The sequence below is a fragment of the Ipomoea nil genome, unplaced genomic scaffold (assembly GCF_001879475.1).
Source record: "Ipomoea nil cultivar Tokyo-kokei standard unplaced genomic scaffold, Asagao_1.1 scaffold1421, whole genome shotgun sequence".
Taxonomy (NCBI): domain Eukaryota; kingdom Viridiplantae; phylum Streptophyta; class Magnoliopsida; order Solanales; family Convolvulaceae; genus Ipomoea; species Ipomoea nil.
In genome coordinates, this window is record NW_017617849.1 from 2464560 (window position 1) to 2533069 (window position 68510).

Below are 68510 nucleotides of genomic sequence, written 5' to 3' on the forward strand. Positions count from 1 at the left end.
CGGTCTTAATTATCAATTAATATTTCTAATGCATTCGATAAATATGTCACTATAACAATTTACAACAAAATTAACATTCATCAACTTATTTATAGTTCGTTGATCATGTTAATTAATCATTTAGATTACACATAAAGTTATAAATGCATAATATACGCACAGTTTAATGACTTTAATCCCATGAGAGTGACAATTACATCATATATCAGTTTTTTACACTTAGCAATTAGAATATTAGAAATTTATATTTTTACTTTACCCACTGAATAAATTTCTCATTAGGATTAAATCCTTGATTTTGGCATTTGTGTTTCCACAAGGCATTTGTGATTAAGTGAATACAACATATATTATGAAGGCACTAATGGTGTGAAATGGCGTAGTGGCTGTCATTGTATTAATTTAGCCAATCTGGATCGCAATCCAAATAGAGTGTAACTTATAATATGAAGTTACTTTCTGAATTATATTTGTCCTTTTATTCTCAGCCTATTCGCACTAGTTGGAATACTATTGTCCCATACCTGTTAGGGACTCTGGTTCTCAGTCTATTTGCACTAGTTGGAATACTACCGTGCCTCTATGTATTCTACACTTAGAGTAATAATACCCAATTTTAACCAGCTTGGTTGACGTGAGTGACTGTGTACTTGTCTTTTGAGAGAGGTCAGGAGTTCGCGCCGATGCGAATGAGGATTAGTCTGAGTATGGTACGAGCTTAAAGGTGCCTCCTATAGTTAGGGCCTGCTCAGGACATCTCGTGGTCTGACCAATAATACGCAATTTTTCTTTTCATTAGGTGTCTATTAATTGGTTGACTCAACTAAAAAAAATTGATCTAATATATATATCACAAGGAAAATTTTAGTAACACTTTATAAGGAATCTGGATTTGTGTAAAACATGAATAGATTTGATTCAACAGTCAGTAGGGAGAGGGTAGTGGCAATATCTAGAGTTCTTCATACACAGAAAGAACCTCTCATAAGCCAATGCCATTTTGGTAGCTGTAAACATTGAGACTGCATATTTTCTGCAAACCATTCCTTTCTTCTGCAACACTGCAGGGCCATCTGCTATGGCAAACTCCAAGGCCTCCACAAATGACCTAACATTGGGAGAAAATGTGTACCCAAAACCCTCATTCAACACCACACTCCTACTTATGCTTGGGAAATTTGGAGTCAAAACTGGCTTCCCACAATGCATTGCTTCCATTAGAGTTAGATCCAGCCCTTGAGGCCTTAAAGTCGGGTTCACGAAAAGGTCCAAGGCATTGTAGAATTTTGAGAGCTCAGAAGGATCCAATGCCCCTAAAACCTTCACATTCTTCTTGTCCAGTTCTGCATACCTGCTTCCCCATGGCCCTGACCCTGCTACTAGCAGGAAAACGCCCGGGTAGCGATTGATGATCGATGAGAAGGCCTCGAAGAGCAACGGGTGCCCTTTATCTTTCACCAATCTCCCAGCTACCCCAAGAATCAAGGTGGCATTTAAGGGCACCCCATGTTTTTCCCTGAACTCTTCTCCTGATTTTCTGTCATACACAAACTTAGACTCGTCTACCCCGTTGAGAATTATGTGTACATTCCTCTGTGGGAGCTGATATATGTTCACCAGAACCTCCCCTGCACTGTCACTTATGCATATATGCTCAGAATAGCTTGGGAAGAACCCGATTTCGTCGATTAGCCTTGGCATGGCTTCTTGAAGCTCAGCCATGGGGGAGCTTTTCGGGTTTTCGAGAAGTTCTTGGAACAGCTTTGAGTGCATAATCTCGTACCAGATCCCGTGCCAGGTGACAGCCACTTTATTAGGCAACATTTTTGTTCGCCAGTGAGGCAGAGAGACACTCTCTGTGTGGACATAATCAAACGCCCCATTTTCCTTGGTTTCTTGATGGAAAATCTCGAATGCTTCTGTGCAATTGAGCTTCCCATACTCGTTTGGTGCGAAGTAAACGTGGAGATTCCCGTGGTGGAGATTCTGGTGCGGCCATTTGTCGGACGGCACCGTGAAAACGTGGATTTCGTGGCCCCTGGCGGCGAGGGCGGTGTAGAGCGTGGAGGCGTGGCGTTCCATTCCGCCGGGATCCGCCCCGATCGGCCATGTCTTGGAGAAAACTGCCAGCTTCAACTTCTCATTTGTTGCCCCAAAACACAGCTTATTCCACGCGAACTTGGCATCTCGAAGATCGCCGCTAAACTTATTAGTTTCCTCTGCTGCCCAGAAAAACGGATCTTTCGAGTCTTTCAGTGCAATAAACAAGTAAGCTAAAGAAGCAAGAAAGAGAGCTGCTGCGAGGATGGTTGAAGATCTTATTAAGGGGAATGGCTTGGAGGAATGATGGTGAGACTTGAAAGAATGCTGCTTCGAACCCATTGAATTGAAGATTATTGGAATGAAATGGAATTGAATTTTTCAAGAATATAATGATAGTTTGAATTTCAATGCTTAATTATATTACATCCCATGAATGGTGGATCTCCTCGAGTTTGTGAATGTTAGTTTCCGGTGAGATCGAGCGCACATGGCTTTCCTTAAATTCTTGTCAACTTTGCTTCGTTTTCAAGTACAGTACAGTACTCTTATTTTATACCTTAAAATAAGGAAATTTCATTCTGGGTACTGTAGCCACCATGCAAGGAAGAAGAAGAATCTATGTACAAGGACTTGCTGACTTACACGTTATATATGCTACAAATGTCGCATATTATTACTCATTTTTTGAATATCTTGACAAATGCATGTGAACATTACACATGTAAATAATTAAGCAAATTAAAATATCGACTATCTTATATGAGTAGTAATAAATAATCTATGTACATTCTTTTTCATTGCAATATGTAGTATATTTACGTGGTATATTCTCACTGATTTAAAAAAAAAAAAAAAAAGTTAATTTCATTTTTGTTCCTTCTCCTAATTTTATTTTTGTTCCTAGATTTATAAGTGATAGTCCACACGTTTTTTTTTTTTTTTATTAGAACATCCACTTTTGATCATAGTATTATTATGGTATGACCATTTATGGTCCTTTATCAACAAAACTGTTTAAATATCGTTAAATAATACAAAGATATTTCGGTCTTCAATTATGAGTTTTTTAATATATATATAACGGTTCATTTGTATAAAAAAGATTGAAATGTCTTTGTATTTAACGACATTTCAACGATTTTGTTGATGAAGGACTAAAAATTATCATGTCACAATAATATTATGACCAAATAACTGTAGCTTAAAATGGCATAAAAAGGCATATTAAGTGGCTATTTTGTGGTACAATTATCAGTGGGGTCCACTTCCGATTTGGGTTGGGTCAAAGTGGATTCGAGTTCTTCGTAGTGAGACGAAGAGATTGATATATTGTACGCTCAAAACGGATAAAGGGTGAATGAGATATTGATTCTCAAAGTAGACCCATTTGAGTTGGGAAATGAAGGGATATAGTGGACTTTGTCCCACATTAGTTTGGAAAGAAGATTTGCCTCCCTTATATACAAGAGCTCTTTTGAAGCTTGTAGAATTGTATAGCATAGAGGCTCTCTCGCGCGGGGGGTGGGGTTGCAAATCAAAATCCAACTAGAAGAGATCGAAAAGGCTTGATTTAAGCGTGCGCTGGTATAGTCACTTGGTTCGGCCGAGTTCGACCAAAACCAAGAGTGTGGTGCACCGAGAGCACAACTCTCGTGCATCAATGATCACAAGAGGTCGGCCGAGTTCGACCAAAACCAAGAGTGTGGTGCACCGAGAGCACAACTCTCGTGCATCAATGATCACGAGAGGTGCACTCTCGGGTTGCACCACATAGATGTACTCTTGTGTTGCTTGGTCCATGTGCTCTCGTGTGAACCTGCACCCCAACGGTCTGAAACTCGAAAATTCAGAAGATTAAACTCATATGTTACTGGAATTAACACTATTTTAATTCCAATTTGAAGATTAAACTCATCTGTTACTGGAAATCAAAATCCAACTAGAAGAGATCGAAAAGGCTTGATTTAAGCCCGAGCTCGCGTGCGCTGGCACCTGCGGGCATAAGTTATGCCAAACTTCGGTATCATTTTCCAACTGCTATAGTCACTTGGTTCGGCCGAGTTCGACCAAAACCGAGAGTGTGGTGCACCGAGAGCACAACTCTCGTGCATCAATGATCACGAGAGGTGCACTCTCGGGTTGCACCACATAGATGTACTCTCGTGTTGACTGGTCCATGTGCTCTCGTGTGAACCTGCACCCCAATGGTCTGAAACTCGAAAATTCAGAAGATTAAACTCATATGTTACTGGAATTAACACTATTTTAATTCCAATTTGAAGATTAAACTCATCTGTTACTGGAAATCAAAATCCAACTAGAAGAGATCGAAAAGGCTTGATTTAAGCCCGAGCTCGCGTGCGCTGGCACCTGCGGGCATAAGTTATGCCAAACTTCGGTATCATTTTCCAACTGCTATAGTCACTTGGTTCGGCCGAGTTCGACCAAAACCGAGAGTGTGGTGCACCGAGAGCACAACTCTCGTGCATCAATGATCACGAGAGGTGCACTCTCGGGTTGCACCACATAGATGTACTCTCGTGTTGCCTGGTCTGTGTGCTCTCGTGTGAACCTGCACCCCAACGGTCTGAAACTCGAAAATTCAGAAGATTAAACTCATATGTTACTGGAATTAACACTGTTTTAATTCCAATTTGAAGATTAAACTCATCTGTTACTGGAATTAACACTGTTTTAATTCCAATTTTAAAACTGAGTTTAATCCTACTTAGTGGGTGGTTGTTACAGGTGTTACACAATTGGTTTTAATACCAATTTAATGGCCATGTTGAATGCTATCACTCCAACATCCCTATATAAAGATAGGTAGAGCAGTACGTATCATTTTACACAGTATAGAAACAAAGGAATTCCAGTAGCTTTATCCTCTCAAAACTCTGCTTCTACTCTTTTCTTTAGCCAATATGTGCTCCAGCTTTGCTTTGTTTGCCGGGTTCTTTGTTTAGGTGCTTAAACAAAAAATCGTAGCACGTTTTATCCTGGGAAACCTAGGCTACAACGCTCCTAGCACTTGTGGGAGGTAGCAAATAAGGTTTTAAGGAAAAGAACTTTGTGTTCGAACTCGTGTTAACCTTTACCCAGTTTTTCCACATCTTTTCCTTCCCAGTTTTTCTGTTTTCCCATACAATAATAATTTTTGTGTAGAATTATTATTTTGAGATTTTTCCACCTTTTTACCCAACAATAACGATATTCTAATAAAAAATGACTAAAAGTAAATTGTCACCCATAAATCTATGACCATGAAATTTAACTTTTAAAAAATTCTTAATTTTTATTTTTTCCGTATTTCCTTTAATAAAATCAAACTATGTAGTAAGAGTATGCTTATTATTTTCTATCCGTGAGAATGATGAGTCAAACTTTGTAGTTTTGTTTCCTTGTCTGGTTTGGTACACCAATTAAAAATATTTTCTTTTTTGAAGACAATTAAAAATATTTTTTAGTGTGACATGCAATGATTAATCAATTGTTCAATTAATAGATAATATGATTTGACAATCTATTGGACCGTGATTACGAGAAGAATCAACTAATTCTGAGACCTTATTATCCCTTCAACACACCAAAAAAAAAAAAAAAAAAAAATCTTTATCATTTGAAATAAAATTATTATATATGTCACATTTTGTATGTCATGTTCAGATAATAATGCCATTTCACTCAAACTATTTGTAATATTTATTTTAATATTAGTGAATAAAGTTTGTGTATTTAAAATGATAATAAACTTAAAATTAAATGCAAAATTAATTTTAAACAAATCAAATTAAGTAAATATTATTATATTTTAATTTTACGCAAAGAATAAAAGAGTTGCAAAAGAATTAAAAAAAAAAAAAAACTAAAAATGTCACAAGTTTCTTTTGCACCAATTTAATTGTGTAATAATAGTGAGTTATATAAAAATAAAATATCTATTATTTTTATTAAAATGTTAAAAATATTTTACAATAAGTCACTTTATTAAGAATAATAATAAATTAAATTTATACTTGGTTACCAAAATTTATATATAAAGGACAAAAGTTTTTAAAAATGATATTTTAAAAATATTTTATTATTGCACAATGAAAAAAATTGTATAAATTATTAATTAATATACATAATTATACCAATAATTTAATATTTTAATTAAAACATTACAAAACATTGACTCTTAGATTACCTAGGTAATCTGAGCCTAGTAATGTTATATTACCTTGTTTGGTTCAAATTATGCGATTACCTGGTAATGTTATATTACCTGAAAGTTTATGTGACGGTAATGTAATTATCCCCATTTTTTAAGATAATCTTAGATTACTTTGAATTATTCTAATTTTGCTCTTGTTAACTAATTCTTATATAATAATAATAATAATAATAATAATAATAATAATAATAATAATAATAATAATAATAATAATAATAATAATAATGAAATAAGTATATGTTTATATAATCAAATATACATGTGTATATTATATATTTGGTTTTCTTAATATTTAAGCATTGATATACATTGAGGATATTACTGCAAATTGATCCATATAACCTAAAATATAATCCTTAACCAAATAAGGTAATATTATATTTCACAATTCAAACCAAACACATATAAGATAAAAAATTTCAAAATCTCATATTATCTTCCTACAGATAATCCTATTACCTGAAGTAATATAAGATTCCGTGAACCAAACGTCCCTAATAGTAATTTTGTAATGTAATGTAAATATAGGAGGAGATGCAGCGTGCACGTAGGAAGGAAATGAATTCCCAGAAGTGAATGTGATGCTGGATTGCTGGTGAATCTTAGGATCTGACCGCGCAAAAAAAGAAAAAAATAATGTTTTTATTCGTTGGTTGTTTGACCGGAGATGTTCAATGATCACGTCATCGCATAGATCACGCCGCTATCAATCCTCCGACGTGGCAACAACTGTCTCCAAGATCATCGTCTCAGGAAGCGCGTGAGGAGCAACTTTCTGGAATCTTCAAAAAACAAAACCTCCATTTTATACATTAATTAATAATAATAATAAATAAATACTCCGTACTAAAAAGGTTGCGCGAGTAGAGTTCGGACCGGACAACATACACACACAACACTCTCCCTCCCAAATATTGTTTTTGCTTCTTCTTCTCTCTCTCTCTCTCTCTCTCTGTACCAAACCCTAAAAATCTTTCCCCCTCTTTAGTCTTTACGAAAAATATATTTTTTTAAAATAGGAAATATTTTTTTTTTTCTAAAATTTTTACCGTACAGATCCTTCAACTTTTCTGTAATTTCCGTTTTCTCCTTTTTCACTATCGAAAAACCCTAGCGAGCTTCCGTACGAATTCGATTCCTGTATCGTTCTGAAAATCGGAGCTTTTTTCGAGTCAACCGGGTTAGGGTTTTCGATTCGGGTTGCGCATCGGTGGTTCTTCGAACCCTAGTTTTGTTTTACCCTCATTTCTTTTTGGTTGAGGTTCGATCCTTCTGAGATTGGTGTTTAGGGTTTCGTTTGTCAGGCTTCGTTGTTGGTTTTTGTCGGGGTCCGGTTTCATGTATGGATTCGGGTACAAATGATTTGAATTCGAGAGAGAGGTTGCGGTGGGGCGACGCTAGCAAGGTCTATACCAGAAAGGGGAAAAGGAAGGCCGCTCTTATCTCTGACAACGACAACAGAGCTACAAACACCGCCACCGCTACCGCCACTACAGCGACACCACAGGCCACTAACTCCAACGAAGAAATCCAGAAGGAGAATATTGATGTTCAAGGACCGAATCTGCAAACCCTAGAATTCGAGGAACCAAAATTAGCGGAGCAAGAAAAAGAACAACCGGATGCGCGGCATCAGGACCAGGCGATTTCGGAACCGCATGATTCTTTGAATCGGATTTCTAATCGGGATGTAAGCGCCGGCGATGAGCAAGTGGTAGCCTCCCATGGCGAGGAAGTACAGGATGGTGGAAGTGGACCCCTGGTGGAGCCAGATGGCAGCGACGGGTGCCAGCCAATGGTGCAAGATAATCACATAGACGAGCCGGATAGAAGTATCAGATGCCAGCCTGTGACTCAGGAGAATCACATAGAGGAGCCCAATGGGAATATCGGATGTCAGCCCTTGGTTCAGGAGAATCATGTAGATGAGCCTGATGGAAGCATTGGATGCCAGCCCGTGGTTCAGGGGAATTACATAGAGAAGCAGGATGGAAGCATACGATGCCAGCTCGATGTTGTGGACAATCACATAGATGAGCCTGATGCTGTGGACAATCACATAGATGACCCTGATGGAAGTCTTGGATGCCAGCCAATGGTGCAGGATAACAAACCAGATGGAAGTCTAGGATGCCTGCCAGTGGCCCAGGATAATCACATAGACAAGCCAGATGGGACTATCAGATGCCAGCCTGTGGTGCAGGATAATCGCACAGATGAGCAGGACGGAAGCCTGGGATGCTCCCCTGTCATGCTGGATAATCACATTGATGAGCAGGATGGAAGCCTGGGATGCCCCCCTGTCATGCAGGATAATCACATAGATGAACCCGATGTGAATCTCAGATGCCAGCTTGTTGTGCAGGATAATCCTGTAGACGAACCAGATGGAAGTCTCAGGCACCCTCCAATGACGCAGGACAATTTCATAGAAGAGCCAGATGGAAGTACCCAATGCCAGCCCATGGTGCAGGATAATCACATGAATGCGCTGTCATCTGGGTACCAACCAGAGATTATTGAAGTGGTGAAGCCTGGCCCTATCATCACTAGGCTAGAAGATAGGGTTAGGATTCATTTGTCAGGAGCAAGGCCCGTAGACGAGATTAGGGATCTTAAGAGGAAACTAGAGAGTGAGCTCTATCAGGTTAGGGATGTAGTAAAGAAGCTTGAAGCCAATGAGCTTCAGCTAACTGCTTATGATAATACTGCTGATGTTACTAATATTGGTAGCACTGGTGCTGTTCCTGCCAATGTTGCTGGTGCATATGGGCATCCACAGTTTCCCCGGAATTATGTTATCAAGAATAGAACATTAGTGAGAGTGAACTCAGAGGTTGGTTCAGTGGGGCACCAAGAAGTTAGCCTGTTTAGGCCACCGAGTATTTTGGTCACAGAAAGCAATCATGGGGTTGGTGAACTTGTGGAAAAGGAAAAGAGGACACCAAAGGCTAATCAGTATTATACAAATTCAGAGTTCCTACTTGGGAAGGATCGGTTGCCTACTGAAAGCAATAAAAAGTTGAAGCCGAATGGTAACAGGAAGAAGCATGGTGGGGAGTTTGGCCATGGTTTTGGCTTCAATTTTGGGTCTGAGAAGCATAAGAATCAGGTATTTAGGAGATGCAGTGCCCTGCTTCAGAAGTTGATGAAGCATAATTATGGTTGGGTGTTTAATAAACCGGTGGATGCTTATGCTCTTGGGCTACATGATTATCATGATATTATTAAACATCCTATGGATTTGGGCACAATTAAGACTAGGCTTTCCCAGAATTGGTACAAATCCCCAAGGGAGTTTGCAGAGGATGTGAGACTAGTGTTTCGTAATGCCATGACATATAATCCAAAAGGCCAGGATGTTCACGTTATGGCAGAACAGATGTCCAAGATTTTTGAAGAGAAGTGGGCAGCTATAGAGGCTGATCTTAATCCAAATTGGAGTCTTCAAGTTTATCATGACTCTGGTTTGCCCACTCCCACTTCAAGAAAGACAGCTCCTCCTTCATTTGTCTCTGCACCTGTTCCAGCATCTGTTCTTGCTCCTCAAATGAGGACTTTTGATAGGTCTGAGTCAATTACTAGGTCAGTTGATACCAAAATGAAGCCATCTTTTCATTATAGGACACCTGTTCCTAAGAAACCAAAAGCTAAGGACCCCAACAAACGGGATATGACATACGAGGAAAAACAGAAACTTAGCACAAATCTTCAGAGTTTACCTTCTGAAAAGCTTGATGCTATTGTTCAGATCATTAAGAAAAGGAACTCATCACTTTCTCAACATGATGATGAGATCGAAGTAGATATAGATAGTGTTGATGCGGAAACACTTTGGGAGCTTGATAGATTTGTAACCAATTACAAGAAAAGTTTGAGCAAAAATAGGAAAAAGGCTGAAATCGCTCAAGCTAGAGCTGCTCAGAATGCTTCTGCTATGGTAAGTGTATGAATCCTGATTTCCAAGTCATTCCTCTTTCATATTGGTGTAAACCAGGAAAGCTTATGGTTGTATTATTGTCAATGTAGACCCATTTCCCAGTGGTTGCTGATTCACAGAAAGCAAGCCGAAGTAGTGAGTACCTCTACCAACAATGGTGCTTCATAAGTTCATATTCTTGCTTTAGATAGAAATATAATGTTATTTGTCTATTTTGATTTGTGAATAGGAGAGGCAAATTATCCTATAACTACTTCACCTCCTCGTCCTGCTCAAGGAGAAAAACTGGTGGATAATGCAAGTAGGTCTAGCAGTAGCTCAAGTAGTTCTAGCAGTGACTCGGGATCATCTTCAAGTGGTAATTATGATTTTCTCTTGTGCATATTTTCTGATGTGGTGGTTGTATATTTTGGAAACAGCTGGTGGACTTATTTTTATGGTCTCTGGATAAATATGATGGATATATGATCTTGTTCATAATTTGTGCAGATTCTGATAGTGATAGTTCTTCTGCATATGGATCAGATGCTGGGCGTTAGCTGAAAGTGCTCTTTATTGCATGGAAAAGCACTCTTTGGTAATGACATTGACTTTTATTTTTAATTTCCTTTTTTGTCATTCACACTCTTTATAGGGAGATGCAACATTTTTTCAATTGATCCATATTATCTCTTTTCCTTGCATTTCCCCCAGTCATAATCCTAGTATTTGACTGATATACTGTTGTCAGAGCACAGAGACAAATTAGCAATGTGATGACTTCATTGTGCTTATAATTTTTCATGTTGATTACATGATTTTATATGTTTATTTTAGAGACAAAACAGATGTAGTTCATATACTAGAAATCAATCTGTTAAACCAACTAGTGACTAGAGTTGATTGAGAAAGGAAGATGATCAAATTGGAAGGTTTGAACATGGTTCAGGAATTAGTTTTGTACTTCCATATGGAACTAAGGAATCGTTGGAATATCAATATGAAGTTGGGAGAGGGTAGAAGTGAGGAGAAAATTATAAGTTTGGTATCTCACCGAAAAGATACGATTAGGAAATATGGTAGCATGAAGACAGAGGACAGCCATAACATTAAGCTCAATAATAAGGGGAAGAAGGATATAGATAGATAACTACACAAACTCATTGACTTTTAGCTCTTTTGTGTCTTTCTCACTGATTTTGACAAAGGAATGTCTCTTTGTTATGTATGGTGTACTATGCTAGACATGAAAAAACCCTTGAAGGCAGTTTTGTTTTGCCTTTTTTTTTTTTCAATTTTGAGAATTTGAGGAAAATTATTTCTTGAATATTTGGTTCAGTTATTTTTTGCTTCATTTGATTTGATCAAGAAAGCCCTGTAGGTAAAATGGAATGTTTTTTAAGCCTTGATTAATGACATAACCTCTTTATCAAGTTGTTCATATTTTGCACTTCATATATATGTTTCGTGACATCCGATGTCTTAAATTGATTTGAAATTGTAATTTTTGCAGCGGATTTGGGACAAACCCCCTGCATGATTCCTGGGATAGTTAAGTGCCTTAGTTTGAATTGTGCTGCGTGCAGAATGGAAGTGCCTCATTTTTTGACAATGGAAAAGGCTGCATGGCTCAACCATAATTGAATTGTTGATCTATGTTTTAAGGTGACCTTTTTGGTTGGTTGGATATGGAAAGGCAGCTTATGGGGCACTTTGCGGCAACGAGTTGTTGAGTGGCTGGCTGGTGGGATTTAGATTGCAGAAAAGTAGTGTTGCTCCTCCTTCCTATTTAAAGAATGTGGTGTATGTAATATTAGATTATTTTTTCTCTCTTTTTCTTGGCTTTACAATTAAACAATTAACATTCTCTTTTTTCTGCTTTTGAATAGAAAAATGAGTACAAGTGAACAGAGAAGGAAAGGGTGTTTTATGATTTCTTCTACTAGAGGGTTTTTGTAGTAATAATCTTTGGAATACAAAGTTGAAAGTGATGGCGGTTGTAATATCATCCCAAGCTCTTAGAAGTAAATTGAGTGCTATTTGAAAGAGCAAAATCTCAGGTGCCTAAAGCCCCTAAGAGGAATCAAAATAATTAAACTTGCATCTCAATCAAAGCAAAAGGATATGACTAATTTTGGTGGGCAAACTTGATTCCCTTTTCAATGGATGCTTTCAGCTCAGGTTTAAGCTTTTCAAGTCCTTCCTTCTCAAAGTCCGAAAGTGTGCCCAACCCTAGGACTTCGTCAACACCATTTTTCCCTACTCTCACCTGGAAAACAAGTGACAGTGATAAAAAAGAAAAAAAGAACCCACAGAAGTGACCATCACAACATGTCATAAAGCACATAAGACCATCTATCTGGACAGTTAAGAGACAATTACTGAACCAACCAACATACACATTCCATTTAGGGATGGCTATTCTACCAGCACGTGATGAGATCCCCGCCCCAACGGGTATTAAAATACCCGCACGATTTGGGTAATGGGTGTGGCCCGCGCGAGTATGGGGCGGGTACCCGGGGGTATCCCTGCCAAACACCCGCACTTGCACTTATATAAGTTTATTATATGCTCATAAAATATTTGTGTTATTAGTATTCACTTATTATATAAGTTTATGTATCTTGTATTCTTGTATAATTAAAAAAGCATAATGAATTGAAATTCTTTATGGGCTAGTGCTTTGGGGATTCAAATGCATTAACATCTCATATTTCCATTGTAAGAAATACACAGGCTGAATTGATGAATAGCAGAGAGGGAAAGCGAAGAAACTAAATCCTTTCAAGTTCACACAACGCATGTGCTAACAATTTAAGTGGCTTAGCCCGCCCCAAAGGCAGATATCAAGTGCCCTCCCTAATAAGTCCCCAGACAATATAAAACCAGGATCAAAACTACACATAAGGCCCCAAACTCTGGAGGGTGTCAAAATTTTCAGAAAATGCATTTAAAACAATCTGAGCTAAGTTAATTAACAAAGTGGTCAAAAGGGGGGAAAAAGAAGGGGTATTTAATGAGAGGGATGAAACTGCACATGTATTTATTTTGCAAATTTCAATCAGTGGATTGGTATTACCTTAGATGCAAAGAAAGGAAGTTCAGTGACAGTAGACTGCACAAAAGAACACTCCACAACATCTGGAGCTCCATTGAGTCCTTTCAAGCAAGCATCCGCAAATACGGCCCCAGCGTAGCTACAGGAATTGCAATGTTTAGTCAGTTGATAACTACGTTACCAAACTGGAAAGGCAAAACATTATTTAAGACAACACTAACATACTAAAAGAGATGCAAATTATGCTACAGCACAGAATAACTCTCTCCAACCATCTCTAAACAATAAGACCAGTAATCCTTGATAGTATGTTGGCAATAAAAAAAAAAAAAAAAAAAAAAAAAAAAGGTAACTTTGGGATTTCAGATGATCTTTCTGTTGATTTGATAATATTCAGAGAATCTTACGCCATAGAGAGGGTGGCTGAACCTTTCCCTGCTTTGGCTTCTACAACCTCTGTTCCACCATCTTGGGTTCGTTTGGTGAGCGCTACAATCTCATCATCTGACAAGTTGGCTTTTGGAGTAGCCTGAAGTAATGCACACAACTCAGTCAAAAAATTAGAGTTGGAAGTTACAAACCATGTATTCAAAAATAGGATATACTGCATGAAAGAAAGGTATATAGTACTTGGGAAAACAGTGGGAGAATTGTTATGCCTGCATGACCACCGACTACAGGTACATTGACCTCTGAATGATATAGCAGAAGAGTCAATTAATAAACACAGACTTTCACAATCTGCAGTTTAAATTATAGCAAGATATTAGCATCTGCTAAAGAGGACATTTGTTAAAAATCATACCAGCAACATTAACTTTAGCTTTTCCAGCATAGAAAGTCTTGGCCCTGACTACATCAAGGGTGGTAACACCAAAGAGTCTCTTTTCATCATAAGTTCCAGCCTTTTTGAAGACCTCAGCAGCAATTGGGACAGTGGAGTTCACAGGGTTGCTAATCATATTGACAAGTGCCTATTGTTTTTGGGGGCGAGGACATGTTAACACAGAAAAATCAATACTTGATAATATGAGTTTTGAGTAAACAGTTAATACCAAAAAAAATTTTAAAAAATGAACCATTTGAGCAACAGAGGTACCTACATTAGGGCAATACTTGGCAATGGCAGTGCAGAGAGATTTAACAATGCCAGCATTGATGTTGAAGAGATCATCACGGGTCATGCCTGGCTTTCGTGGCACACCAGCTGGAATAATGACAACATCAGAACCCTCCAAAGCCTTCCCAAGATTTTCATCTCCCATATACCCAACAACCTATACCCAAAGCAAAAAGTGCCAAAAACCATATGTGAACTCCACAAAATCAAAAGCAGCAAAAGAACAGATTCAGACAACGAAACAACAGCTTAAAATCACAAACTGTTTAAGAAAACAATGAATTTAGAAGTAAACAAAAGCAAACAGAGCACAAGGTCCAGGCTATTCAAACGAGTACAAATGAGCTCTAACTGTCTAAAACACGGGAGACACCAAACATATTCAGATCACAAACCGCGGAAAGTTGAAATCAAGCAGAAGAATTATTCGACTAGGTAAAGAAAAATAAACCTCAGATCCGGTGTTGATATGGCTGACATCGGCGGCGACGCCAGGAGTACCCGCAATATCATAGAGCTCAAGGCGAGTAACTAGAGGATTAAGCTTCATGAGCAGCGAAAGTGGCTGACCGATCCCGCCGGCAGCCCCCAAGATTGCAACTTTCCTCTCCGGAGAGGTTCCGGATGCGAACCCTCGGCGAGAAGCATTTGAAGTGGAGCTTCTGAGAATTGATCTCAGCATTGTTGATTTCTAGTCCCCGTTTCTCAACTGCCTATTTTTTGAAGATGAACAAAAAACCAAACTGTAGATTTTTTATTTTCCTAAGAAAAGTGGAGAAGAAGAGTCAAGACTCCTGCACAGCTTATGCCTTGTGGTTAGCGTTCGTTCTTCTCCTTTCAACGTCACTGCAAGCACCTGCAAATCACTTTACTTCTTTTTTTTTTTTTTTTTTTCTTTTTTCTTTTCTTTTTTTTTTCAAAACTAGTACTCCGTAAAATATAAAGAGTAAATTATACTTTTTACGTAATACTTTTAATTTTATAATTAAAATATACAGAGCAATATATCTTTATTAATTTATTTTAAAAAAATTACTACATTTTTTAATTAAAAAATACTCCGTATTATATTTAAAACCAAAGAAGTCTTTTTTATAACAATCCTCTTTACATCTCATCTCATGTATACTTACAATACACACTCTTTTTAAACATTTATTAACTACTACAGAGCAATATAAAATGCTAAAATTTCTTTAAAGAATTATAATATTACCCATTCAAAATTTAGATAAATTAAGCCATTTCCCATTCCAAAATCCAAACATACAGAATATGAAGTCCTTTTAAGTGGTGCACCAATTTAGTGCAAGAAATCTAATAATAAGATGAGATTCTTTCACTTTCTTGTTATCTTCATTCTTTGTTTTTAATGGGATTGATTTTTTTTTTTTCCTTTTTATATATAGTGATATAATTTGATTTCTAGAAAGCTACCCTACCTAATATCTAAGATATTGGCAGACAAGTATGAAATATCTAATCTACACTTGTCCACAATCTGAATATCTGAGATTCTGGTGTTCATATGAACTCATCTAGTCATCTCCCAATTTCTGCTCTATATTTATTACCCTTCTCCATTTTCCTGGAAAAAAAAAAAAAGCCAGAGAATATAAAATGAAAAAAAAAAAAAAATGAGAACTGGAGAAATGGAAAAGAATTTAAGTAAACACAATCTTTTTTGGGATGAGGGGATGCTGCACTGCACAATGTAAGAAGTAGAAGCAATGGAAGTATGGAACATATCCTATCTCCTATACAGTAATCCATATTATACAGTACAGAACTAAACAAACTAAACTCGCGGGGTGGGCAGTTTTACTGGCAGTCCATTCTATCTGGCTCCTAAGATTCACTCTCTTATGGCATTTTTTCATTGTTGTCTGAGATCACTGCATGCATAAATGTTTTGCAAGCTTAAGTCGTGCTGAAAGTAAAGGTAATGCGTAAAAGACCATACAATATGAAGCAAACCTTCATGAGCGAGTGAACAATTGATGTTTTGGACTCAATGACATCAAGAGGAGGCCGCTGGCTGCAATTCAAGAAATAGATGCAGCTTCTCGCGCATAAATGCTCTGAATCCAGTTTAGAACAGGGGTGCAATCCTCACGCCCGATGAAGTGCCTTCACATGCATTAAAAGATTTTTTCTTCATTGTATAAAAGGAAGAAAAGGTAAATGTAATAAAATAAAAGAGATAGTTTATCATTTCAAGTGCATACTGGTTTCTAGGGCGATAGGTTTTCATTTCTGCAACTTCACGTCGGCTTGAAATTTCTTTCTTCACAGAAAGAGATTTAGGAACCTTCAAATGACCAGATTGACTATGATATGAATCATAGATGAAGTCAAGCACACTTCCCTGTAACAACATGCAAATTAGATCTCACCAAAATAAATATTGAAATTCTTCAAGGAATTGGGGCTCAGAATGCCAGTTGCTTATAGGGTAAGTATATACCATGGGTCTAGAAGCATCAATCCAGTGATAAAGTGGTTCATTACGGAACCATGTTAGCTGCCTTTTAGCAAAATTTCTGCAAGAGAAACAAGGTTCAGCTTGTCAGGTTCTTCAAGACTCAAGAGCAACAAGAAAAGCAAGACCGAGAGTGGAGAAGTAAACTTGACCACATAACAACAACAACAACAAAATGACTGGAACTTTCTGCCAATTGGAAGTATATCATGCTAACTCACTAAGCCACAAAAAGTTATCCAACAGAGACAAAGAAAAGGCCAACGTTTTAGTATGGTTTTACAAAAACTGAATAAACAAGGAAAAGGTCATTAAAGAAAGAGAAAATTTACCTGGATGCTTTCTGGAATTCAGACAGAAAGGCAAAAAAGTCCCTTGGAGAACTAGAACCCCCTTGTTCTCTGCAGTACAGGAGGTATTCCATAGCCTGAAATATGTTTAACAACGAAAGTAAAGTTCAAGGGGAATAAAAAATTATTTACTCCAGCAATCAAGGAATATGCTAATGGCAACACAGGTTTTTGTACTCTATCAAGTTATTCCAAAAGGAATGAGGTATATACTTGCCGATAACCAATAGCTCGACTTGCAGAATTTGAGTTTGGCAGAAGACCCAAATCAAGAAGCCCCCTAGCCTCAGACAGAACTCCATAATTTTCTATCAACAAGAAAAATGACAATTTGCCAGACATCATTAACTAAATCATGCACAAGAAATGAGAATAACAGGCATTAACATATAGGTAGGCTGATTTACCTAAGAGCATATCTTCACACCGGAAATCAATTGATCTATAGAGATCTAGCCTCTGGGTAGTAAGAAATACACAGAGGAAGTCATAGTCCAAATCCTTTTCTTTACTCTGCTGAAGCCCATCAGTGGAAGAACTAATGTCAGAAGTATCTGTTACACCTGAATCAAACTGCTCCTTGAAAGAATTATATGGTACTTCAAAAGCTGATGGAGATAACCCACTTGACTGCAAGTTGAAGACAATATAAAAAAGATTATGGTATTTGATGTATACAAAGGGAAAACATGGTGTGGCAATCACAGATGGAATTGCAGAAAGATGCAGTTACCTTGATGATCTCAAGCCTGCGACGTAGACGATACCAATCATTTGCAGCTAAAGACTTAACTCCTGGATCACCAGCTTTAACTACCAACTCAACAGCAGCCTCCCAGTTTTCATCTTTCTGTAAATCAGCAATCTCTGTACACACTTCAGATGTTATTTCTCGCGAGGCTTGTGGTACGTCTGGCTTCCCATAAACAAACCTTAAATTATAGCAAGAATAGTCATCTCATAATTTGGTGTTGGAATTTGAAGTTTGAAATTACCAGTCCATTTGAAGCAGCACAACAAATTCTAAATACTTTCATATTCAATATTGTCATGACAGATCTTAATGGTGCCAAGAAAATCGCATAACCTATCTGATAGAATCCTCAATGCCCATATATTGCATGGCAATCAACTGAACTTAGGCAGAAGATTTAGTGCAATGGGAAAACAATGAGACGGCATACTAAAGAATTAGGCACCTATAGTATGCTCTTTTTGGTGTTTTATGTAATGTCTCAGAATCAGTGCACCTAGAATATTGCACAGAAAAACTCTAGTTAAATAACAGCACCAGAATTATTCAAGTGTAATGAGAGTACAGAGTGTCCATTCTCAACCAAGCAACAATAGCCAGTTCTTAGTTATAAAATAAATCAACACAGGAATTAAACATCCTATGGGTAAGTCCATTTTCTTAGCACAAATGAGGAACTGAGCTCGTGCTCAAGGTTTTTTCTTCAATTTATAATTAAGTATACTCTAAAATCTCAATATATTACATCCTTAGTTGGAAAAAAAAATGATAAAGTTGATGAAGCATATCAAATTTGAGAAAATATAGAAACATACCACCGTAAATACAATCCAGTACCACCTGCAACAATTGGAACGCGGCCCCTGTCAAGGACATCTCTTGTCGCTTGCCTTGCATCCTCAAAGAATTTTCCAACTGAATAATCTAGTTGCACAAAGGTGGGCAAAACACAAAGAACCGTCTCCTCATTAGGAGACAACAATATAGGCATATAGCCCCATAGGAATACTGATCACCGTAAGTTGGAAAATATATTCTGAAGCACACAATTATTCTAATCCAAATGTCATTTTTTTTAAATTATATATACCTAGCAAAGAACATTTGAAAATCTGCCAAGCATATTAAAAGGAACACCATTAACAAAATTCTAATATTTTAATAAATGCATTTACTATTGAGGATTCTTTGATAAGATCTAGATAGCAATACCTTCAGATGGATGCAGAATGTCAATCAGATGGTGTGGCACCTCCTGAAAAGATAGTGGAAGGAATACTTACCACATAACCATAATAACCTAAACCAAATTGATCAAATGCCTAATAACCATGTATTATAGAATTTTCTCTTCCATGTTCTCTTTGATGTTCAAAATAACCTGATTATTTGGTAGTGAAGCTATGCACATTGATTTTAGTTGTATGCAAGGTTTGTCAACAAAAACCATATTTTAGACAAAACTTAATAAGGGAGTGCATTTTAAGGTGCCAAACCTTATTTCCTCGTTTCTATTAAAAGAACAAGATCAACATGCTGCGAAGAAGTAGAAAATTGCAACATGTTGGAATTTGGAAGAACCCTCTCTCTTGGTGATTCATGAATTTTGTTTCCTGGAAGAGTTACTAACAGAAAAACAAAGGTACAGCTAGCCATCTAATTAGGGGATTACTTATGCCAGCAAAAGGGCTAGCAAATATGCCAAATAAATCCAGATAAAGAGTGTATAATTTCAACATATCATCACTCAAAACAGCATATGCAAAAATTTGACAATGCTCCAAAAAGGAGCAATTGAAAACATATCATATGCAATACAAAAGAAGCAATTCACAACATATCATAAAGGTCACAGGAACCACCAGAAAAACAGAAGTAGTAAATGTGTTTCTTTTATAAGCAGTCATACTATGTAATGTACCTTTCTTTCACTGAGTGAAGGCTTTGCAGAACCAATATCAAGCCCTCTGTACACCTGCCAATGGTAAAAACAATATCTCACATTTACTACTGCGTATGTTAGTATATAATAACCATCTAGAAAATCAATGCACCACTAAGTTCCAGTATTTACTGCTCGAATTCCTTTTTTTTTTTTCCTTTTTTGTTTATTATTTCCATTTAAAGAGAGCAAACGTATAAGAACCTGCACTGAGTCCGCGCTGATGATTTCTCCATTGAGTCGCTTCGCGAGCTCAAGCGCAAGCTTGCTTTTGCCGGCACCGGTGGGTCCTGATATCACAATTACCTTCTCCTTCTTTCCCGCCACCGGTTTGGTGGAGGCGGAGCAGGAGGTAGCGAATAATCTCCGGCCGCCTCGGTGGAAGGTGAGGCCATAAGGGCCCCGCAAAAGAGGCGTCTCGGCCGTGCACCGGAAGCGAAGGCAGCTCATTCGGACACCGCCGCTAAGCATTTGGTTCGGATAGCGTTTTCAAGTTCTATAGATTTTACAGTTAATGTCTCCGTTAGATTTTCTCCGTTTTGAGCAAAATGCATTTCGCCCCTTGAAGTTTTCAATGTTTCGCATTTTACCCCATTAACACACCCAATTGACACATGAGAGGCACACATTCTCTTAGAGAAAGCGCGTTAAAAACACGTGAAACTTGTTTTTTGTTTGATTATTACTAATCTTGAAACAATCAAGCCTTGGAGGAGCTGGTTTTTCTCTCTCACCTACCTCATATAAAATACATGCTTAAAATTCATCACAAAATTAGTGAAGCATCATTAAAATGGTCATGTTATTGTGAATGACCTCTCACTGCTTACCAAGTTACCAAGCCATTGCCCCGTGGAACTACCTCAAATGATATATCACTTGACTTAAAGTTACCATCTCAATGACAAATGTGCGGGTTTGATTTTCACCAATAACATATTAGAGGTAGATCTTTTCATACTAGAGTTTAGGTTTATGAGCTCCCCAAATTGGAGATGCAAATATGAATTTCCTATATCCAAAAGTCAACGACATGGACTGACTGATTAGACGACTTACAATTTACTTTCACTCTTGCGTATCGATTCGGAAAATTTAAGATTAATCTAGCATAAGTCATTAAGCCATTAAAAAGGCAAAGGAGGTTATGTGAAAAAAGTAAAGAGGTGAATCGGGAAATTCATACTTTGGATAGAAATCCATTTATATGTCAGGTTGTGATGAGTGGTTTATAAATCATCACTTACTTTGTAATGTTCTTCTGAATGATCTAGATTAATTGATAAACATGGAACCCGAATGGATTTGGGTGTGTTCTTAGAAATGATCAAGATCTTTTTTTTTTTGTGGCAGCTAGAAGCACCCAATGGAAAGGTACTTATACTTCAAAAGAGGCCGAGGCAATTGCAATAAGAGAATCTCTTAGCTGATTAAAAACTATCAACTTGGACAAAGTAATCATCAACACCGATTCCCTCCAAGTCGTACATGGGCTCAATGCTAATATGGGAACTCTTATTTTCACATTATTTTACCGGATATTAAAAATTTACTAAGTGTGTTTACTCAAAGTAGTTTAATCTTTGCTAAATGATCTACGAATTAGGCAACCCACTTGTTGGCTAGGAAATCTGTTTCTATGTTTGTTTGTTTGGAGTAGTTCACTAACCCTCCACCTATCATTTGTAATGTGTTAACTACGGATTTGAATTAATCTATTGCTGATATTTTCAAAAAAAAAAAAAAAAAAAAAAAAAAAAAAAAAAAAGATGTGGTCGTCTGTTTTGCTAAAAAAAAAAAGAAAGTGAAGGGGTTATATGTAAATTTCACAATTTAAGGGGGTTCACTCCACACTACAATTGACTATAGTATATAGATAGCTCTAAACCCTAGTCAAAACCTTGAGTGAGAAATTGCGATTCAAGCAAAAATGATGAAAATTGTATCCAATTGGATATCAGCAGGGCGATTAACGGTGTTAAGACGACTGTGTACGGCGGTGGAGGCAAAGGCGGAGTCGGAGGCGACGCCTGCTGTGCAGCAAGGAAACCAACGGCTTTACCAGAGGCTTTCGGCGTTGAGTGCGACTAAAGGGAAGGCGTCGGAGATACTAAACGAGTACATTAGAGAGGGTATAGGAGTTGCCGTCGGGAAACATCATCTAGAAAGGTGTATCAGGGAGCTGCGCAAATATGGAAAACATCAATGTGCCCTTGAGGTATAATCATCCCCTCCCCGCTACATTAATTTCCCCCCATATATAATAATATAATAATGTTGTTGATGTTTTGTGAAATTCTAAGAACCTTAAAATGCTATTGGAAAGGAAAAGATTACTACTTGGTGTTATGAGAAAGACAACATTTTATGTGTTTTCAGATTATCAATTTCTGCCAATTTCCCAGTGTGGAATTATATTTCAATGTTAAAGTTTTACTTAGAAGAGGTTTTTTAATCTAGACAAGAAAGTAAACTACTTTATTTGTGTTTGTAATAAGAGACAGAGCCACTCTTTTTTGCCTTTCTATATTGTATATGCATGTGAAGATTGCTTTTGATGGGTTGATGCAGATAATGGAATGGATGGTGAGCAGGGGTGTTAACTTTGGGCCTAAAGATCATGCAATTCATTTGGATCTTATAGCAAAGGTTCAAGGAGTTTCTGCTGCTGAAAATTATTTTAATGGCCTTTCACCTGATGCAAAGGTTCAAAAAACGTATGGAGCTCTGCTAAATTGCTATTGTGTTGAAAAGATGGTGGACAAAGCATTAGAAGTGTTTGAGAAAATGGACAAGATGAACTATGCTATTACGTCGTTGAGTTTTAACAATCTTATGTCATTGTATATGAGACTCAAGCAACCGGAGAAGGTGCCTCCTTTGGCAGAGGAAATGAAGAGAAGAAATATACCGCTAAGCACATTTACTTACAATATTTTGATGAATAGCTATACCTCTCTCGGTGATATAGAGGGAGTGGAGAGAGTTTTTGAGGAGATAAAGAGTAAAAATGAAAAAATGTGTCATTGGACAACATACAGTCATTTGGCCATTGCATACTCTAAGGCTGGGCTTAATGAGAAGGCTGAGCTAGCTCTGAAAAAGCTGGAGGAAGTGATTGGACCTCGCGAGCGTGACGGATACCACTTTTTAATCAGCTTGTATGCTGGAATCTCTAACCTAGGCGAGGTGCATCGCGTTTGGAATTCTATGAAATCTCAGTTTCAGGTGACACCCAATTATAGTTATCTTATCGTGCTTCAAGCTCTAAGTAAGCTGAATGATGTGGACGGGTTAAAGAAAGTCTTTACAGAATGGGAACAAAGCTGCTCCAGTTTTGATATGAGACTGGCAAATAGTGTCATTGGCGCTTACTTAAGGCATGACATGATCAGTGAAGCTGAAGCAATATTTCGTACTGCCATGGAGAGATCAAAAGGACCATTCTTCTTGACATGGGAAATGCTTGCGGTTTCCTTTCTGAAGAAAAAGAAAATTGATCGAGCTTTGCAGTGCTTTGAAGCTGCTATATCCAGAGTCCAGGAGCATGAATGGTCTCCAAAACCCGCAACCATAGAAGCATTTCTCAATTATTTTGAAGAAGAGAGAGACGTCGATGGTGCTGAAAAGTTCTACAGTGATTTGAAGAAGCTGAGTTGTCTTAACGGCGATGTGTACAAATCATTGATGCAGACTTACACTGCTGCTGGCAGAATATCGCATGATATGCGCCAGAGAATGGAGGAAGATGGAATTGACATGAGTGATGAGCTTGAAAACTTACTAAAAAAGGTTTGCCTTGAATGATTTTATGAGTAACCTAATTTAACCCCATGATTTGCAGTGTTCTAGTATTTATTCATGAACAAGTCTTGTGTGAGACTGTCTCTCATAAACATGTAATACTATTTTATAGTTAAATGTAATACTTTTTTTAATGGATTCATTGAAAAATTTTACATTTTAGCTAATTATACGGTCTTGTGCAAAATTTATTCTTTATTCATTATATGCTGAAAAACAAAGAAAGGAATTATTTTTATACTGCAACAATGTAACACTTTCAATGTGTTTTGTAACATTTTATCAAATTATGAACATATAGTTTTGTGATTTGTGAATACAGAGTTCAACAATTGAGAATATAAACATCGAAAATTATGAACATAAAGTTCTGTAATTGCGAATATAAAGTTCAATAATTATGAATATAAAGTTCAAAAATTATGAATATATAGCTTTATAATTATGAACATATAATTCAATAATTATGAACATTGAACAGTGTGCACCATGCATGGTGCACAAGGCATAACATAATTTGCCATAAAACACACACAACTAAAATAGTATTCCGTAATAAAATCCTCTCAAGTCAATAATTTTAAGCCCAAAAACTCCTTTGTTTTTATTATTTCCTTTTTTTTGTCCACACAAATTATTTTAAGCCCAAAAACTCCTTTGTTTTTATTATTTTCTTTTTTTTGTCCACACAAATTACCCTTTTTGTTGTTTACCTATTTTATTTAAAGAGTTATTGTCATTTTGGTCCCTCAACTATTATTTACTTATCACATTTGATCTTCAATTATTAATTAATTGTTGCATCTGGTATGCAAATATACTTTTATTGTCACATTTGGTCCTACTAACTAAATCTTTGGCAAGTACTCACCCAAAAGTGTAGATTTTCTCACGTCTAGGGTTGCAAGAAAAAAGTCGCACATTCAAATCTAAATACATAATATTACTATTTGCCTCTTGCAGACACCGAAATGAGATAGGAATTTGCATTTTCCAGTAAGTGATTACTAGAGATTTGACTAGCATGACCAAATGTGACAACAAAACCATACTTGTGCATCAAATGTGGTAGAATTCATAATTGAGGATCAAATATGATAATTGAACAATAGTCAGAGAACCAAAAGTGGTAGAATTAATAATTGGGGATCAAATGTAATAACTAAACAATAGTCAGAGAACCAAAAATGGAAATTTAGTCTACTAAAATATTGTCAAAAGAAGGAATTCTGTTGAATTCAAATATTGCCAAAAGAAGGAATTGTGTGGGCAACTTATTGACAATGAACAGCTCAAACTACCATTTGTCTGTACAAGACAAGTAAATGGCTTATCTACAGAAGTTCCCATCCAGATTCACAGCATTTGCATGACTGTAAAGATGTTGCAGGGACATTAGCAGGGCTATCCATTGAATGTTGGCAGCCTTCTGGATCGATATCTCCATACCAAATCGCCAACAGCTTGTACTCAGTAACTAATTTCTTCCGAGAAGTTAAAGCATCTTGTATTAATTTCTACAGGAAGGATGAAAGAGATGGTTAGAACGGGAGATTGTAGAACAGAATGCAAACATGTTACATTGTTACCTAAATTTGTTTTAGTTAATGTTTCAAATATATGTTGGTTTGATAGACAGACTAGTTTAAAACTCTCTTCATTAGGATAAATCAAGCAGTGTCTTTTTCCCTTTTTTGACAAAGTTAAATATGCAGTGTCTCTATTTCCCACCTTGTAAGATTTCAATCTTCTTGGTCCTGAAGAGACAGTGTTGAGTGGTTTATTGCTATCCATTTGGACGCAGCTAAAGTCAAGTTTCTCCTTATCAGATAGATCAATCGTTTCCATGCAAGGATCTGCAATATTAATGCAAGGGTCAATGCTCGATCTTGCAAAAGCAATTAACAATACTCAAAGGAAATGTATACTGCAGTTCTTAAATAAGTCCACTTAACTTTGCGTAACACAAGGACATGTATCAGTAAGCATTAGTTGCAATTGAAGATTCAATTATACAGAATATTTGCAATTGCATTTCCTTTATTGTAAAATAAGGTATTCTGTTACCAGTGCCAATGAGGCGCTACACTTTACAATTATCCTTATTAACGTTAGAACTATTTTCTTTTCTCATTATTTAGATAGATCAATAGTCATCTTTGTTAAATCCATCACTCTGCAATGATTCTCTTTATATAAAATAGTATTGTACCTGTTTCCACAGGAGAAATAAGAGCTGTCAATTGATTATGCTGAAAACCATGCTTGAGATCATCTTCTGATGCACCTGTTAAACAGAAAATTAGTTAAATAAGGTATAATTATACAGAAGTAAGCTGAGAAAAGTAATAGGCCTCTCAAAGAATTGTAGTTCTCATTCATTCAAGACGGTGAAATGCAGGAAATATCTACCTCTAAAATCTGAAGACGATGCAGTGCTGCAGAAATCCGGCATCACATCAATAGCATTGTTTACACAGGAAAAAGTAGCAGAGGATGTGGGGAACTTCAGGTCACTAGAGACTCTAGAACCACACTCGCCAGAATCAGCATGCCTGCCATGTTCTCTGGTTCCTGAGTAAAAGCTTCAAATAAGAAATTTGACAAATTTGGAGGCTATTGACATCGATGTAGAGGAAAATATTCATTTCTCCATCAATGTATTTAACCTCAGATGAAAGGACAAGTAGTTTCTAGAGACCAGACAGTAGTTGACATTTCAGAAACACAATTAAAAGTCTCTAAGAGGCTATTAGACAGAGTCTCACTTTTATGAAACGACCCAAGTCCTGGATCATTGAGTGAAGTTACTGAAGTAACCTGAGATTTGTGATCTTGATCATTTGAAAACGTATGGGACTTCAATGCAATATCTTCAGAAGAGTCTGATCCCAGATTCAGTGATTGCTCCACCCGCATGGTCTTCCCATGCAATTGTCTCCAATCATGTGATGCATCAGAAACATGACAAGAAGCACTAGAAAAGCTACTAAACATTGTCCCATCATCTGTGAACTCACTGCCGTCATCTGTATCATGAAGTGCTTCAGACAAGGTCTTATCATCAGAGGAACTAGATTCGCCCGTCACAAACTCTTCCACCAACATGCTACTCCCTTCAGAAACAAATTCAGTAGCATCCCTAGTAGTCACCATCTCATCCTCCTGGGAGGTTCTACAGTCGGACTCAAGATGCGAGGCAGAAAGTAGTTGTGATCTAGATGAATTTTGATATTCAGTAGAACCCAATTCCTCAGTCACTATTTTAACCTCCTGGATGGAGTCTCCTTTTAGTTTTATCTGACAGCTCAATGAAAGATTCGGGTCATCTGGAAAGCTCTTACTGAGAGTATCATCTTTCTGGGCAGTTGTTGGTCCTACACCATGAAGTGAAGATTGTAGTGATTCAGAACTTGTATTGCAGGAAGAATGTGATCCCTGAGCCCCCATTGTCATACTCTCCTTGAAGTTGAGATGTGAACTCCTACAAATTGCAGCATCACCATCATTATGAAAAGACAATCCAGTTTCTGCACTTGCATTGCTTTGTTCTCTTCTTGTGGACTGCCCTTCTTGTTCTACAGGATTATGTGGTGACAGAAAATCCTGCACAACACCAGAATATAACCTTTTCATGTTGTCACCAACACTTTGCACCTGATTCCCAACATAATTCGCAGTACCCTAGGGTAAAAAATTGAGAACATGAGAGACATAATGAGGTGAGAGTGAAAAAGGGCTCCCCTGGAGCTAAAATATTCATATTTATCCATGAGTGTCTGTATCAAGGAACAAACTGAAGCTCAAAATGTGAAGAACAAAGGGTAGTTAAGTAGGCAGACATCTCTTTGGACTGTTGGAGCATCAAAATGCAATTAATGAATGCATTCATGGTGAGAAGATGAATGATTGAAAACAAGGAATGCAATACCTTGGTTATGAAACCATCAACATCCTGGCATATACACTCAAACTTATGGTACATGTTACCAACCCAAGTCTTGTTTGTGTTTGTATAACCCATGATGACTTTATGTGTTTTATATACCTATGTAACTCCACTAGAGTGGATATCAAAACACTTTCAGCAACCTGCACAGATTCATTCAAGACTAACATCGGTTCTGGTACACTTCATGACAAATACAGAAGGTTTTTAGGATTAAAAACACTAAAGAAAGAGAAGTTGCACACATGGCCGAAGTATACATCATCTGAAAATGGTAGGGGATAAGAATTCCTGAATAGTACAGCATAAGAAACACCTCAATGCCAATAGACAGGTAATAATACATGACATGCAAGAATGGAATGCCCAGCCTGTATTACTTCATATATTTCTTCTAAAAAGTAAATCAATAAGTCAATAGCATTAGATCATCATAAATCAGTATTGAAGCTAACCTCTACCAAAACTAACGATGCTAAATATACAATTCCGGAATCCTCCATGAAAAACTAATTTCAAACAACGCACTCAAGAGCACAAAGTCACTGTATGTAAAAAATAATTATTATAAAAAAAATTAAAAAAAAATAAAAATAAATAAATAAAAAGACGACTAAAGCAAACAGTTATGATAACCTGCAGCTAAGTTCTGGAAAAATCGTATGATACAAAACCTGAAACTTAAATATTAAAAAAAAAAGAGAGAGAGAGAGAGAGAGAGAAAAACCGATTCTACAGCCGTTTAACTTATGTTGATTTTAATCAAATTTACTACTACTTCAAATTTTGAAGTCTTTAAGCATTATGAGTGAATATAATTGACATATAATAATTGTATATAGCGCACAAACGGAAAAGATCACGGCTATCGGAAAGAGCACTGTAGAAACTCACCGGCGGACTGTTGAAGCCGGCAACGATCACAGCCAGGTGTGACAGGGTTTTGTCTTTGGTGTGTGAGAGAGAGCCGAGAGGGAGGTTTTGAGGGTACGGACTACGCAGATTATACCACGTGCGCGGGTTTTAGGAACAACTGCTCAAAATCCGCACACTATTTGTTGTATACTGTACCTCTATTTTTTTTTTTATTTTACGGAGTAATATATATGTATAGAATCTTAATCATATTAGAATTATTTCCCAGGTAATGTTCTTATAAGTGTCACTATCTTCACGAGTACATGAAAATTAATATTGTATATTAAAAAATTATATTTATAAACGAAATTGGAAATTCAAAATTCACGTGTATATATTAATTATTTGTTGTGTGTAAACATAAGATATGCACACAACATATGTCTCATATCCACACGCAAATTTGAATTCTCCTAAATTAATTTCATCTATATATTTATTTTTTTAATGCACAATATTGATTCTCATGTAATCATGGGAACGTCCATTTAACCAATTTAGTTTTTTGTGACTTCGTTTGTATAGCCGAAATTATAAATTTGGTCTTGAATAAATAGACGTCAGACGGATAATCAAATTAGTTAAAAATTTTAAAGTTGAAGATTTAATTAAGTAAAAATAAAATATCAAGAACTAAATTGATAATTTCACTATATTCAAAGGATCATTTTTAATAATTAACTCTTTTTAATTTAATGAGGTTGCTCACTACTATTGCTGCTACCATTGTAACATTGTTTCACTGCCATGGCTATCATTTGCCATACACACCAAAGCAATCATACAGACATCATATCCATTATAACTACAGAATTTCTCGCTCCAACTTCACTGTAGAACAAGACTTTCCATGAGATCATGGAATGCACTTTAATCAAGTAGTGAAACCAAACAACATTCATAGAGTATCTTTAAACAAAAAATCCTAACTTATGAAGGTTCGGAGCTACAATCTCTGCACACTTCCTACTGATGATAGTTAGGGGGAGGGGGGATGTTCTGATTCTGAGAAGGGTTTCTGACATAACCACCTTCATTATAATTTAAAACCACATCACCACACCAAAATGTTTCAATCATGGGAAGAATAAGATGGAATTATAAGCATGATGTAACAGCTAATAGCATTTACCATGTATTCCGGTCTTCAATGAAGACTCTGAAGGGGCATTACTGCATAGCCACTCTAAAACCATAGTTCAACTACATTTCAAATTGCCAATGAATCTTCAAAGCAGTTTTATGAGGAAAAAGTCACATAGTTTGGGTGTCACATACACAAATGGTAAAATGGGGGAAAAATTTCAGAAATACACAAGCGTAGTGGCTTTGACTACAGAGGTAGAGATGCAAGAATCCTAAATATCAGCAACCCGAAAATGCAAAATGAGTTACTCTAACATTAGAGCATTACTCCAGAAACATGTCATATCAATAATACCAAGCCATAGAACTTCACACCTCCATAGTCCTTGTTTTTAACATCCAAATAAGAATCCGGGAGCACAATGTGATTGGATTGAGTTGACAAACCCCCCGAATGAGGTTTTGAGCTATCTCCAAGCTGACGCTGCGAAGAGCTGCCTTACCAATGAGGCAATGAGAGCTAGGAATTAGCCTAGCTGGGTTCTCCCCTCCCCACCTTTTCAAAAAAAATAATAATAATAAGAATCCGGGAGCACCCACCGAACTCCTTTTAACTCTGGGAAATGTCTCTTTATGTAGGCTAGACATGAAAAACGTAACCCATTGAAGGCAGTTTTTTTTTTTTTTTTTTTTTTTTTTTTTTTTCAATTTTGAAAATTTGAGGAAAAGTATTTCTTGAATATTTGGTTTTCAGTTATTTTTCGCTTCATTCGGTTTGATGCAATAAAGCCCGGTAGGTAAAATGGAATGTTTTAAGCCTTGATTTACGACATAACCTCTTTATCAAGTTGTTTATATTTTACATTCATCGGGCAAAATAGTCCCAACGGGTTGATCCACAATAGATGGGATTATTGATAGCTATATCAAAACTTTTCCTCAGGTGGTGGATAATGCAAGTAAGTCTAGCAGTAGCTCAAGTAGTTATAGCACTGACTCAGGGTAATTGTCAAGTGGTAATTATGATTTTCTCTTGTGCATATTTTTTTATGTAAGGGTGGTGGACTTATTTTTATAATCTCTGGATAAATATGATGGATATTATTTGATCTTGTTCATAATTAGTGCAGATTCTGATAGTGATATTTCTTCTACATATGACATATGGATCACATGGTGGGTGTTAGCTGAAAGTGCTCTTTATTGCATGGAAAAGCACTCTTTTGTAATGACCTTGACTTTTATTTGTAATTTTCTTTTTTGTCATTCACACTCTTTACAAGGGGATGCAACATTTTTTCAATTGATTGATATTATCTTTTTTCCTTATATTTTCCCAGTCATAGTCCTTGTATTTGACTGATATACTATTTTCAAAGTACAGAGACAAATTACCAATGTGATAACTTCATTGTGCTTATAATTTTTCATGCTGTTTATATTTTGCACTTCATATAAGCCTTGATTTACACCATAACCTCTTTATCAAGTTGTTTATATTTTGCACTTCATATACGTTTCATTGATTTAATGACGTGACATCCGATCTCTTAAATTGATTTGAAATTGTAATTTTTGCAACGAATTGGAGACAAACCCCAGCATGATTCATGGGATAGTTAAGTGCCTTAGGCTAACCCCATCCCTGAAATTATTCTACTTGCAAGATGAGGTGGCAAAAAAAATTATTTTTTTATTAAGAACTCTTGCCATGTGTCTAGCAAGCTTTCTTAGAGCATCCACATCAATGGATATTAGGGAGATAATGTCAGATGAATTATCTTGGGTGGGGATAATAACAAATGTGGGGTGGGGTTATTTGGGGAGATATTTGTCCTGCAAGTTAAGGGTTAATGTCAGGAAAAAAAAAAAAAACAAACACTGGCGCGCACAGCCATTGTCTACACGGGCGCGTGCAATGCACGCGCCCGTGTAGCGCGTCAGGCGCGCTGACAGCGCGCCTGACGCGACAGACTTTTATTTTTTTTTTTTTTTCAAATTTTGTTTTGTTAATTTTTTTTCTTTTTTTTCTCTCCCCACATACATTCTCTTTTCTAATCACTCTTACATTATCTCCCAAATCTCCCCAACTAATGTGGATGCTCTTATTTAGAAAGCTTGCTAACACTTACAAAGGCTGCCGCATGGCAGCCTTTATGTACTTTTTCTTTTTTAATTTTTTTTATTTGTGTACTTTTCTTATTTGTTATATTATTTTATTATTATATTTATAATATAAAATGAAAGTGGGGTCCTTTTTAAAAGTGAGAGAGTATTGTAGGGATGTAGAGAAAATAGTTGAAGAATTGCAAATTTGATGATGTGGAAGTGGGACCCATTTTAGAAAGTAGAGAAAATTGCTGGGATAAGGTTAGCCTTAGCTGCACGGAAGTGACTATTTTTTGACAATGGAAAAGACTGCAAGACTCAACCATTATTGAATTGTTGATCTATGATTTAAAGTGAACTTTTTGGTGGGATATGGAAAGGCAGCTTATGGGGCACTTTGCGGCAAGTTGAGATCTTGTTTGGCAACATTTCACAAAGCTTATCAGGGAGGATGGAACTTGCGATAAATGCAAATGTAATACACACCAAAGCAAGCAATTATACAGACAGACATCACATCCATTATAATTACAGAATTTTTCAATGAAATCATGAAACAAACGCACTCATCTCCGTATTTAATTAAGTAGAATGAAACCAAACAACATTCATAGAGTATCTTTAAATAATAATTCCTAAACTTATGGAGGTTCGGAGCTACTATACATTCTTTGCACAGTTCCTAGTGATGATAGTTAGGAGGTTCTGATTCTGGCATCCATGTTTGCATAGTTGTTCTGGGGCAGAGCTATTCTGGTTTGTCAATGAAGCAGATTAGAGTTGCTCTGGTTAGGATGCGATGGATGCGACTTCGAGCACTGACTTGTTGCTATGGAGATAATGCAAGTAGTTCTAGCAGTGTTTTTGTCTTGTGCATATTTTCTGATGTGATGGTGGTGGACTTGTTAGTGCACATTCTTATAGTGTGATAGTCTGGGGCGGAGCTACCCCTGGGTAGGGGGCCCTGCCCCCCACCCCACTACTATTTTTAGTAGATATATATGTATATATTATTATAATATAGATAAATTACACTTTTAACTTCCTCCTAGTTTTTTTTTTTTAAATAAAAATATATTATGATAGTTCTTCTCAGGGATGAATCCAGAAATTTTGTTTAATGGGGCGAAATTTTAAAACAAATAGATAGTTTGAAAAAAAAAATGAAACACTTAAGAAATAAAACTATAAATATTGTTGAATATAGCGATAAATAAATAAATAAATAAATAAATAAATATATATATATATATATATATATATATATATATATATATGTGTGTGTGTGTGTGTGTGTGTGTGTGTGTGTGTGTTTATGTGTGTGTGTAGAAATTTCACTATTAATATTTAAAAAGTCAAAAGTTAACTGTGTTGAAGCAAAATTAAAATTTAAGTACTAACTATATTAGTACAGGTTTCAAAAAAAAAAAAAAAAAAAAAACTATGTTTGTACATAACAGAAATTGAACCGTGTTGATAGAAGGATTTGATCCCTGACCATCTATAAAGCAAAGCGCGCACCTTCCATTTAATCTAAATCATCCTTTATAACATTTTTCTGTTTTTATATACTTATATTAAAACGCGTACTATATATAAACTATATAGGAGGGGGGTAGGAGGGGGGAGAAGGGGGGAGGGGGGCAGCTGCCCCCATGCTGGAACCGCCCCTGGTTTTTCTGCATATGACATATGAATCACATGCTGGGCGTTAGCTGAAAGTGCTCTTTATTGCTACTTTTTGTTTTCACACTCTTTACAGGGAGATGCAACATTTTTTCAATTGATCCATATTATCTTTTTTTTCTTGTATTTTTCCCACTAATAATCCTTGTATTTGACTGATATACTGTTGTAGCACAGAGACAAATTAACAATGTGATTACTTCAATATTGTGCTTATAATTTTTCATGATTTTATTCATTTGTTTTAGAGACAATACAGATGTAGTTCATATACTAGAAATCAATCAGTTAAACCCACTAGTGATTAGAGTTGATTGAGAAAGAAAGATGATGATCAAATTGGAAGGTTTGAAGGTGGGTGGTTCAGGAATTAGTTTTGTACTTCCATATGGAAGGAACTAAGGAATTGCTGGAGTATCAATATGACATTGGGAGAGGGTAGAAGTGAGGAAAAAATTATAAGTTAGGTATCTCACCAAAAAGATACGATTAGGAAATATGGTATCATGAAGAGGACATTCATGACATTAAGCTCAATAATAAGGGGAAGAAGGATATATACAGATAACTATACAACCTCATCGATTAGGAAATATGGTAGCATGATGACAGAGGACAACCATGGAATTAAGCTCAAATGCTTAATAATAAGGGGAAGAAGGATATAGACAGGATGAATTAAAAAGGCATAATGAATTGAACTTCTTTATGAGCTAGTGTTTTGGGGATTCAAATGCATTAATATCTCATATTTTCATTGTAAGAAATACACTCGATGAATTAATGAATAGCAGAGAGGGAAAGCAAAGAAACTAAATAAGTCTCCAGACAGATATCAAGTGCCCTCCCAAATAAGTCTCCAGACAATATAAAACCAGGATCAAAACTACACAAAAGGCCCCAAACTCTGGAAGGTGTCAAAATTTTCAAATCCTTGCTTTATTAGAGGAACCTTTTTAATATCATTTTCAGAAAATGCATTTAAAACAATCTGAGCTAAGTTAATTAACAAAGTGGTCAAAAGGGGAGAAAAAGAAGGGGTGAAACTACACATGTATGTATTTTGCAAATTTCAATCAGTGGATTGTTATTACCTTTGATGCAAAGTGTTGAATTTGGAGTTAAGTCCTGCAAAGTGTTTAATATAGAGTTCTATTACATTTTTTTTTTAAATTGAGTTAATTATATATATTAAAATAACCCCTTGATTATAACAAAATTATCAATTTAATCCTTAACTATTTTTTTTACCTAATTAAGTCCTCACACTTCATAAATATTAACTAATTTAGTCCTTCATTTGTTTATAGACGACTAAACAAACAAAAAACCAAATTGATTAACATTTTTAAAATTGAGGAATTAATTAAGAAAAAATAATCATTAGTAATTTTTGCTCACTTATGGGCAACTAAGTCGTATGTATAAAGAGCTTATTTCCCTCATATGAAAAACCAAACGAAACGCTGAGACAGCGCATTACTATTGCTGCTACCATTGCAACATTGTTTCCCTGGTGACAGGTCCATGCCATGGCTATCATTTGCCATACACACCAACGCAATTATACAGACATCACATCCATTATAACTACAGAATTTTTCACTGTAGAACAAGTCTTAACATGAGATCATGAAACCAAACAACATTCATGATAGTACCTTTCAACAAAAAAATCCTAAACTTTTGGAAGTCCGGAGCTACATTCTTTGCACAGTTCCTACTGATGATAGTTAGGAGGGGGGATGTTCTGATTCTGGGAAGGGTTTCTGCCATCCATGTTTGGAGCATAATTGTTCTGATTAGGCCCTTGAGAATAGTAGTTTGGGTTTGGCCCTGGAGCATAGTTAGCAGACATGTGTTGGTTAGGACCTGGAGGAGGGTAGTTGTGCTGATTCGGCCCTGGAGGAGGAGGGTAATTGTGCTGGTTTGGCCCAGGCGGAGGAGGGTAGTTCTGGTTCTGCCCTGGTGCATAGTTGTTCTGGTTTGGGCCTGGGGCAGAGCTGTTCTGGTTTGGCCATGAAGCAGAGTTGCTCTGGTTGGGTCCTGGACCATAGTTGCTCGGATTGTTGTTGCCCTGGTTTGGTCCCGGAGCAAAGTTTCCCTGGTTTGGGCCCGGCGCATAGTTGCCCTGGTTTGGGCCTGGAGCAGGTTGATAGTTTGGCCTAGGACCAGGGTTCTGAGCATTTTGATTAGCCATCTGCCTCCTCTCAAAGTTCCTCGATCTATCAAAGTTGCGAGGTCTGTCATTGCGCCTGTTTCTCTCATTGGCCCGGGCATTGTTTCTCACCCACTCCTCATGGTATTTGGGATCATATGGTACAGCTTGCCCATTTATAAATGGCTCTCCTGAAACATCCAATAGTGTCCAGATCAGAACATTATCATAAATAAATATAATACGGGGTAACTGAGTAGAAACAAGCAAGCTCGGTTAAAGACAAAGTAATTCAAATATATATTAACACCCATAACCACCTTCAGTCATGAAGGTTATAGTTCAAAACCACATAACCACACCAAAATGTTTCAATCATGGGAAGAATAAGATGGAATTATAAGCATGATGTAACAGCTAATAGCATTTACCATGTATACCTTCAATGGGTACTATTTCATGATTCATACATTTTTACCTGTTATAATCACAACTAGGAGAAAATGAAAACTAAACATGGGCCTTCAATAGAAAATTGGCACCACCAAAATATTCCGGTCTTCAAGGAAGACTCTTAAGGGGCATTACTGCATAGCCACTCTAAAACCATAGTTCAACTACATTTCAAATTGCCAATGAATCTTCAAAGCAGTTTTAACTTTTATGATAAACATCAGGAAAAAATAAAGTATGGTTTTGATTTTTTTTTTAAGAAGAAAAAGTCACATACACAAATGGTAAAATGGGGGAAAAATTTTTCAGAATACACACGCTTAGTAGCTTTGAATACAGAGGTAGAGATGTAAGAATCCTAAATATCAGCAACCCGAAAATGCAAAATGAGTTACTCTAACATTAGAGTAGTCCAGAAACATGTCATGTCAATAATACCAAGCCATAGAACTACATACCTCCATAGTCCTTGTTTTTAACATCCAAATAAGAATCTGGGAGCACCCACCGAACTCCTTTTAATTCTGGAAAGAAAAAAAAAAAGGCAATTTTTTTAGAGAATCCAAGAACAATAAGATGCAAGAGAGTATGTCCTCAAACAATACCTTTCAATTTGTAAGAGAGTTCCTCTGACACAAGAGCCCCAAATGCATAATAATGCCTGGTTGAGACAGAGTAGATCTTCATCCTAGCCTCTTCCTCGCTACAAGAATATTTGATATTATCATGAATCAAGAGAATATAAATAGGCTGAAAATATACCTCAACCCTTTACCAAGCCAAGAGTGTGGTGGTTATCACACATTTACTAACAGAGAAGCAGATACTGATATTGAGTTCTATATTTATTCATAGATAAGTAGCAAAGAATCATAAAGAACAACTAGGAAAAAATTGGGAACCGAAGACAAACCTTCCAACCACCTGAGCTAAGGTTTTGATGTAACTATCAATAATCTCATCTCTTGTCGGATCGCCCTCCGGCTTCTCCATCACAATGAGCCAATGCTCGAAATCACAGCCGTCGAGCAATATAGTCTCTTTCGGGGGACGATTGGACCAGTTAGGATTGGGATCATTGAGGGATGAGGAGGTCTGGCGAGTCGCCAGTCCCCTTACTGCAGTGTACGCGGCTGGATAGAGTTGACAGACGGCGGGGGAGACTGACACGAGCGGGCGGAGGCGGAAGGAGGAGAAAGCGAGAAAGTTGCGTGGCGGAGTAAGAGAGGAATACGAGCGAAAGAGCTGCTTTCCGGCGGTGATGAGAGAACGAGATAACAAGGTCGCCATACCTGCAACTAGGGTTTATGGTACTCTCTTAAAACCTTCGAAGATATGAGAAGAAGGATAGGGGTTAGGGAGTGGGTTTTATATAAAGAAAATCCATAATTTGTTATCAAAAAAAAAAAAACAAAGCGCTTCTATACTTTCTTTTTTCTTGACTTTCTAAAATTCAAAAAAAAAAAAAAAAATGCAAAGAATTTTGTTTTTAGGCATCTTCAATAGTGATTTTTTTTTTTGTTTTTGAGTTGAGGTGCTTAATAGGAGAGAGAAGAGGAAAGAGGAAAAGAAAAAAGGGAAAAAAAATAAAAAAAAGGAAGTTGACACCGGGAAAAAAATAGAGGAACTGACGGGCGCGATATGTGCAGTCCACTCACGCGATTGTGACTCTCATTTTTCTTTTCTGACGAATTCTATAAAAAATCAATCTTACAAGATGAATTAATTTATTCTCTTTACTCCACATAAGTCATATTTATCTCAAAAACGATGAAAAAATCACAATTGAGGATGACCACAACACTCACAAGTCACCCTTCCTGTAAAAAGTGTGAACATATCTATAATCATGAAAAATCAAATGCTAAGATCATATCACTACTTAAATAATCCATATTTTTTTCCAAATAAATTAAAAAAAATATTTTCCAAACATTACTTGAGCCAAACACCGTTAGAACCAAATTTGAACTAAATTTGGGACAAAAAATTAAAGTTGCACCCAAAATATAGCTCAGCCCTTTGTACCTGGCAAAAGTTTGTACAAAAAGTAATGTTCAAAATCTTGAACCTAAAGAAGATATTCAGAAGAAATAGTATATAATGTATTGCTCGTTTCACCTCAGACAAGTTCTATAAACTACAACACCTGACAAGTCTCCACCCAAGAAAAAGAGTGAAAGATTTGAACTGATTAAGAGTTGATCAAATGTCGGTATTATAGCGCAAGGGATAGCGGCGATGCAGCATCCTACGCAGCCATCTCCGACGCGTCTCTGGGTTTAGACAAAGAAAACACTCCCTTTCTACCGGATCCCTGACAATATCGAGAGCATCGAGATACGCTGTGCTTGATTCTGGAATGGCGTCTTCCATTTCATTCAAGCACTTTATGGCGGCGCCTATAGAGAAATCGGGGCCACTGACTGCAGAAGAGCTCTTCAAGGATATACCGTTAGGGAGAAGCTCGTTTGTGAGCTTTACGAGTTTATTTGCGCAGGCCCTCAACTCGTTCATCCATGAGTCTACGTTTTGTTGAGGAAGTTTAGCGTATGTAGAGGTTGATGATTGTCCAACGAAGTCGCCATCTGGGTATCCACCGGTTTGACGGTCGAGATCTTCTAACCCCTCCACCAATAAGTCGTTGTGCATGTCGATGGACTGCTCGATGGGTGGATGGGCGAGTGGCTGATCGAATTTCCAAGGCATGATGCTTCCTCTTCGATCGGTGTTACCAGTTGTACAGCTGAAACTCGTGTTGTTATGTGGTTTATCCTTCCTGTCGAGCTTAAATACCGGGCATATTCCCTCGGTTACGTGACGAAGGAGATGAGTTGTTCCACTTCGGCTCGAGCAAGTGAAAAGCTTATTGCAATGGTTACATTTGCATTTATCGCAAGTTCCATCTTCCCTGATAAGCTTTGTGAAATGTTGCCAAACAACAGATCTCAACTTCCCGTCTCTTTTTCGTTTCTCACCCGTGCTTGTTTCAGTCAGATCCGCGCCATCCATAATATTTTCATGGTTTCCTTCTACCATCTAAAGAAAAGCAAAGCAAACCTCGATTAGAACATACTCCATTGACCATTGTGAATAATATACTCGAATAATCTCAAAGTGAATAATATACTCGAATGTACACTAGCAGAAGAAATCAACTACTATGTATTTGCTAAGCGTTTACTAAAATGGGAATCAGAAGGGAAAAATCTTTGGATCTGAAGTTCTTAGAACACTAGACTAGAATGTCTTGAGCTTGGCGAGATTCATCAAGGCAACCCAAACTCAAATAGCCCGCTGGCTCATCTCCCTTGAATCCCTACTTGAGCACGGGAATTGAATTGAATTGAATTTCATCATACTGGAAATCCAATTTGCATCTCTAAACACTTTAATCAAAATAAAGTGATGAAGTCTAATCACTTATATCATCCACTTTCCATCATTAACCACCTAGCTTTTAACTACATATATACCCACCATTGCTTTTCGGCTTCCTTCATATCTTTCAACTCAAACAGAGAAAGGTGGTTTTGTAAATTTTCAACCCATGATCAAGTTCATCAACTCTTAAAAGGTTTTTATGGTTTTATACAGATTGCATCCTTGCATAGACTGTGTGGGGTCATTTATTTTATTATGAATGACAATATTATAATATATGATTCATGAAAAAGTAATAGTGGAGCAGTTAAGCATAGTACAAGCAGGAAAAGCAACAACATGAACACATATCATGTCATTTTCAAATCACAGAAAAACTAATAGGCTACTCCCCAACGGGATAAGCCTATTGGCCAATTGACCTTCTTGGTTTGAGCCGGACTATTATGAGCAACCTAGACTGGTTTATCATCCTTTACCGGCTATAATCACAAGACCCTTGCTTAGTGGCTGCAGATTTCACTCATCACCCAAAAAAAAAAAGACTAATAGGCTACTCTCAACCTAACATGAAACCATAGGATGAAATCATTTAATTACAAAATTTACAGAAACAAATAACAGAAAAAGAGGCAACAAAATTGAAACAACTGAAACACACGTATTCTACATTAAAAATCAAGAGGCAACCAAAAAGCAAAATTGCAAATGAAATTTGAGAAATTAAAGGAATATTGGGTGGCCATGGCAGAGAACATCAGAGGAGCTAGAACTGGAAACCAGGCCAGTGATTGAATTGAAGCCATAAAATGCCATGAATTGTGAGAGAGGGGAAGAGTGTAGCAGACTAGGTTCTTTTAGGGTTAGCTTCTATTTTCCCAAAACAAAATTGAATATCTTCATAGCGGGCCGCCGGTCGGGTCGAACACCGAAAACCATTCCAAAACGGCCCGAACCCAAGAATTAACAATTCAAAGAGAAGGTAAAACGGCACGAATTTTTCGATTCATTCACGTATATAATGATGATACAGTAAGAAACATGTTGAATCGAAGCTGAATTGCAATTGTGTACAGAGAGAGGAGAAGTGGAACTTGCCTGCGGAGTTAAAGGAGATGATGACGCTACGGTGACATGCAGGCGATGCTGATCGGCGGTGGCCGCGGAAGGCGAGCCCTGCGGGTTGGGCGAAGCCATGGAAGGTGGAAATGGATCGTGAGACGACGAAATCTCCGACAAAACCCAGAACTGGAACGGGAGTTCGGAACCAGTATGGACCCAAACGAAGAGCTCGAATAATGTTTGGGCTTGAACCGAACTTCGGGCCTGACAATTTTCCCAAAAACCAGCCCGGCTCGGCCCATCCTTGAAGTAGCCCCCAGAAATGTCTTCCCAGTATTTTCACTAATTCACTCGTGGTCAATTGAAAGTGTCCGAGGAAACTCTGTAGCCATTTTACATTTTTACCTAACGTTGAAATTTCAAATACTTTTATTGCTTTCCACATTTGGGCTTTTAAAACGTGGTACTTGTGATTTATTTCGAGTCTCAATTTAATCCTATTCATATATAGTTTGAAATCTCGATTAGATGAGCTAATACTTTTTTATTTGTATTTTTTTTACACAACTTATATAATTATATCTAAATATAATTTTTTATAAATTCAACATGGGCAGCTCAATTGGTCATAGGGGTGAAGTTCGGGAAGAATGACCAGTAGATACTCCACAAGAGGTAGTTTTGTACTAGATCAAACATTGCATTTGCGGTTAGCAAACCCAGTAGATATAGAGTAACCCCGGTGACATACATTGGAAGGCAATTGTCAGCGTTATGAGATACCTAAGGGGTACTCATAACCTTTTACTAAACTACACAAGATATCTTGTTGTACTTTGAGGGTGTTGTGACGCTAATTGGATATCAAATATTAAGGACTTTAAGACCACGAGTGAAGTCAAAAGACAATACGAGTGGTATTGTCTCAATTGACGAGTGAAGTCAAAAGACAATACGAGTGGTATTGTCTCGATTGACTATGTGAAGTCAAAAGACAACGTAGCGGATCTGTTAATCAAATGGTTAAATAGAGAGTTGACTGATAAGTTGACACGAGGAATGGGTCTAAAGCCCTTGGAATAAAGTTCTATAGTGGATATCCAACTTAGCTGACACATAGGTTCAATGGGACAACTAAATTATGAAATGAAGCGTGTCACTAGTGGGGTCGCTTCACGGAGAATTGATTGGACTCAATTCTTTAGAAACTCTTGCAAAATAAGGAATGGTGACCCATGACCAAAACGAGCACACTCATGAGAACAAAACATTGTTGGAAGGTTTCTGTGAGGGATATATCATCGTATAGACAAACGGCAGTACGATTCAAAGACATCGCGTTCTACCGAACAGCTAGTATAGTAAATATATCTTCACAAAGGAAGGTTCAAAGGGTAACATCTACCTATCCTATGTAGTGATCGACCGATGAACACATCGTTCCGGTTTTAAACGCGCCAAAAATCAATTTTTTATTCATGTGGGAAATTGTTGGAAAAATAGCATAAAATGGCATTGTAAGTGGATATTTTGTGGTACAAATATATGTGGGATTCACTTCCGACTGGGTCATATCAAAGTAGATTCGGGTTCTTCATAGTGAGATGAAGAGATCGATATATTATACGCCCAAAATGGATAATAGGTGAATGAGAAATTGATTTTCAAAATAGACCCATTTGAGTTGAAAAATGAAGGTGGAAAGTCTTATAAGTAGTCTTTGTCTCACATTGAAAAAAGAAGGGGATTTGCACCAATTGTATATACAAGACTCTTTTAGAGAAATGTTAAATTGTATAATATAGAGGCCTTCTCTTGTGTACAAATCAAATCTCATTATATGTTTGACTTTTTTTTTTTTATTCAAAGTGAATTAATTTTGAATTACTTCCAACTTTTGATTTTTAAATTAATTTCCAAATTACAGTTTACAGACTGATTTTATTATCAATTTTAATATTGCTATTTATCATCCCTTCTCCTATATAATTCTTTGGTTGAGTAGGTGATTTTATACACACCAAAAAAATCAAAGTTTATCTCTCGAAATCCTGCTCATCTTCCTTCTTTGTGTTCAAAGTCGTGGTCTAGTTCACTAAGTTTATTCGTTTGAGTACTCAAACGTTAAACGGTAGCTTGTTTTATCCTGAAAAATTTAGACTACAACGTAACGCTCTTAGCACCTTTAAAAGGTAACGAATAAGATTTTAGAGATAATGTAGGCATCACACGACTCAAACTAACTCAACCATTTTTTCTTTCATTCTTGTGCTGGTTACTTCTCTAAAAATATTTGTTTTCCTAGTAATATTTCGTTAACATTTTTTTACCAAGAAAAAAGTAGTTTTATTCAAATATAAAATGCCCTTTTTTAAAAGAACCTCACATCATCGTACGGATGTACGAGAGAGTTATTAAAATAAATAAATAAATAAATAAATAAATATATATATATATATATATATATATATATATATATAGGAGTGATCACATGTGGCCATGTTGTTATGTGTGGTCATATGGTCAATTATACGCCATTAGATTAGATAGATCCAATGAATCATATTAATCATGATTTTTTTAATATTTTCGCGCACATTCTCCTACCTAACGAACTGCAAGGATAAACTCGTCATAAAACACTGAAATATTAATCAAGATTTTGTTGTGTGTTTTATTACACTATTGGTGCATGTTGTCAATACTGTTGGTGTATTCTGGAACCCGGCCACTATAAATGGCCATTGTAATTACCATAACACGGGAATACACCATTGGTGTGCTTCACTGTGGTGTGTTTTATTACATTATTGGTGTATGTTGTCAACACTGTTGGTGTATTCTGGAACCCGCCCGCTATAAATGGTCACTGTAATTACCATAACACCCCCACTTACCAAAAGGCACGAAAATCTTCAGAATTATCACTGCCGTTAGATTAAACTGATTCAATGACACAGATACGACCACACGACCACATCTAATGACATGACCACATATGAGCGCTCTTCTATATATATATATATATATATATATATATATATATATATATATATATATATATATGAGCTGTTAAAGGTTACGTGTTTGTTTGTAATGTGTTGAGAAATTATTCCAAATTGGTGGAATGAATTATACTTTAGACTTTTTAGTGCCGGTTGTCAGGCTTTATTTTTACATTTAAGAAACCAACTTTGACTCCATCTTTCACAAACCCATGCACGGTCGATGAACGAATTGAAGAGTTAATTATCAAAATGACCCCTTGACTATAGTGAAATTATTAATTTGGTCTTTGACTATTTTTTTAATCAATTAAGTCTTTTAATTTTAAAAATTTTGACTAATTTGTTTGACCGTTAGTCAACCGTTAATTTGGGATCAAATTGATAATTTTGCTATAGTCAAGGGACCATTTTGGTAATTAACTTTAAGGGTGGGCAATTCAGTTTAGTTTTCTCGAATCAAACCGTACCGTACCGTACCGAACCGAACAAGTTTGGTTCGGTAATATACCGAACAACCGAACGGTATTGGATTCTTGTATACCGAACGGTTCAATAAAGAACCGATCTGAATTGTTCGATAAAAAATTGAACTGAATCGAATACCGTCTGATTTTTTTTAAAAAAATATAATAATAATAATAATAATAATAATAATAATAATAATAATAATAATAATAATAATAATAATAATAATAAACAAATAAATAAATAGAAAGTAAATCCAAGTCCGCTTACTCTGCCGTTCAGCTCATATTCTCACGGGTATTTCTCGTAAATGTTTTATTTGATTTCTTTATGGTTTGTTATCAAAAGTTCTATATTATGTGTTATGGTGTTTACATAGTCCATATCCAAAGTCTAATATATAACAAAATAGCAATCCAAAATTCAAACGGTATTCGATTCGGTTTTTACCGAACAATTCAGTTCGGTTCGAGTTGTTACCGAACCGTTCGGTATAAAAGAATCTATTACCATTCGGTTGTTCGGTATATTACCGAATCTAACTAGTTTGGTACAGTTCGATCCGAGAAAACTGAACCGAATTGCCCACCCGTAAAGTTAATTACCAAAATGGTCCCTTGACTATAGCGAAATACCAATTTGGCCCTAAGTCAACGGTTGACTAACGGTCAAACAAATGGATGACCAAATTGGTTAAGATTTTTAAAGTTGAGGGACTTAATTGGTCAAAAATAATAGTCAAGGACCAAATTGGTAATTTCACTATAGTTAATGGACCATTTTGGTAATTAACTCCCGAATTGAATATCTTAAACTCATTTAATATATATTCAAAACAAATTTTGCAAAATATATTACATGATAACAAAAGATGTAGGAGTGGTTGGTTGGAATCATTTAAGATTACTTATGTAATACATGCAAGTATGATAGCATCCATGTTTGGTTACTGACGGATCGACCAACACTTTGACGGATCTGTCATTTTAACGTTTTAACTGAAGTCAAAACGCTAAAAAAATCGTTTGATAACTCAGCGGTTTGCTCCAAATCGTTGAAATCCCAAACGTTGCAACTAGCAATGTTTGGGGTTGGCGTTTTGGGAAGGATTTTATCCTTCCCCAAACCACCCTCCATTATATATATATATATATATATATATATATATATAGAATTTTATTCTGGTGCACTCCACTCTTAAAGTGTGAACCGTGTGCACTCATCATAGCCCTTTAATTGGGAGCTCAACGCCCTTTTTTTCTAAACTTTCTGTGTGGGATCAGAAATGATCCCACATCTTTTTTGTTTTTTTGTTTCTTTTTTTTTTTTGTTTTATTATTATTGTTGTTGTTATCTTTATTATTATTATTATTATTGTTGTTGTTGTTGTTGTTGTTGTTGTTTTTGTTGTTGTTGTTGTTGTTATTATTATTATTATTATTATTATTATTATTATTATTATTATATGTATACCATTTTGGTCACTTTACATGTTAACTGCTAATCTAAACAATTAATTTTACCAAACATTTTTTTACAAACCACTGATAGAATCCGTTGGTCAAACCCGCCAACACAGTCCGTTATTTATTAACCGCTAATACAATCCGCTACCGCTAATCACTGATTGCCAAATAAGCCCATTATCTTTTTTGCTTAAGTTATGAGATAACTTTAATAATTTTATATTATCTCAAAACTAATGTAACAATAATATTCTGAGGTAATATGATTACCTCTATTCTCTTATGTAGTCTAAGATTACATTTTAATTAATATTTTAACGTTGCCCTTGTTAATGATCACTTATAATAATAATAATAATAATAATAATAATAATAATAATAATATGTAAAATAAATATATGTTTATATAATAAAATTAATGTTGAAAAAAACGCTAGGCGCCTGGGGACCGCCTAGGGCGCCTAGGCATGATTTTTGTAACAGTGAATAAAATACACTCCTTCTATCACAATTTACATGTCTTGTTTATTATTCATCAGTAAAATCAAATCATATTTTTTTTAGCATTTTAAAATGTATTTTTTTTAATAATGTTAAAACAAAATAAAACAGTTATGGACTACCAAACAAAAAGAGTATTATTTAACCATATACTGAATTAGTCTTGAGGCTGCTTTGCAAAATATCTAATTCGCAATTCGCAACTTGCCAGTTTAATATTACCGTACGTGAAAGAGACCTACATAAGAAACGTATCAAATTGTCTTTATTATATATACAGGGATTGCTTCAATAATTCAATTACACCTACCACATGAAGCTTAGTCATTGAGTCAACACCACATATTTTTGTATGACAAAATCTCATAAGTTTGTTTTATGAATTTTATCTTTGGGTGGATAAAATTTTTCATTCCTAAATATTACATTTTGATTAAATGTATTACAGTTTTTCTAAAAAATATTATATATTTTTCTAATAATTAAGTATCATACTCCCCATTAAGTAATTATCAATAATTAGTAGGAATAAGGTTCAAATTCGCCACTGAACGTAACCTGAAAATGCAATTAGGCCACTAAACGAAAAAAAAGTGCAATTAAGCCACTGAACACTCCAAAAATGTGCAATTTCACCTGATAGCAGGTTACCCTCAATTTTAGCAAGTTATCTGCTTACGTGGCAGCTGAGTTGGCATTTTTAATAAATTTTAAATTCTTTTTAATAAATTTTAATAATAAATTTTTATTTAAAAAAATTTTAAAAAAATAAAAACGACTTTATTTTATTTTTATTTAAATTTTTTCAATTTTTTTTATAAAATTTATTATTAAAATTAATTATTAAAAATTATTTAAAAATTATTAAAAATGCCAACTCAGCTGCCACGTAAGCAGGTAACCTGCTAAAATTGATGGTAACCTGCTATCCGGTGAAATTGCATACGTTTGGAGAGTTCAGTGGCCTAATTGCACGTTTTTGAAGTGTTCAGTGGCCTAATTACACTTTTTGTTCGTTCAGTGGCCTAATTGCATTTTCAAGTTACGTTCAGTGGCCAATTTGAACCTTATTCCTAATTAGTATTACACTCATAAGTATTAAGTTTTCCTTCTAAGTAATAATCAATTAATTTATTCATAATTAATATTATATATTTTTTTATAAATAATTATTCAACTCTTAAAATATTATATTATAATTTAAAAATATATTACAATTCCTAACAATCCGTTATCTCTTATTAATATTACATTTTTCATAAGTAATAAATTTGATCCGTCTCACAGACAAATATCCATGAGACAATTTCATAAGAGACTCACCTTTTTTTTTTTTGTATTGGATTCTTCTTAAACAATATAAGTTCAAACCACAAAGTTAAGAGTCTTTTAGTGGTACTATCTTCTCTTCTCCTAAAAATTGAATTCTCAATCCCAAGGATCCTCACATCTCTGTCCGACAGAGCATTTGGAACAATATAAATTACGGCGACTTGGTGCGCCTACTTTAGACATATAATCTCTACAGGTATGTATTCAAACTTTGAACTCTAGCTTCTCCCAAATATTATCTACTGAATTTGTGAGCTAAACTCGTACAAGATGACTTGATCCCTAATTATTCTTCTCAAATTTCACCACTATAATATGACCACTGTCCATGCAGGCGCATGATTGACATCATAACATTACTGTTAAGTGTCGATTCGGGACATAGAGTACGTGGTCAATCTTGTTCTGCGTATATACTGCATGCAGCTGACTTTTCTGAGTAGTTGACTTGACCCAAACAAGACGATTCAGATTTCATCTTCTTCCATCCACCCTGATAAGTTCACATATCAGGAAACTCCGCAAGAAACAAACCAATATCTATCTGATGGTACATACCTCTCTCTCTCTATTTATATATTCGTCATGGAGTAGCCATTAAGAAGGTTTTCCTTTACTGTTTTCTGTGTCAATTCCTTCATTATTTTCTTCTATGTCCTGAAATTGCTATAATTAAACTGATGAAGCAAGAGAGCTTTGCTTTTACCTCTGATTTGACTAACCTTTGGTTTACCAAACAGGAGGCTGCATGTATGTATATGAGTTGAAGGTTGTAAAAGTAAGGTCAGATTAAAGGAAGTGGTAGCATGACTTGTTTCCCTGTCTGTTGCAGAAGGAAATCGTCTCCCCCGAGGCATCAAATCGACATTGAAGAAGGTATGTGCATCTCCCAATTCTTCATGACCCAACTACTCAGATATATATGATGCCAGTAATATATATGATGATTATATATCTTGAAATTGACTACATACAGAGGTTTCAAGCATTCAGAATGCTAAGGTGTACAGTTACAAAGAACTGTGTTCTGCAACTGGAGATTTTAGCCCTTTGAACAAGATTGGAGAAGGAGGGTTTGGTGCTGTCTACAAGGTTTGACCTTAATTAGCTTTTTGATTCTTATATGACTGCAAATTTTGTGGTTTTTCTCGACTGTGGTGATCGAAGCTGTACTGTTTGTTTGATTGGTAGGGGAGGCTGGGTGATGGCACATTAGCTGCTATTAAGGTGCTTTCTGCTGAGTCAAGACAGGGGGTGAAGGAGTTTTTGACAGAAATAGTGGTTATCTCAGGTTTAGAACATGAGAATCTGGTTAAGTTACATGGATGTTGTGTAGAAGGGGAGCATAGGATATTGGTCTATGGCTATCTTGAAAATAATAGCCTTGCTCAAACTCTTCTTGGTGATTACCCATTTCTCTCTCTCTCTCTCTCTCTCTCTCTCTCTATGGCACCAATCATTCATCATAAGCAGGCCTTTGAACATATAGAATTGTGGTTTGTCTGTTACTTTCCATCTTTGTGGTTGAGAATTCATGACTGATGATGACTACTACTTCATTGATTTATAGGGTCTGGGTCCAGTGGCATTCAGTTTAGCTGGAGTGCTCGGGCTAGAATATGTATAGGGGTTGCTAGGGGACTTGCATTCCTCCATGAAGAAGTCCAACCACATATTATTCATAGAGATATTAAAGCCAGCAATATTCTTCTCGATAAAGATTTCACTCCGAAGATCTCGGATTTTGGGCTTGCAAAGCTATTCCCCCAAGGTTTGACTCATATCAGCACCCGTGTTGCTGGAACTCCGTAAGTTCATGTTCTTAGGCAAAGATCCCTTTGAATTGGTGGCATGATGGATTCATAAGTTGACATGCTTAATATGCATTTGGTAATGGTTGCAGGGGTTATTTGGCTCCCGAGTATGTGATTCGTGCCCAGTTGACAAGGAAAGCCGATGTTTATAGCTTTGGAATTCTCCTTTTGGAAATTGTTAGTGGAAGATCAAACACTAACAAACGACTACCTGTTGACGATCAATATCTTCTTGAAACGGTATAAGTTTTTGCATGAATTTATGAATATTTTCTAATGCAAAATATGGGTGGGCCTCTGTTTACACAAATTTCATGTGCAGGCGTGGAGATTCTATCAGAAAGGGGAGCTTGTTGAGCTGGTTGATATATCACTGGGAGAGAACTTCAATGTAGATGAAGCTTGTAGATACATGAAGATTGCTTTGTTATGCACCCATTTCATGCCCAATAGCCGACCATCAATGTCTAGTGTGGTGAAAATGTTGAGAGGTGAGGAAGATGTGGATGATACAAAGATATCGGAGCCAGGTCTGTTAACTGAACTGATAGGTTTCCGGAATCGAAAGAAAAAGAACCTGCAAATTTTATCTGCTGCTGGCTCAGGGAATGAAGATAAGTCGCCCTGGAATACTAGCATCTGCTCAACACAAGCAGCAACCATGACTTTCACCTCCATATCTGATCGGAGTACTTGAACTAAGATTTTTTATTTTTTTGTGTGTGGTAAGATATCTCATATCTATGGTGTTCCAAATTGAAGAACGAAATATATATAGACACAGTTGATTTTTTATACACCTTTATTTCATACCGAACTGGTTTTAATTTCATCTCTGTGATTATAACTCAGCACAAAACAGGACCAACAAAAAGACTTGAAACAGGGGAATTCTAGGACTAGCTTTACGGATGCACAAAAACCATCCCCTTGGCAAGCTCTAGGGCTGTATCGCGCCCGAGAAACTTTTCTACAATGGCCAGTGCAAACTCCATTGTAGTTCCTGGCCCTCTGCTAGTGATGAGATAACCATCAACTATCACCCTGTTATCTGCTTCGCTTGGGTCAGATAGCTTATTGCACATTGCTGGATAAGCTGTAGCCTTCTTACCCTGAAAATAGAATCAAATCAGCATATCATACTCTTTGCTTGGAAATACAAAATGAGGCATGATGGCAGTTTATGTGCATTTGAGCATTATCTGTCAATGGATAGTGACATCCATTGACTTCTGTAGAATAAATGTACCTTGAGCAAACCATGTGGTTCTAGGACTAATGCAGGAGAAGCACAAATTGCTCCATATGGTTTGTTTGATTCTCTCTGCTTTTTCAACATATTGACCAGTTTTTCTGAGTTTGCAAATGCTTGAGCACCACCCAGACCACCCTGCATAGTATTTATATATGAGGAATTGCCCATGTAAGTAACAGAATATGATGAAAGGCTTTGCACTTACAGGCAAGACAATAAGATCATATGTACTCTTAGCAGCATCCTCAAGCAGTACATCAGCAACCAGTTTCACATTCCTGGAAGCAACAATCTCCAGTGAATCGTCTACAGATGCCACCACTACTTGAGCTTTAGCTCGTCTAAGTACATCAACAATAATAAGAGCTTCCATCTCCTCAGAACCATTAGCAATGGGTACAAGTATCTGAAGAGAGTGAATTAAGTCATAAATGTGCAGGATTTTACAGGTGTTATTTAAGTAAAATTACATAATAGGACCCTTTACATAGAATGTATCTGGTAGCAATGTGAATTAAAGACTCACAATAACATTTCTGAAAACATCAATAACTTCATTCCGGAATATGGAAACAAATTTATCTGCCACTAATATCTTACCTGTGGGCTATTGGTAACTGTCCAATTTACTGAATTGAGTTCGGCAAATGTATATTCATCACCGTGCTTAGGGCGCATCACCTGAATGGTATGCAGAGATTGCACATCATGAATCAGCAGATTGCACCCAGTTGATCAGAGATAAACATGAAGCTTATGACAATTACATTTTTAGAAAATTAGGTAAAGAGGATATATAAAAGTAACCCATGCCCAAATTTTACAAGAGCAAACCAGGAACTAGAAGTAGCTAGCATGGTATAAAGTTCCAGCAGCATTAATTATTATCCAAAGGTAAACAACAATTCCACATACCAGTGGCCCTGAGACTTCATCAGCTTTCTCCTTTCCATACAATTGCTCAACTAGTGCAACAGCATACTCCATGACAGTTCCGGGTCCACGACTTGTCACAACATTGCCATCCACCTGCACTCTTGATTCAACAGCATTTGCAGAAGATGACAGCTGCTCCATGAAAGATGGGTAGCAAGTTGCCTGTTAAAAACAAAGGCACATAAGTCCAGATAAAAAATCCTCAATCCAAATTGGATGGCTTATGGTTTAGATTTTATCACATTGCCCCCATGTTTGGGTTTGTCAAACTGCTAAGTGCTGAACCTAAACAGGTTACAACCATAGTCTCTATGCATCAAAAAAGATCAAAACAATACTCCACAAAAAGGAATTCAATGAGTGGAAATTATTACCTTAAGCCCCTTCAACAGTCCCCACGATCCAAGAGCTACTGCAGGGGAGGCACATATTGCAGCATATAATCGTTTGCTTTCAGCCTGTTTTTTAATGATGCTTTCCAAAGTCTTGCAGTCTCTAAGTGTAGATGCACCAGGCATCCCTCCCTGTAATTCAATGAAACATTCCAGGAGTAACATACTAATCAGTAGGGATCATGTAAGACTGATCACTTCTAACACTGAAACACAGGCATAACAAGTAGCAGAATAGACAAGCAACATCATAGCTGTGGGGAATTCATATCAATCCACCAATAACCAAATTTAAGATCAGATAGACAGTAAGAAAACATTCAAGCCACATAAACAAGGTTAAAATAGGAATATTTTGAACAGCCAATATCCACAAGAACCACCAAACAGTCCCTACAACATATTAGAATGATAGTGAGCAGGGAGTTCAATCCACACAAGGTAACAATGCCAGCTCAATATAAATAATTAAAATATACACAGGTATATATGAACATAGTAAGCCATGGACTATACTGTATTAGAGTGTGAGGTCAAGGAGAAACATACAGGGAGAGAGATGAGATCAAACTCAGTATCGGCGCAATCAGAAAGGAGTGCATCGGCAACGATCTTGACTCCGTGTCCGGCATCGACTCGGAGCTCCTTTTCCACCGAAGCCACCGTAACTTCGGCCCCAGCTCTCCGCAGTATGTCGATTTGCACCACCGCCTCAATCGGCTCCGTCCCGTTCGCCACCGGCACCAATACCTATATTAAGAAAAACAAAACAAAATCAATTCACAAATTTAGGGAGGAAAAATGAAAAAAGCAAAAATCTAACGGTACCTTTTTAGCAGCAGAAGCCATGACTGAAATGGTGGCTGAGCCTGAGAGCGAGAAGCGCTTGAAATTCTCGCGATAATTTGATGGAGTGAGAAGTGAGAGATTTTGAGGGGTTTTGAATTTTCTCGATAGTGTTAAGTAGGGGGTGAGGTGGCAACGCAAATGTGGAATGGCAGCCACCATTTTAAAGAGCTCTCTGGAGATGCCGGCCTGGACGGGCTCGAGCCGCGGTCCAGAGAAGCTTTCAGGATGATAAAGCAAGCGCACTATAGCTGCTGGGACCCATCACTTGGATAGTTGGATACAAAACATTTTTAGGCTTTTGCCTCATGGGCTGGTTTGTTACAGTCTACTACAATATCACAGCTAGGCCCAACACCCTCACTTATAACTTTACTAATAATATTTTGTATTTTATATGCGCGATGCGCAAAAATATATGTCAAATATTAATATTTATAGTTGTAATATTTAATTATTTATAATTATAAAATTCATATTATATTAAAAGTATAGTTAATAATTTAGGTAATAATTATAGTATGATTAATATTATTAAAGTATTAATTTTAGATATGATAAATTAATAAATATAATTATGACAACATTTAATATATATACATACACACACACTAATCGAAGTTTAACGATGCAAGATAATTTTATCTGATAAGAATGATAGTATAATATTTGTAGTGCAATATACAACTCAATTAGCATAGAAATATACATATAAATCATGGGTAATAACATTGGTTCACTCTTATCTACTCAGTCATATGGAAAAATAACATTTCAAAAATATTAATGAGAGTTTACAATATGAATAATTCACATATATATGATTGCAGTAGGCGTTAGTCGGGCGGTAGAGTAGCGTCTAGACGGCCTAGGCGGCTAACTAAAAAAAAATAGTGCACATGTGTTGGTGTATATGTCATATATATATATATATATATATTATTAGGTTCAAATGTGGTTGGTGCGTTCAGGTGCGGTTGTGCGGTGAGAGGAGAGCCATTGATCTTGTTAAAATCAACGTTCAAGATTAACAATTTTTTTTTTTAAATGTGGTGGTAATTTGGTAATTTTTGCATCTATGTCAATTTTAAGGTGCATGGTTTTCCTTCTTAAAGTATGTGTTTTTGTGTTTAAGGTGCGTGGTTTTTGTGCTTAATGTGCGTGATTTTTGTGCTTAAGGTGCGTGGTTTGTGTGCTTAATGTAAGTAGTTGTTGAAACTTAAGGTGCGTCAACCTGAAACTTAAGGTGCTTTGTTTTTTTTTTTTTTTTTTTTTTTTCAAATACCGCCATCATCATTTTAAATCAGCAAGCAAAAGTTAAAACATGTGCAATAAGTTCTTATGGGTTTCGCGCGCTCATAAATAGCATCGCCAACCTTTGAGAAGCTCAATGAGACCATCGCCCACAATTAAGGGCATTCACATAGAAAAGAGTTCCAATTCAACCTCATCATATTCGCCGATGATAGGAGATACCGTGGTTTGTGTACTTAAGGTGCGTCAACCGCACAATCGCACGAGAAGCCATCAGCGCACATGAACCCTTCCATATATATATATATATATATATATATATATATATATATATATATATATATATATATATATATATATATATATATATATATATAATGATAAAAAAAATAACAAGGTCGAGTCGGTCGGGTTAACTCGCTAACTCGATCGAAATGGACGAGTTAACTCGACCGAGTTAGGCGTTAGGCGGGTGCTTAGGATGAAAATCGACATATCCTAGGGGCGCCTAACGCCTAGACCGAGTTTTGTAAGCATATATAACAACATTAGAGTTCTCAATCAAAGACTTATGAATTTATATGCTATAACATAATTGCATAACTCTTTAATTAATATTTAGCAACATCAGTAAGTTTATTATAATCATATAACTTTTAATAAAAAATAATTTAAATTTTATTTACTTAATAATATCGCATTGAGTAATTTATTTTAATATGAAAACTAGTAATTTACTCGTGCGATGCACATGTTTTATTTGTTAAATATATATCTAAAAACATAATATGTGCCAATACAAGTTATGTCCTTGATTTTTGTCCCTTTTTTATATGCTAATAAATATATACATTTTGCTTTAATTGTTGTACATTTTATTTGTATTAGACAAAATCACCCTTACACCGTTATAACACCGTTAGTATTTAATATATCCACCAATATTACCATACACCTACATCTATCATATCTTTTTTCCTTTTTTTTTTTAATTATTATTTTATTAAAATTATCATATAACAATTAATTTAATTATAAATTATATTTTAATTAAATATTTATATGAATGTTAAATTATATATATATATATATATATATATATATATATATATATATATATATATATATATATATATATATATTGTTTTCATCACTATATTATTCAAATATATGATAATTCAAAAGTATCATCACTTTAAGGAATTGGCGAAATATAATTTTAACTAATTTTTTAAATTTGGTTACTTAACAATATTTTAATATTGGGCATAGATTTGTGCGCATCGCGCGTACAAAATGCTAGTTTAAATAATAAAGTTAAAGGTGCAAGTTTTAAATAATTATAATAATTAGAAGTGTATAATTTTGTTGGTTTATAAAATAAGTGCAATAGTATCAATAGATATGTAGAGAAGATAATAAATTTAATAATGTAACAACTATAATATTAAAATATGATATTATAATTGATAGTACTAATACACGTGGACTAAATGACTAAACCAAGTGACCTAGCTCGACGTTCGACCAAGTGGTGATTGGGACCCTCTGAGTAGGTGCTTAACGCCGGTGCTTTGGCACCGCCTGCCGCTGACACGTAAGGCCTTGCGGGATGGGTTCAGGTCTTGATCAATTTGCTCGGGAGGCGGTCGGGAAGAACGTCGGTCGGGAAAAAGACAATCAAGACAGTATAAATCAGCATCGGTCGGGGCAACAGAGCGGCAATCGGGAGTTACGTGGCGCTCGGGCGTATAACCTATCAATAATGATTTGAAATTGTTACAAATTTGGAAAAACTTTCCTGTATACAATATTTGCTGTTGAAGTTGTTTTGTTGCTGTAACTATCACAAATCAATATTTTCAATCCATTTTGAGTAGCGACCATTGAAACTGCAACATATAATTGTCCATGACTAAAGACATATTTTTTCAAGAATAGGCCTACATGAGAAAGCAATTGACCCCGGCTCTTATTAATCGTCATTGCATATGAGACAATTAAGATAATTGTCTTCTCTGAAATTTAAAAGGCAATCTCAAGTCCGATGGAGTTAATGACATTCTTGGTGTCAGTACTTTCTCACCAGCACTGCTTCCAGACAATACATGCATTTGCTTACAGAACCTGGTTTCCAAGTTTAGTAATTACCAGCATTATACCATTGCATAAACCAATTGAGTGGTCAATGTTTCGTAAGAGCATAACCAGAGTGCCAACATTTATGATTGGGTACACCTAAACACTTAATCCCACTTAAAAATTTTGGAGTATGAACGTTAGCTAACATATCAACGTTAGAATCTGATTTGCAAGTACTATCGTATCTCAAATATGTACTTCCTTCAGACGTGTTTAGAGAACTCATATATTCATTTATAGAATGTACCACGTCAATGGTTGGTGCCAATATGGCCCTATTTTGTAAGTAAGACGGATCATCAAGTAAATGTTTGAATGCATTTACTGGATGCAAATATTTTAAAAATACAATAATTGGAAAAAATTAAATTAAACATTGAACACTAAATATTGTAAATAATACCATTACAAAATTTTTAAATCATAGGTAAAAAACTGAGCATGATAGTGTAAGAATGTATGTACTGGATGCAAAATATCATTACAAATTTATTAGTAGACCGTAATCATTATTATCAATGATTGTATAATTTCATGAATGATGCAAAATATTATTAAAATTTTTAAAAATAAGCATATTGTTACACTGAGTCCATTAAAGAATTTTAAATTGAAATAAATTACAGTAATATTGATTACGATAATAAGAAAAAGTAAAAAAATCAAACGCATATAACTCCAATTCTTCCATTCCTAAATTATAGTAATTTAGGAATGGAATAACACAAAAGTTATTTATTACATGATTATTTATAAAAATTTTAAAAATAAGCAGGATTATGTATAACATGCATATACTGGGATAATGTTTGAATGAATGTATATACTGGATGAAAAGATTGATTACAAATTTATTATTTGATCGTAATCATTACATCCAAATAATGATTTTATAATCTCTTGAATGCATGTACTCAATGTAAAATATGATTAAAAATGTTAAAAACACAATAAATGGAAAAAAAATTTAAATTAAACATTGAACACTAAATATTCTAAATAATACCATTACAAATTTTTTTAATCCCGATTAAAAAACTGAGCATGATAATGTTAGAATGCATGTACTGGATGCAAAATACCATTACAAATTTATTATTTGACCCCGTAATCATTATTATCAATGATTGTATAATTTCGTGAATGATGCAAATAGCATTCAAAGTTTTAAAAATATAATATCTGGAAAAAAAAAAGTAAATTAAACATTTAACAGTAAATAAGAATAAATAATACATCCACATCTTCTAGAATAGATTCTAAGGTTGTTGTGGTATAAGCTCCTCAATTGTTCTTGACCTCGTACAGTCAAATCAACCGTACCCTTATTGCCCACACAGTACTGTATGCGTTTATGACATTGAGTTGAACAAAAATTGAGGTCATTACGTGCATATTATTTGACAATGGCTAAAACAATAACATATACAATGGTAGAGGCACGGTGAATAATTGTGGTGGTGGATGCACGGTGAATATTTTTGAGAATGATTGTCTTATATAGTAGTAACGAAAGTAAAGTAAATAAGGTAATAACATCATTATTATTATTATTATTATTATTATTATTATTATTATTATTATTATTATTATTATTATTATTATATGGAAAAATAGCACTTTCTCTCCGTGAGTTATATACTTATAACACTTTCTCTCCGTGAGTTATATACTTGTAGCACTTTTTCTCCCTGAATTATTCAAGTGGCTGTTTTTCCCCTGAAATTTGAAATGGACATATTTACCCTTAAGATAAATATTTCATTTATTTTTCTTCTCCAACAAATTATGTTCACGATTTGGTTCAAATGGAACGGACACTATAACAATCAAACCGAAATATTTTAATTACAATTTAGAACGAAACCCGATATTTAGAGTTTATTAAAATCGCGAACCGGAACAGTCAGTTCATGTTCCGAACAAAAAATAAATAAAATATATTTATTGTTGAATTTAGACTATTTTAAAATTTAAAAAATAAAATTTTAAAATAAAAACGGTTCAAAAATCACGTCCAAATCCGGAACCGTCGGTTCACGGTTCAAGATCCAATTTTTTTGATTCATAATTTTAATAAAGTGGAATCCAAATATTGGATTTTGGATCTGAATCGTAACCGGAAATTTTCAATTCGATTGCTATAGTGTCCGGTTCAGTTCGAACTAAACCGTGATCATCGCTACGTATACGCAATAATTTGTTGGAGATGAAAAATAAATAAAATGTTTATTTTAAGGGTAGAAATGTCAATTTAATATATCAGGGAGAAAATCGCCGCTTTTAGCATAATTGATGAGGACTAATGTGCTTACATGAATAATTCAGGGAGAAAATGTGCTATTAACATATAATACAGGGGGAAAAGTGCAATTTTTCCTATTATTATTATTATTATTATTATTATTATTATTATTATTATTATTATTATTATTATTATTAAGGTAAGCAATTAAGACGTTTGACTGTTAGCTTATTATTATAGTAGTAACGTAATAACGTGAAAGGATTGTAAGCATATTGGAGAGGATTTAATAATAATAATTATTATTAAGGTAAGTAATTATGGAGAGGGTTGGAAACATATTTTATTCTAAAATAATATTTTCGTAATCAATAAGTAACTAATTATGGAGATAATTGCCAGCATATTTTCTTTGTCAAAATAATATTTTTGTAATAAATTAACCTTATCATATTTTATTCCAAAATAATATTTCCGAAATCAATTAACCGTCATAAGTTTTTGGATACTAAATAAATTAGTAATGATTTTTGTATTTTTTATTTTTATATTTTACTCTATATTATATCATTTACTTTTCCTAAATACACACGCACTCCGTCAATATAAATTTTATTAACAAAATATTATGTTAACTATTTATTATTTTTAACTTACTCATTAATCATATTGATTTTCATAATGAATATCTTAAGTTTGAACCACATCCTAATAAAAATTGACATAATTATTAAACATATATGTTAGAGTCTATTAAAAAATATACAATATAAAATTTAACATGAACTTTGGTCAATTAATTAGAATTATGCATTGGACATTGATGAAACGGTACACCTAATTTACATTATATATTCAACACAGATGAGAAATTATGCATATTATCATTGTCTTTTTAGGGAAGGAGGATTTAGTTCTATTTTTGAAGGTGCACTACGCCAAGACAATAAAATTACAGTGAAGCACACTAGAGACTATATTAAATTAAGAATTCATTTATGGCGAAATTGTCAACAAGAGATAACATGGATAACGTTAAGTAATAAGGTTTTGTGTAACAACAATTATGTTCGGGTACTATCATGCGAGAGTGTTTTCATATAAAACTGATATTGCATTATTTAATTTTTTGAAATATTTATTTTTATGGAAAATTTGATAATCTTGTATTGATATACGTTAAGATACCGTATGCTATTTTAATAAATTATGAAACGCTAATTTAAAAATACACATTAAACATTAGACTATTCGTGCAATGCGCGTGTAGTAACTAGTTTTTAAATAAGAATTATTTTGTTGTAATGAAAAAAAATCTGCAATATTTGGAATGAGCATGTTGTTGCTCCCTCACTTCTCCCGAGGGCAGCACTAAAAATGAGGTTAAACCTCTCAACAAAAAGAAACGGGGTTTAAGGAGGGCCAGGACCGGTGGGGGCGCCAACGGTTACAAAGAAGATAAGAACACAAAAACGAAAAAAGAATTCCTTAATGGCAATGACAAGGAGGCGAAGAGGGTGGTGTATTATGCCACACAGTCACATGGAAGAACGGGTAGACAGAGAAAGTAGAGGATTCATGCTTGAAATCTATTGTGCGTTGGCGGATGGATTGTAGCAATTTAAATTCCGGAATTTCCGAACCCAAATCCAAAGCGTTTACTCGTGAATTGCTTTGACTCTCAAATGGAATTAAACAAAATTGCTTTGACCCATTAAGGCTTCAATACATTGGATTTGTTTTCCATATATTCTCTGATTTCTCGACAACAATCCAGTCCTACATACACATGATCCATATACAAAGGTGAGCATTCCCTTCTCTTCAAGCGTGTGTGAGTTCGAATTCAAAAATAGTACAAGGTTCGAATCGCAAAGTAGGAGGAGTTTCTTCTTCCAAATTACGATCAAAATATATTTTCTGAGTAGGAAATCTCTTTCATTCAAAGAATCATTCTGCTCGATCAGTACAAACCGAGCTTCAGTGCATTTGTAGTTCGGATTAAAGATCAGTGGGCGGTTCTTAATTTTCCAATTCAACTTCAAGGTTGCTACTTTGATCATGATTTCTGGATTCATTTTATGAGAATGTATGAATTTCGTGCCTGATTTTGTTGAGTTTTTGAATTTCAGGAGGAGTTTTCGAGAAGGTGGTGAACTCCAGAGCTGAGTTTTCAACAAGGTAGCTCGCTGTTCTCTGCTTCTGTAAATAGAGTTCTTACTTGTACTCTTGAAATCACTGATTTTGGTTGGGAATTAACAGTTTTTCATACATGCTTGCCAATGTGACTGTTTAACTGCTTCATTTGCTGAATTTCTGAGTTGCAGCCATAATGTTAGATACATGTTTTCAAGCTGATCTCCTTTGTTTTTTTTTTTTTTTTTTTTTTTTTTGTAGCTCTATTCACTCATCAGTCTTTTATAGGTTCCTCTATACTCTTTTTGGGAATCTATTCCCATAATTGATAGTCTTGAGACTTGAGATTCTAGTTTTAGAAATGATCCTAATTTCAAGCTTGCAACAATTGGATATATAAATTAGCTTGGCTGTTTCTGCTCGCCAAATGACTGATTTTGGTTGAGAATTAACAGTTTTTCATCTTGATGTTGGATACATCATACATGCTTGCCAAATGACTGTTTTACTGCTTCATCTGCTGGATTTCTGAATTACGTCTTAATGATAGATGCATGTTTTCAAGCTGATCTCTTTGTTGTGTTTCCCTTTCTGTATGAGCCTTTTTATAGCTCTATTCAGTCATCACTTCATCAGTCTTTTTAGGTTCCTCTATGTTCTTTTTTTTGGAATCTTTTCCCATAATTGATAGTCTTGAGATTCTAATTTTGGAAATGATCTTAATTACAAACTTGCAACAATTGGATATATAAATTAGCTGCCTGTTCTCTGTGTCTTTAAAACTTAAACAGAGTTCTTACTTATACTTTCCAAATGACTCATTTTGGTTGGGAGTTAACAGCTTTTCATCTTAATGTTGGATACTGGAATGCCAAATGACTGTTTTACTGCTTCATTTGCTGAATTTCTGAATTTCAGTCTTAATTTTAGATCCATGTTTTCAAGCTGATTTATTTTGTTGTGTTTACTTTTTCAGTATGAGCCTTTTTATAGCTCTATTCCCTCATCAGTCTTTTATAGTTTCCTCTATGTTCTTTTTTGGAATCTATTCCCATAATTGATAGTCTTGAGATTCTAATTTAGAAGTGATATTAATTACAAGCTTGCAACAATTGGATATATAGATTAACTGGCATTTCAAATTTGCATCACTTCCAATTTAGAACTCATATCCCCAACAGCGTGGGTATGCCTAAATAATTTATCTGGGCTAGGCAGTTTTGAGTTTGAAATTTTTGGAACATTGTAATTGAATTGTTAATTTGGGCAGAAATTCTGATCTCTAATACATAATTCCTTTGCTAAACAGCATTTAACAACAGAATGTTTACTTCTTGTTGTCTTTTTAATTTAAAGTTCCTCCTTAGATGAATTGTACTCTTATTAGTTACTATGCATGAGTTCCTCATATGAATTTTACTCTTACGGTACATTTGTTTACTTTCCATAACAGGCAGTTACCGATATTTCAAGTAACGGAAAGCAGAGTCAATCTAGGTGAATCTTCATACTTCTTGACTGACAGATTCTGTTTATAATACTTGAAGAATTATGGTAGACCATGAGTTGATTGAAAATTAGGAAACTGTACCATATTGTCTCTATTGCTGAAGTGGCTGTACATTTGGTTAGAAACAAGTACTTCATAGTTCATAGTTCATAGTTGATAGTTCTATTATATACACACACACACACACACATAATATTGTTATTCCTTCATTGATTGAGCAATTTATTTATTTTTGGTACAACAGTAAAAGGAATGAAAACAAGACTAGTGGAGCAAAAGTTCCTAAACTAAGGTTCTTACGAATGAGAATAAAATTATGATGAATTATTCAAAATGTAGGGCATTTAATGCTTACTAATTTGAAATAGAAGATGAAAAAAATTCAAGCTTTAACTATTTGTCATAATTCTATGTTTGCATGTGTACCAGAGAGAAAAAAACAATTCCTTTTTGCCCCAAATTAATAAATAACAAGTTAATTCCACTTTTGGTTCTTCAACTACAGGTAAAATTCCTTCTTTGTTCTCTTTGTAGAGGAGTAGTTCCCCAACGGCCCAACTCCTGTTGGGGGGCCACTGACCAATCCTAACCATGAGGACCAAGATGAAATTCCACTTATAATTGCAGAACCAAAAGTGGAATGACATCTAAATTGAAAATTTTCCCCAATGTTTCCTTTTCTTATGCTACACTTAACCTGGGAGTTTTGCAATGATTTGGCGTTGGATTTGGTGTAATTATAAATTATAGTTTTTACTATCATGCAGAGGCCTAGAAGGCTAGAAGCGAAGATCACAATCACAAACTTCCGAAAATCTTTAAGGTACATTGAGAAGAGAGCTTATTTTTAACAATCTTCGGCTTGTCTGTAGTGAAGGAAATCTGGTCCACTGTAATATTATTTTATTAGGTCAGACTCACTGCAATTTGGAATACAGTAATACCAAGTGGAGATGTTGTTTCCTGAAGAAATTTACAATTTGATTGATGATGGATTTGAGGGGTCATTCGATGAACATCAAATTTTTACTGAGTTGTTCTTTGAAAATAGTGAAAGAAAAAAGAAGTGTCGTGTGACTGGACTTATCAATTTTGAATCTGACGACAGCAAAGAAACCACTCCATCATGCTTCCCAGACAGTGGGAATTCTGCATTTGTGGTGCATAAGGATTCTTACTGCAAAATAGAGGAAAGCTCCGGAGTAAAAAAGATTTGTGAGAAACGGTTGATGTCCTCAATGGACATCATCAATGGGCCTGCTCCAAAATATAGGAAAGTATCAGGGAATGAGAAAGACATATTGGATCTAAGTTCCTTGGCAGCTTGTGGATCTGGTGGTACCTCTGGGCAGAAAGATAGTTGGTTTGAAGTTTCGGTCAGTTCAGGGAATACTCCAACCTTAAAGGGAAGATCTGAGGCAGTCTTCAATAATCAAGATTGCAATACAACTTTGCTAAGCTGTGAAAAAAATCCATCTGCATATCTTGAGGAAGTAGCAAAGGGTTTTAATGTAAAAATTCCCAATCAGGAAAGGGCTATGTTGCAGAGGCCTGTTGCTTTTGATTCAAGCAGTTCAGATGATGTGCTGGTGGATCAGTCCCTGAAAACAATGTCCAAAGTTGTATCTTCTGACTCAAGCACATCACTTAAAAGGAAGGCCCAGAAGAAATCACAAATGCTGTCTGAAATGAAGCTGACAAATTTGGATCAACATGAGAAATTAGCGTCTGATTGCAAGTCCAGATTCTCTGAAATAAATAGAAAGGGACCATGTGGTAAAAGTGGGTCTGAGAAATTTAAGAAGTTCTGTCTAGAGGATGATGATCTTTTGATTTCAGCTATCATAAAAAACCAAACATCCAAATCTGCAAAGAACAGGCCCTTTGGTAAATCCAAACCTCTGAGAAAGCAGAAGAGCAAAAAAGGTGGTTGCAGGTTACTTCTACGAAGCCTTAATAGGGGTGGAAAGCACTTTGTAGAAGGGGCGTGGCCTTCTTTTGCTTTAAGAAATGTATTGTCATGGTTAATTCATTTTGGGGTAGTTTCTGTTGGTGAAGTAATCCAGTATCGGAATGTAAAAGATGATTCCGTTGTGAAATCTGGCGTAATCACTAGGAATGGCATACTATGCAATTGCTGTGGTGAAGTATTATCTCTCTCTAAGTTCAAGAGGCATGCTGGTTTGAAGCTGAACAAGTCCTGTTTGAATCTTTTCCTGGAATCTGGTAAGCCACTCATGTTATGTCAGCTTGAGGCTTGGTCAGCTGAATACAAGGCTAAGAAAGCAGGTCTTCAAACTGTACAATTTGATGGAACGGATCAAAATGATGATAGTTGTGGGCATTGTGGTGATGGTGGAGAGTTGATATGTTGTGATAACTGCCCATCTACATTTCATCTGGCATGCTTGTATGCACAGGTTAGAGTGTTAGACTTTTACTTGCTTACTATTTTAAATCACTCCACTAGCTTTAAATTTCAACTTTCTCTTCTATACTTTAAGCAATTAGTTGCTTAAAGTTTATAGTTCATCTGTCATCTCTGAAGTGTCAGGATACACTAAAGAAAACTTTTATTTCTCCCTAGAACCTAGCTCTGCTAAGCTGATCTTGTATTTTAAAACCCTGATGCTGCATATATCTTAACTAAAGGCTTGTTTGAAGACACAACTAAACTAAGATGGTAAACAAAGAAATGGCATCAACATGACCTTAGAACTATACATACCATACCTGTACTTTTTTAAGGCCTCCACTTGTTTTTTTAAATGTCTACATTTTGTTGGTATGGGCAAGTACTGATGGAAAGCTGAATTTTAATCAGACACAAACTCTTCGTGTGTGTGTGTATATTATAGTAATGTAGAAACACCTTTTCCTAGTCAGTTTTTAGTAATACTGTAAAGCCTCAATTATGTACATTAAATTCTTTGCTACTTAACCTATATTAACCTTTGCTGGATTTATTTTGAAAATATGCACCTGTTTTGGATGAAGGTGCATTTAATGCTTTATTTAAAGTGGGCAGCTTTTTTTAACCCCATAGTTGAACCACACTTGAAAGATTACAATGAAAACTTGTCCTAGACATCCCAAAAAAATGACAAATTTATTTATGGCCAATCTTTAATGGTGATGCATTTAGATTTTTTTAACAGTTTAATGATTGAGAGATCATGAAATAAATTCTGTGTTCATTTGACAGATTTATGATGTAGCCCTAATACTTTGATCACACGCCTGTGCTAGCAACAATTCCTTTTACTTCACAGTTTTATGTCTCGCTTTTTTCCCCCCCTCTTTTAAATATGAATTTTGGCATAAAGACGCTCTGTATAACTATTATGTGGTTCATAAATTCATATTGTTATTTTTGGCTTCAGGAAATTCCAGAAGGGAGTTGGTATTGTCCACGTTGCACGTGCCAGATCTGTAAGGATGTAGTTAAAGCTAGTGAGAGCTCTTCATCCTCTAGTGCAATGAAATGCATGCAGTGCGAACATCAGTGTAAGTGTTCCTGTGAAGTCGTGCATTACCAGATCTGCCTTGCATTATTCATGAGTCTTATTCTCTATTTATGGTTTTTTTTTTTCCTATTTTCATTTTATAGTAAATTGTCTATGTTGTTTTCCTTATCTTTTATTGAATTCCTGGGATATCTTGATAACTGTGAACAGACCACAAGGCATGCTTGAAGCAGAAGGGCTTCAAACGTGGAGTGGCCTCTGAAATCTGGTTGTGTGGTGAACGGTGTGAGAAGGTAAACATAATATTTTCTGTAGTATTTGATCTTGAGTTGTTAGTAAAAGGAGTTTGCTACTGTATGTCTTGAATGCAATAAACACTGAGATATGTTTCCACTGTGGCATATTTATTTCCTTTTTCATTTGATATGAAAAGGCTCAGTATATCAGTAAATGCTATTAAATTAGTCAAAGATTAATTTAGAAAAATGGCCAAATAGGCCACTGAACCAGAGACCAAAGTTCATTTGAGCCACTGAACCAAAAAAGAGTTCAAATAGGACATTGAACCAGAGACCAAAGTCTAATTGAGCCATTGAACTATAAAAAAGTTCAATTAAACCACTCAACATTCAAAAGTCATCCAATTTTTTCATATAACCGGTTGTTCCAAGTTTATTCAGGTTAAATTTTGAGTGGTTCATGAGATTTTATGCCACCAGCGATCAATAAAATAAAGAAAGTATTTCCACATCATATGTCAACAACTCTTATTTAATCCGCATGAACCTGAAACAACCAATTATATGAAAAAATTGGATGACTTTTGAATGTTGAGTGGTTTAATTGAACTCTTTTTTGGTTTAGTGGCTCAATTGGACTTCGGTATCTGGTTCAGTGGCCTATTTGAACTCTTTTTGGTTCAGTGGCCTATTTAGCACTTTTTCCATTAATTTATCAGCTTTTGTTTAAAAAAAAAAAAAGTTGTTGTAATCAAGGAATTTTACATATTTATGAGAATCTTAATTATAAAATACCCGTTGATGGGGATATTTTCATTTAGCTTTTGATCATTAAAGTAAAAAAAGTTGGGACATAATAAAAATCAATGTTACTGCACATCTTTCTAAATGAGCAACTTAGAATTTACAACTTTTAGTTATCATTTTTTATCTATCTTTTCAAACTGACCTATAATATTATGCAGGTTTACTCGGGTATTAATTCCCTTATTGGAGAAGTGCATCTGCTTCCTGATGGCTTCTCCTGGGCACTGTTGAGGTGCACCCCATACGACCAGAAGATTCATCCTGGTCAGCGGTATGTTGCATTAAATGCAGAATGCAACTCGAAGTTAGCAGTTGCCCTCACAATTATGGAGGAATGTTTTCTTCCAATGGTGGATCCTAAAACGGGCATAGACATGATGCCACAAGTAATCTACAACTGGGGGTGAGTGCATCTTGTGTGCTTACAAATTGAATCATCATCCCATGCTTATTTAACCAGGGAAATCTGAATTCTATAATCATCATCTAACCAGTGTACCAGGGTTCCATAGTTTATTTAACCAGGGAAATCTGAATTGCAACTTCATTATTGTTGATGATTTAAAGAACTATTTATAGATTGAAATATGCTTCTCTGCAGATCACAGTTCCCGCGCCTAAACTATCATGGGTTTTACACTGTGGTCCTGGAGCAAGATGATATTTTGGTATCTGTCGCATCGATCAGGTAACTTACAGTGCATGGTTCTTTTACTAAATATTTTACAACTAGCACGTAAAAGGAGGTGCAAACCCATGTTCATGGGATGTATTTACATAAAACAATAACTCCAACCAATAAAAAGAACCATACTGGCAGCTAGCTTGTGCAACTATTGTGCAAGTTATCTTTCCTTGAGTGATGTAAAAAAATTAATTGTTCTCAAAATTAGGAGTGGATGGATTTGACATCATAAAGTCAATTTATTATAATATATTTGCAATAGAGGGTTACCAAATTGAATCACTGTTCATCATACGCACTCAGATTCCTCTATTAGCTTTCTTTCTTTCTACTTGATACAATATGCTCTGTGAAGATTACCTCTTTAAGTTGATGTGGAAACAGGGTCCACCGGGCTACAGTTGCAGAGATGCCCTTGATTGCAACATGCAGCAAATACCGCCGCCAGGGAATGTGCCGGAGGCTGATGGATTGTATAGAGAAGGTATCTTTTTCTTCTGGAAAACCCAAATATCTTAAAACCATTCAGTAGTTATTCTCAAATTCCCTGGGGATTTTGATGTTTTAGCTTATGCATTATGTACTTGCACGCATTAACTTGATTGTGTCTCCAGATGTTGAAATCTTTCAAGGTTGAGATGCTCGTGATATCTGCCATTCCCGATCTGGTGAAGATGTGGACACTGGGTTTTGGTTTCTCACCCTTGGAAGACGAGGAGAAAAGGAGCTTGAGCAACGACAACCTGATGGTGTTTCCAGGAACCGTGTGGCTAAAGAAGCCTTTGTATGAAGCTCTCAAGGCTGACCAGCTGACAGGTGAAGCATTATTTTCTCTCTCTCCCATGTTTCTGTTCGGCATATTATCATAAATAATAAATAAATGTCTAATTCAACTATCAGTTTAGACTTTTTTAGAGGAGTCAACCCCACCCAAATAATAGACTATTAGTTGCTCAGGGTCCATAAAAAAGGAATTGGCCATTTGGGTTGTGCAGTCTAACTATCAGCTTCTGCTTTTAGTTGAGACGGAACACAACATTCAATTGTTTCAAAAAAAACTCTTTGCCTAGGAACCTTAGTAATCTGGAAAAGATGCACAAAACAGGATCAAAAGATGCTTCTTGGCCTTCAAAGGAAGTCGATGTGGGCATCGTCGGAGATCATTGTAAACTGAACCTGTCTCCTCACTGTCCCAGTGCTGGAATTGAAGGCAGAGATCCTGACAGAGAGGAATTGCAGCTTGGCAATGAAGGTGGTAATTGTCTACACAGACACAGTAGATGCTCAATATGCTCTACTGAGGTATCAGTAGGCAGCCAGGCTAGTCTTTTAGAGGGTCATTGAGACATGTTGAGTAGGGGGACTGGGGAGAAACAAATTGCCCAAATATGTTTTCCCAATTGCATTTTAGCCTGGAATGCATTGCTGTAAGCCTGTAAATGATGAATATTTATAGAGGAAATGAAGAATTAATACATAGAGCCTAATATTGTACACAATTTGGTGTTGACTCA

At 35.6% G+C, this 68510-nt stretch overlaps 11 protein-coding genes across 20 annotated transcripts; 4 read left to right on the forward strand and 7 right to left on the reverse strand.

Moving 5' to 3' along the window:
* Positions 1-872: 872 nt before the first annotated feature.
* Positions 873-2484, reverse strand: LOC109187660 (D-inositol 3-phosphate glycosyltransferase). Its single transcript, XM_019337925.1, has one exon. The coding sequence runs from the start codon at positions 2380-2382 to the stop codon at positions 919-921; it is 1464 nt and encodes a 487-aa protein (XP_019193470.1). The 5' UTR covers positions 2383-2484; the 3' UTR covers positions 873-918.
* A 4655-nt stretch (positions 2485-7139) lies between these two features.
* Positions 7140-12093, forward strand: LOC109187656 (transcription factor GTE4-like). Of its 8 annotated transcripts, none has more exons than XM_019337918.1 (7): positions 7140-8216; positions 8301-8351; positions 8397-10199; positions 10289-10334; positions 10429-10557; positions 10689-10776; positions 11692-12093. In XM_019337918.1, the coding sequence occupies exons 1-6, from the start codon at positions 7602-7604 to the stop codon at positions 10736-10738; spliced, it is 2694 nt and encodes an 897-aa protein (XP_019193463.1). In that variant the 5' UTR covers positions 7140-7601; the 3' UTR covers positions 10739-10776; positions 11692-12093. The 8 variants fall into 8 exon arrangements, with proteins under 8 accessions (XP_019193463.1, XP_019193465.1, XP_019193459.1 ...); XM_019337920.1 differs by having other exon boundaries at positions 8301-8344; positions 8444-10199; XM_019337914.1 differs by having other exon boundaries at positions 7140-8351.
* Positions 12085-15242, reverse strand: LOC109187664 (malate dehydrogenase, mitochondrial). The gene is made up of 7 exons (XM_019337929.1): positions 14811-15242; positions 14343-14516; positions 14045-14213; positions 13870-13931; positions 13647-13768; positions 13261-13378; positions 12085-12447 (listed from the first exon to the last, which is right to left on the reverse strand). The coding sequence occupies exons 1-7, from the start codon at positions 15039-15041 to the stop codon at positions 12307-12309; spliced, it is 1017 nt and encodes a 338-aa protein (XP_019193474.1). The 5' UTR covers positions 15042-15242; the 3' UTR covers positions 12085-12306.
* Positions 15243-15770: 528 nt separating this feature from the next.
* Positions 15771-20396, reverse strand: LOC109187661 (tRNA dimethylallyltransferase 9). 2 transcript variants are annotated; one of them, XM_019337927.1, is made up of 12 exons: positions 20092-20396; positions 19867-19920; positions 19158-19200; positions 18761-18869; positions 17925-18123; positions 17599-17821; positions 17405-17499; positions 17174-17268; positions 16827-16902; positions 16588-16727; positions 16337-16489; positions 15771-15947 (listed from the first exon to the last, which is right to left on the reverse strand). In XM_019337927.1, exons 1-11 carry the CDS (start codon positions 20356-20358, stop codon positions 16405-16407), a joined length of 1386 nt encoding a protein of 461 aa, XP_019193472.1. In that variant the 5' UTR covers positions 20359-20396; the 3' UTR covers positions 15771-15947; positions 16337-16404. The 2 variants fall into 2 exon arrangements, with proteins under 2 accessions (XP_019193472.1, XP_019193471.1); XM_019337926.1 differs by lacking the exon at positions 15771-15947 and adding an exon at positions 15992-16254 and having other exon boundaries at positions 20092-20395.
* A 1324-nt stretch (positions 20397-21720) lies between these two features.
* On the forward strand, positions 21721-23858 carry LOC109187659 (pentatricopeptide repeat-containing protein At1g02370, mitochondrial-like). The gene is made up of 3 exons (XM_019337924.1): positions 21721-22105; positions 22459-23729; positions 23766-23858. The coding sequence occupies exons 1-2, from the start codon at positions 21818-21820 to the stop codon at positions 23692-23694; spliced, it is 1524 nt and encodes a 507-aa protein (XP_019193469.1). The 5' UTR covers positions 21721-21817; the 3' UTR covers positions 23695-23729; positions 23766-23858.
* A 998-nt stretch (positions 23859-24856) lies between these two features.
* LOC109187658 lies at positions 24857-28650 on the reverse strand. The gene is made up of 7 exons (XM_019337923.1): positions 28535-28650; positions 27623-27783; positions 26460-27375; positions 26104-26265; positions 25904-25978; positions 25423-25547; positions 24857-25208 (listed from the first exon to the last, which is right to left on the reverse strand). Exons 2-7 carry the CDS (start codon positions 27713-27715, stop codon positions 25026-25028), a joined length of 1554 nt encoding a protein of 517 aa, XP_019193468.1. The 5' UTR covers positions 27716-27783; positions 28535-28650; the 3' UTR covers positions 24857-25025.
* A 6236-nt stretch (positions 28651-34886) lies between these two features.
* Positions 34887-37398, reverse strand: LOC109187663 (multiple organellar RNA editing factor 8, chloroplastic/mitochondrial-like). The gene is made up of 4 exons (XM_019337928.1): positions 36964-37398; positions 36656-36753; positions 36509-36574; positions 34887-35788 (listed from the first exon to the last, which is right to left on the reverse strand). The coding sequence occupies exons 1-4, from the start codon at positions 37338-37340 to the stop codon at positions 35160-35162; spliced, it is 1170 nt and encodes a 389-aa protein (XP_019193473.1). The 5' UTR covers positions 37341-37398; the 3' UTR covers positions 34887-35159.
* Positions 37399-38060: 662 nt separating this feature from the next.
* Positions 38061-40831, reverse strand: LOC109187914. The gene is made up of 2 exons (XM_019338321.1): positions 40533-40831; positions 38061-39089 (listed from the first exon to the last, which is right to left on the reverse strand). The coding sequence occupies exons 1-2, from the start codon at positions 40629-40631 to the stop codon at positions 38256-38258; spliced, it is 933 nt and encodes a 310-aa protein (XP_019193866.1). The 5' UTR covers positions 40632-40831; the 3' UTR covers positions 38061-38255.
* Positions 40832-47726: 6895 nt separating this feature from the next.
* LOC109187912 (putative serine/threonine-protein kinase) lies at positions 47727-49877 on the forward strand. Of its 2 annotated transcripts, none has more exons than XM_019338319.1 (7): positions 47727-47818; positions 48009-48144; positions 48245-48360; positions 48460-48670; positions 48839-49076; positions 49172-49322; positions 49405-49877. In XM_019338319.1, the coding sequence occupies exons 2-7, from the start codon at positions 48075-48077 to the stop codon at positions 49777-49779; spliced, it is 1161 nt and encodes a 386-aa protein (XP_019193864.1). In that variant the 5' UTR covers positions 47727-47818; positions 48009-48074; the 3' UTR covers positions 49780-49877. The 2 variants fall into 2 exon arrangements, with proteins under 2 accessions (XP_019193864.1, XP_019193863.1); XM_019338318.1 differs by having other exon boundaries at positions 47795-47873.
* LOC109187911 (protein DJ-1 homolog A-like) lies at positions 49839-52721 on the reverse strand. Its single transcript, XM_019338317.1, has 8 exons — positions 52494-52721; positions 52215-52415; positions 51648-51797; positions 51253-51435; positions 50938-51018; positions 50543-50743; positions 50332-50472; positions 49839-50194 (listed from the first exon to the last, which is right to left on the reverse strand). The coding sequence occupies exons 1-8, from the start codon at positions 52671-52673 to the stop codon at positions 49988-49990; spliced, it is 1344 nt and encodes a 447-aa protein (XP_019193862.1). The 5' UTR covers positions 52674-52721; the 3' UTR covers positions 49839-49987.
* A 6833-nt stretch (positions 52722-59554) lies between these two features.
* On the forward strand, positions 59555-68498 carry LOC109187910 (increased DNA methylation 1-like). The gene is made up of 12 exons (XM_019338316.1): positions 59555-59958; positions 60285-60333; positions 61742-61785; positions 62566-62621; positions 62709-64218; positions 65182-65305; positions 65476-65558; positions 66470-66714; positions 66913-66999; positions 67381-67480; positions 67611-67812; positions 68102-68498. The coding sequence occupies exons 5-12, from the start codon at positions 62752-62754 to the stop codon at positions 68338-68340; spliced, it is 2547 nt and encodes an 848-aa protein (XP_019193861.1). The 5' UTR covers positions 59555-59958; positions 60285-60333; positions 61742-61785; positions 62566-62621; positions 62709-62751; the 3' UTR covers positions 68341-68498.
* Positions 68499-68510: the final 12 nt, after the last annotated feature.

Bases quoted from the DNA above. Each gene is read 5' to 3' on its own strand.
- LOC109187660 (XM_019337925.1), bottom strand. From the start codon at position 2,382: ATGGGTTCGAAGCAGCATTCTTTCAAGTCTCACCATCATTCCTCCAAG.
- LOC109187656 (XM_019337912.1), top strand. From the start codon at position 7,602: ATGGATTCGGGTACAAATGATTTGAATTCGAGAGAGAGGTTGCGGTGG. The intron at 10,200-10,288 runs GTAAGTGTATGA...TTGTCAATGTAG, and splicing joins CTCAGAATGCTTCTGCTATG to ACCCATTTCCCAGTGGTTGC. The intron at 10,335-10,428 runs GTGAGTACCTCT...ATTTGTGAATAG, and splicing joins ACAGAAAGCAAGCCGAAGTA to GAGAGGCAAATTATCCTATA.
- LOC109187664 (XM_019337929.1), bottom strand. From the start codon at position 15,041: ATGCTGAGATCAATTCTCAGAAGCTCCACTTCAAATGCTTCTCGCCGA. The intron at 14,214-14,342 runs GTAGGTACCTCT...CAAAAACAATAG, and splicing joins TTGCCAAGTATTGCCCTAAT to GCACTTGTCAATATGATTAG. The intron at 12,448-13,260 runs GTAATACCAATC...CTTGTTTTCCAG, and splicing joins TTCCTTTCTTTGCATCTAAG to GTGAGAGTAGGGAAAAATGG.
- LOC109187661 (XM_019337927.1), bottom strand. From the start codon at position 20,358: ATGCTTAGCGGCGGTGTCCGAATGAGCTGCCTTCGCTTCCGGTGCACG. The intron at 19,921-20,091 runs GTTCTTATACGT...TACCATTGGCAG, and splicing joins TCAGCGCGGACTCAGTGCAG to GTGTACAGAGGGCTTGATAT. The intron at 16,903-17,173 runs GTAAATTTTCTC...TTTCTCTTGCAG, and splicing joins GAATTCCAGAAAGCATCCAG to AAATTTTGCTAAAAGGCAGC.
- LOC109187659 (XM_019337924.1), top strand. From the start codon at position 21,818: ATGATGAAAATTGTATCCAATTGGATATCAGCAGGGCGATTAACGGTG. The intron at 22,106-22,458 runs GTATAATCATCC...GGGTTGATGCAG, and splicing joins AACATCAATGTGCCCTTGAG to ATAATGGAATGGATGGTGAG.
- LOC109187658 (XM_019337923.1), bottom strand. From the start codon at position 27,715: ATGGGTTATACAAACACAAACAAGACTTGGGTTGGTAACATGTACCAT. The intron at 27,376-27,622 runs GTATTGCATTCC...TTTTTACCCTAG, and splicing joins TTGATGGTTTCATAACCAAG to GGTACTGCGAATTATGTTGG. The intron at 25,979-26,103 runs GTAGATATTTCC...TCTGTTTAACAG, and splicing joins ATCGTCTTCAGATTTTAGAG to GTGCATCAGAAGATGATCTC.
- LOC109187663 (XM_019337928.1), bottom strand. From the start codon at position 37,340: ATGGCGACCTTGTTATCTCGTTCTCTCATCACCGCCGGAAAGCAGCTC. The intron at 36,575-36,655 runs GTATTGTTTGAG...TTTTCTTTCCAG, and splicing joins ACTCTCTTACAAATTGAAAG to AATTAAAAGGAGTTCGGTGG. The intron at 35,789-36,508 runs GTATGTAGTTCT...TGGATGTTTCAG, and splicing joins TAAAAACAAGGACTATGGAG to GAGAGCCATTTATAAATGGG.
- LOC109187914 (XM_019338321.1), bottom strand. From the start codon at position 40,631: ATGGCTTCGCCCAACCCGCAGGGCTCGCCTTCCGCGGCCACCGCCGAT. The intron at 39,090-40,532 runs GCAAGTTCCACT...GCTTTTCTTTAG, and splicing joins CATCTCCTTTAACTCCGCAG to ATGGTAGAAGGAAACCATGA.
- LOC109187912 (XM_019338319.1), top strand. From the start codon at position 48,075: ATGACTTGTTTCCCTGTCTGTTGCAGAAGGAAATCGTCTCCCCCGAGG. The intron at 48,361-48,459 runs GTTTGACCTTAA...TTTGATTGGTAG, and splicing joins GGTTTGGTGCTGTCTACAAG to GGGAGGCTGGGTGATGGCAC. The intron at 49,077-49,171 runs GTAAGTTCATGT...TAATGGTTGCAG, and splicing joins ACCCGTGTTGCTGGAACTCC to GGGTTATTTGGCTCCCGAGT.
- LOC109187911 (XM_019338317.1), bottom strand. From the start codon at position 52,673: ATGGTGGCTGCCATTCCACATTTGCGTTGCCACCTCACCCCCTACTTA. The intron at 51,436-51,647 runs GTAATAATTTCC...TGTTTTTAACAG, and splicing joins GACTGTTGAAGGGGCTTAAG to GCAACTTGCTACCCATCTTT. The intron at 51,019-51,252 runs GTATGTGGAATT...CATACCATTCAG, and splicing joins ATGAAGTCTCAGGGCCACTG to GTGATGCGCCCTAAGCACGG.
- LOC109187910 (XM_019338316.1), top strand. From the start codon at position 62,752: ATGTTGTTTCCTGAAGAAATTTACAATTTGATTGATGATGGATTTGAG. The intron at 64,219-65,181 runs GTTAGAGTGTTA...TTTTGGCTTCAG, and splicing joins TGGCATGCTTGTATGCACAG to GAAATTCCAGAAGGGAGTTG. The intron at 65,306-65,475 runs GTAAGTGTTCCT...AACTGTGAACAG, and splicing joins CATGCAGTGCGAACATCAGT to ACCACAAGGCATGCTTGAAG.